Source organism: Parambassis ranga, chromosome 22, assembly GCF_900634625.1.
Source record: "Parambassis ranga chromosome 22, fParRan2.1, whole genome shotgun sequence".
Lineage (NCBI taxonomy): Eukaryota > Metazoa > Chordata > Actinopteri > Ambassidae > Parambassis > Parambassis ranga.
Genome location: NC_041042.1, coordinates 14129053 through 14190026, shown reverse-complemented (window position 1 = coordinate 14190026; position 60974 = coordinate 14129053). Strand labels below are relative to the sequence as shown.

General features: G+C 41.8%; 3 protein-coding genes, 1 long non-coding RNA gene and 4 gene segments (V, D, J or C); 4 read left to right on the top strand and 4 right to left on the bottom strand.

The window, feature by feature from the left end:
• Positions 1 to 285: 285 nt before the first annotated feature.
• On the top strand, positions 286 to 6817 carry gyg1a (glycogenin 1a). Its single transcript, XM_028395374.1, has 7 exons — positions 286 to 429; positions 2336 to 2471; positions 2549 to 2723; positions 2826 to 2988; positions 3357 to 3483; positions 3983 to 4220; positions 5268 to 6817. Exons 1-7 carry the CDS (start codon positions 288 to 290, stop codon positions 5433 to 5435), a joined length of 1149 nt encoding a protein of 382 aa, XP_028251175.1. The 5' UTR covers positions 286 to 287; the 3' UTR covers positions 5436 to 6817.
• On the bottom strand, positions 6817 to 13008 carry hltf (helicase-like transcription factor). The gene is made up of 25 exons (XM_028395373.1): positions 12899 to 13008; positions 12379 to 12581; positions 12132 to 12298; positions 11878 to 12020; positions 11701 to 11777; positions 11541 to 11612; positions 11115 to 11306; positions 10926 to 11000; positions 10783 to 10840; positions 10637 to 10703; positions 10456 to 10523; positions 10316 to 10363; positions 10062 to 10163; positions 9859 to 9950; positions 9614 to 9757; positions 9400 to 9532; positions 9165 to 9300; positions 8875 to 9054; positions 8685 to 8800; positions 8370 to 8551; positions 8164 to 8286; positions 7934 to 8046; positions 7651 to 7831; positions 7380 to 7460; positions 6817 to 7289 (listed from the first exon to the last, which is right to left on the bottom strand). The coding sequence occupies exons 2-25, from the start codon at positions 12574 to 12576 to the stop codon at positions 7143 to 7145; spliced, it is 2895 nt and encodes a 964-aa protein (XP_028251174.1). The 5' UTR covers positions 12577 to 12581; positions 12899 to 13008; the 3' UTR covers positions 6817 to 7142.
• A 333-nt stretch (positions 13009 to 13341) lies between these two features.
• Positions 13342 to 22354, top strand: LOC114428103 (serine/threonine-protein kinase PAK 2-like). Of its 7 annotated transcripts, none has more exons than XM_028396436.1 (15): positions 13342 to 13595; positions 14320 to 14392; positions 17600 to 17790; positions 17883 to 17989; positions 18429 to 18576; positions 18668 to 18684; positions 18819 to 18923; positions 19006 to 19129; positions 19210 to 19322; positions 19430 to 19542; positions 19629 to 19746; positions 20124 to 20223; positions 20321 to 20517; positions 20972 to 21109; positions 21210 to 22354. In XM_028396436.1, the coding sequence occupies exons 3-15, from the start codon at positions 17616 to 17618 to the stop codon at positions 21294 to 21296; spliced, it is 1542 nt and encodes a 513-aa protein (XP_028252237.1). In that variant the 5' UTR covers positions 13342 to 13595; positions 14320 to 14392; positions 17600 to 17615; the 3' UTR covers positions 21297 to 22354. The 7 variants fall into 7 exon arrangements, with proteins under 7 accessions (XP_028252237.1, XP_028252239.1, XP_028252242.1 ...); XM_028396440.1 differs by lacking the exons at positions 13342 to 13595; positions 14320 to 14392 and adding exons at positions 15187 to 16246; positions 16679 to 16793; XM_028396438.1 differs by lacking the exon at positions 14320 to 14392.
• Positions 22355 to 27022: 4668 nt separating this feature from the next.
• Positions 27023 to 27900, top strand: LOC114428112 (uncharacterized). Its single transcript, XR_003669519.1, has 3 exons — positions 27023 to 27078; positions 27349 to 27552; positions 27650 to 27900. It is a non-coding gene; the product is annotated as an uncharacterized LOC114428112 (long non-coding RNA).
• A 4139-nt stretch (positions 27901 to 32039) lies between these two features.
• On the top strand, positions 32040 to 32616 carry LOC114427814 (immunoglobulin kappa variable 4-1-like). The segment is given in 2 exon segments: positions 32040 to 32197; positions 32291 to 32616. Coding segments are annotated over 2 exon segments (378 nt in total).
• Positions 32617 to 32959: 343 nt separating this feature from the next.
• Positions 32960 to 34422, bottom strand: LOC114427811 (Ig lambda-2 chain C region-like). The segment is given in 3 exon segments: positions 32960 to 33531; positions 34265 to 34369; positions 34413 to 34422. Coding segments are annotated over 3 exon segments (435 nt in total).
• Positions 34423 to 52835: 18413 nt separating this feature from the next.
• LOC114427810 (immunoglobulin lambda constant 3-like) lies at positions 52836 to 54012 on the bottom strand. The segment is given in 3 exon segments: positions 52836 to 53307; positions 53814 to 53892; positions 53989 to 54012. Coding segments are annotated over 3 exon segments (420 nt in total).
• Positions 54013 to 56974: 2962 nt separating this feature from the next.
• The window catches only part of LOC114428111 (Ig lambda-2 chain C region-like), a 10776-nt gene continuing 6776 nt past the window's right edge, over positions 56975 to 60974 (bottom strand). The window contains 2 exon segments of the C gene segment in view: positions 56975 to 57543; positions 58262 to 58296. Coding sequence covers positions 57224 to 57535 — 312 coding nt within the window.

Below are 60974 nucleotides of genomic sequence, written 5' to 3'. Positions count from 1 at the left end.
TGAGGCAGCATTGACTCAATCTGAACTCCAGCTGCTCAGATGATGGCTTAAAAAAGGGTGTCCCCCTTCTAAATCTTTTTAATTCAAAAGAATGACAAACAAAAACCTCAGACCTCTTTTAAATAAAAATCTATAACTATAGTGACTGTAGATCAGCAATGATGTCAACCCAGAATATTTAAACACTTACTTCACAATGTGTGTGCAAATTAGCTTTCATTTTAATTTTTTATCATAACATCTGACTGACGCTTACGCAGGGGGGCGTGTCAGCTGTCAGTGGTCACATGACCCGGAAAATGTGGGGCTTAATTCCTGTGCTGGACTGCTCCCAGCTGCTGCGCCTCTGCCCTTCGCAGTGCAAACCTTTCGTCTGCCCCATCACGACCCCCGACCCTCAGGTGGACTCTGCACATCGCACCATGTCGGGTAAGACACGCCGTTGCTTCGCCGCTTCTTACAGACTCCACACTTGACACCGGAACCCCGGCCGCTCCGGACCGGACCAGACCGGGGATGGCTGAAATATCGCGAAATTATTAAACGCTGCAGAAAACACACCTGCTGCAGCATTAGCTGCTCTTTTTTATGCTAACACGTTTGGTAGGATTAGTTTCGATGGTTTGTGCAGTCACTGCTTCGGTGATGATGTTTGATTTAGAGCTGCTGCAGCGGTTTGGACCAAAGTGAAGCTGGCGGCGGTTAAAAGCAGCACTTCCGGTCACATATTTCAAAGTCAAACCAGTGTAAATAAAACAAGACTAACAATTGTCATAAATTAAATAGCTGTTAATGGCTTTTTTCATCACATTTTGAATATTTTCGTATTGGTTTTAGTGCAGTCTGTACTAAAGTATGTGGCTGTAGCTATGCTGTTAAATAATTGACACATTTTGCCCTTAACATAAAATAGCATCAATAGTATATCAACAAATAATTATTTAAATTACTAAATGATCTGCTGAGTATTATATTGATTTATAAATGGACCAATTGAGCTTTAAAATGTCAGAAAATAGCTTTAAATTATGTGTTTATTGTCAATATATTGTTCTCACAGCCACTTTTCTTTGTCCAGCTCTTAATACTGAAGCTGGATGAGGTTCGATGTTACTAATGTAAAGTTTAAGTAGAAGTGTAGATTGTGACACAGACACACCAACAGGAAATGACTCACCTTGTTGCTAGTTAGTTTACTTAGCTTAGCACACAGACTGTAAACTACTTGCTGAAAGTTAACGTGGCTCCTTTATAAAGGAAGTTCTGACACAAAACTGGAACAAAGTAATCACCTATTTTTACAGGTTTCTAAACTTTTTTCTACTTAATGGTTGCTTTTATTTTTTAAAAAAGACAATCTTAACTTCCTGGGTTAATATGTGCTTTTTGATTACCTTGACACTATTGTTTTTCAGTGTGGACGTGCGCCAGAGTGTGTTTCTTTCCATTACTATAAAAGGCTTGTGGTGTTTGACCTTTTATAGAGTTTCGCTGTTGATGTGTTTAGGTGGTTGACAGCAGAGCCACCAGCATGTCATCAGCTTACAATGACATATTAAAAACAGTGCTTTTATGCATTGTAAACTGGTCTATCAAAGTATGTCATTCATGAGTGTGTCCCTTCAAAGAGGTCACAAGGCTTCACGCAGACGCAGATAACTCTGTGGGAATGTAGCACATGCTTCCTGTACAGCCTCATAGGCGGGACAGACTCGACTCCTACGCTCAGACCTTTTGATAGTCGATTTATAGTTCCTTGAATCAGACCTTAGCAACCATACAACACAAGCACGGATCAAGTTTCTCCCAAAGAACCCCTCTGACAACTCGTGCATTCAGCTTGATGAACGTCGTTTGCTGGCTCCAGGCCCACTTTCTCTCCAGCAGCAGCACAGCACACCCCCACTGCTGTTGGTGTATGCAAAGGGGAGTCATCAGACATTGAACCTTGCACAACAGGCCTACAGAGACATACTGTGGCTGATGGGAGCATACAGGTTTGACTCTTGTGCGTAATAGAGTGTGGATTTGTTTATCTTAAACAATTCCATGATCAATAGGTCAGCTGTATAAGCTGCATAAGTGTAAGACATAAAGGAACCGAGCTGCAGTCCGAATGGTCAGGAGGAGGAGAGAGAGCGAGCCTGCAGGGCCCTTTTAAGCCTCCTCAGCCCTGCCAGCTCAAGTGTACACACAAAACCGAAAACCAGCAGCACCACAACAACTCCTCCAAAGGCCAATAGATATGTAGGGTGAAAATAATAATAATATAATGCCAGTATGTAGCACCATTATGTGCTCTTTGTTTGGCTAAACATTGTGTTTCTCTGAGCAGACCAAGCTTTTGTGACGTTGGCCACAAACGACAACTATGCAAAGGGAGCGATGGTCCTCGGCCAGTCGTTACGCAACCACAACACAACCAGGAAGCTGGTGGCACTTGTCGGACCCCACGTTTCAGAACCATGCAGGTAACGGCCCTTTCAAAAGATAAATATGTATGTATGCATCACAGAAACTGACATAAGCGATGCTGTCTGTATTGCAGAGATGCATTAAGCTCCATTTTCGATGAGGTGTGTGTGGTGGACGTGATGGAATCGGGCGATACGGCTCATCTGGCCCTGATGAAGCGTCCGGACCTGGGGGTGACGTTCACTAAACTGCACTGCTGGGCACTCACACAGTACAGCAAGTGTGTGTTCATGGACGCAGACACAATGGTGAGACCCAAACCTGCTAATCAAGCAAAATCAGGCAGTTCTCACTTCTCTGCTGATTTAAAAACACTTTTAAGGACGTTAAGAGCTGCTGTTTGTATTCAGGTGTTGTCCAATATAGATGAGCTATTTGAGAGGGAGGAGCTATCTGCAGCACCAGATCCTGGTTGGCCAGACTGTTTCAACTCTGGGGTGTTTGTCTTTAGACCGTCCAATGAAACGCATGAGAAGCTGCTCACATTCTGTGCTGAAAACGGCAGCTTTGATGGTCAGTATATACATATTTTTTATCCCTTTCTTTCCATTGTCCTCAGAAAAGAGAAGTAATTGGAGATGTAAAAGTGAAGTAGCATGAGGCAATAACACCTTGCCCTTTGGCTGCTGTTGTCAAACATTGTCACTTACCATATGCAGCATCCTCTTAAGGCGATGTCAACACTTCAGCTTCTATTTTTACATGAGGGAAAGGGCAGTCTGTGAGAATGTACAGAATGTGTCTTTGGTCTTGACCAATCACGTGAACTTTAGTGAGAGAAGAGGGGTCAGATGAGTTCCTGAAATCACCATCCTGTATGTGCATATGTGCGTTTAACCACCCTCTCATTTTGCTTTGTCTTTCCATACGTCTGTCTATAGGTGGAGATCAGGGGGTTCTGAACAGCTTCTTTAACACCTGGGCGACAGCAGATATTTCCAAACACCTCCCTTTCATTTACAATCTCAGCAGTATTGCCATCTACTCCTATCTGCCAGCATTTAAACAGTCAGTACACACATTATATACAGCTGTGATTATGTGGACATTCATTGACATGATGCGTTTCTGAGCACCTTCCCAAAATCTTAACCATCGCAACTAAGTGCCTGACCCTTATCTAAACCAAATACTTACCTTTACCCTACAATACTGACCAATACTGGTCCTCACTCCAATGATTTAACACTGTTTCCCATAAAGACAGTGGTACTGGACGCTTATATTGACCTTATCTTAAACTATAGTTTGACTAATTTATGTCACCATACCCTGAGTAATACAAGTATACACTTGTTTCTTTGGGTCACATTTTTGCTCTTGTTGATCTTTTATGGTGAAACCAACATATGGATTGGCCAAGGTCAGTTCAAAGGTTGTGTATTTTGTCTGTGGGACGGTGTTGAATTATAAGACACTGCTGGAGTAAGCAGAACACACACTCCTCTACACTGTTTTTTACCTAAATCTGCACTTAAACAGAATTTCGCATACATGTGTGTTACAGGTACGGCCACGAGGCAAAGGTGGTTCACTTCTTGGGCAAGGTAAAGCCGTGGAACTACACTTATGACGCTCAGAGAGGGGAGGTCAGAGGTCACACTCTGTCGCCAGGCCAAAACCAGCTGCACCCCAATTACTTGCTCATGTGGTGGCAGCTGTATGGCAAATCTGTGCTGCCCTTACTGCAGAAATCCTACGGAGACACTCCCTTCAACAGCGGCCTCATAGAGGCGAGCAACGAGGTATGTTGTGGTTTGGTTCAGGACATGTCTGTGAATGTGTGAGCCTGCTGAATAATTCCTCAGTTGCTGGATAAACCCTTATTTTTCCTGATATATAATTACCCAAGTGCCACAAAGTAAGGCTGTCAATTTAAACTCTACATTAAAAAAATGCTGGCTGGTTCTAGTTGCACAGCAGCAAACAAAAAAGTGAATTGGTTCCACATTCCTCTACACAAATCTGTTGCCAAATCCTGCTTCTTGCTGCTGGGTTTTGGCAGTTTTTTTTCTCAGCAGTGTCATCACTTGATGAATACCTTACTGTCATCAGTGACCCATGCAGTTGAATAGCAGGAAGTTGCCATGCTGTCTGTTGTAAGCACTGTAGTGAAACATACACAAAAAAAGGATGGCTGCCAAAACCTGCAGCTTTGCCCAATAGCCCAAAGCTGTGCTATATTGTGTCACATTGACAAGTTTATGCAGGCAGGCTGGAGGACGTAGTGGATTTTCCACTGAGCCTGGCAGCAGTGTGAATGCAAAAGTACCTTGCACTCAGATGTGGTCTTTGTCTCCAAACTGTAAATTACAGGATAAAACCCACAGAAAATGTTTGGTTTAGTTAAATGAAGGATGTTCGTAGGCTCTAGTGACATCTTGTGGTGGGATTGCAGACTGCATTTAAGTGTTCGCCACCTCATTATAAAGACGAGAAAGGCCCTCTAGAGCCAGTGTTTCTTTTGTAGATAAAAATATGTGAATTCCTGCAGGTCTTAGTGTTTAATAGTAGTGTTCTAATATTCTAGTTCACTTCACCAGCCTCCTCATTGCATCACCTGAGAAACACACTTAGCCATTATCTGCTAACATTGTTACAAAATTTCTTGTTTGTACTTTATGATGAAATCCCTGCCCGGACTGAAAAAATCGAAGGGAAGAAAAAAAAAAAAGGGCAACTCCAGCAGTGGGATAGTCGAGCATGACTGGGTTCGGAAACCTGTCCTTATAAAGCATCGCCCTAGTTTCATTTTATGATTCATTCATTCTCTCTCTCTCTCTGTCACGCAGGATAAGCTTCATGAGTACTTAAGTGAGCAGCCTGCACCCTCTTCTCCACCCGCCCAGAAGTTTTCGTCACAGGAGAGGAAGCAGCGCTGGGAAGCGGGCCAGATCGACTACATGGGCGACGACTCCTTTGCCAACATTGAACGAAAACTTGACTCCTTCCTAAAGTAGCTAGCATGAGGGAAGGGGTGGAGTGTGAAGGACCGGTTGAAACTCTGTAGGTGGGTGTGTGGGGGGATAAACAACCATCACTCAGTCAAACACAGGGGCTTGATGAGCAGGTGACTGGATGAAGGCATCTGTGTAGCATTTACTTTTGACTAAATTTCCATGCACTCCACCACTCGTTTTTCCCCTTAAAGGAAAAGTTTGACATTTTACAGACACTTTTTTACTAAGAGTTGTCAGAAACTAAGCAACAGGTAGCTCACTTAGCTTAGCACAAAGCACTGTAGGAAGATACATGGTTAACTTATGTTACCGCTGATTTGTTTAAACCTGATTTGTTTAAATGTCAGTTGTTTTACAGGCTGTTACAACTTCATCCGAATATCTGCTTGTTGACTGCTCCAAGCCAAGAAATAGTCCGATATATAAACACATGGGCATGAATTTGTGCTAAGCTAGGTCAGCCAGCCGCCTTAACAAGAAAGTGAACAGAGGTCTAGCTACATCTCAAAATGTTTAAGTGTTCTTTTGCACATGATGCAAATGGGCTTACTGTCCCAAGTCTTCCTCACATGTGGAAAATCTCAGCAACAGATGCATGAAATGCATTTAAGCAGTTGTTGCTGGATTTCTACCACAACTGTCCGATCCCACCTGCAATAAGTCTTTTTCTGTCCAATCCACTTATCAGCAGATGCAGTAACTGGCTCTCTTCCCTTGTGCAGCCCACACTGTCCTTTTCAGCCAGTTATGACAATCCCGCTTTAATATTGACAGTGTTCACCTCATTGGAGTGCACAGATGAGCATCCCTGTCTGTGCTTCTGACACTCACCAGCTCTCTGTGACTTTAGCTTTGTAACGTCTGGTATTGTATTAGGGCCAGTCGGCCTGTTGTATTGTATTTGCATGGCACAGAGTTTAAACGTGGGTCGGTAATGAAATGCGTCCGTCCATGACCTGAAGCAATGTCTGACAAGTCCAATTTTGTATGTCTTTGTGTGGGATTAAACACTAGCGTGTCCTTCCAGGCATCTGTCATCTTGTCCTGCATGTACTGTACGTCCCTGCCAGACCCACAATAGCGTGTTTGTGCCATGGCTCTCATCACTTCCTTTCTGTAGTGGAACCAGCTGCCTTATTGCTTTTTACTGTTTACAAAACCTCACTCTACTGTAACTGCTGCTAGTATCACAAAGTTTTGAGTCTCCTCCTTTCTCTAGTTCACTCCAGCTGTTTGCCCTCCTAACCTACAGCTCCTAGTGATATGCTCGATTTGCTGCACTCTTAGAGTTTGAGTGTGGAAATGGATGTTAATTAAGGCATTCTGTTTCCCAGCTGTTAACCGTGCATCCCTCTTAAAGTGCTAATAAACATTTAGCCACTTTTTCTGTCATGTGTTTTAATTTTATTCTGTACTAGTGGAAAAATAAGGCTGCAACGGTATTTTTTATGATGAACAAGCTTCAAATTTTCAGAAGCACTTGTTTAAATACAGCAGCTACAAATACGTTATGTGGTCGCTATTTCAGTAATCCAGTAAACTGTATCACAAATCAAAACTTCCTGGTATGTCCTGCAAAAATGAACAGCTGTAAAAACATTAAAATGTGCAAAACGTATACAGAGATGAGCTCACCACAGAAAAAAAGGAACGGTGAAATGGTTACAGTTTAAATGCAACTCAAAGTCTGAATCCACTGTCAGCCACTTAGAGCTCCATCAGAGCTCGGATGTCGTCAATGCGAGAGGTTTTCCTGTCCTGTGCGTTTTTGCTGTCGAATGCCTTCTCCAGCAGGTCCTGCTTTTTCTTCTGGATCTTCACCATGTTCTCCTCCACAGAGTTATTCACAATGAACTACAGAAACAAAAACAAACTTAATTACTATAGTAACAACTGATTATTAAGATGCAGTAGAAACGCATTGTTTACTGCCAGATGTCTGACCTTGGTGACCACAACATTTTTTTTCTGGCCCAAACGATGGCAGCGGTCAATGCACTGTTCTTCAGTAGCTGGATTCCATGCCTGAAACACACACACACAATAACACAGTTTATTTCAACTGAAAATACAGAAGAAAAATGTATTATTCTTTAGTTAGACATCTGCAGTGTTTAGCCATGGATGTATTAATGAGTAGAAATCATTCTTCGATTTAGCTTAGAGGTTATAGATTAGCCATGTTACACAGTTATGTTATTCAGGAGTCACTTACTGGGTCCATGAGGAAAACACGAGAAGCTGCGGTCAAATTAAGCCCCACTCCTCCAGCTTTAAGCGACAAAAGCATGATAGTGGGGCTGTCAGCTGCAGAGCTCTGGAACTCCTGGATGACCTGGGTCCGTTTGCTTTGGTTCATGGTGCCATCCAGGCGCACAAAAGTGAAACCGTGCTCTCTGGTACAAACAGAGTAAACCAAATTAACAAAAAAAAAGAGAGAAAGAAACCAAACTTCCTGTAATAATCCCGGTGATTTGTTGTGAGTATGTGTGGGTTACCTGAGTGGTGTCTCCAGGATGCTGAGGAACCGTGTGAACTGAGACACAATCAAACTTTTGATGCTGTTATCTTCATCTCGCAGCCTGAGCAGGTTTCCCATCAGTGCCTTCACCTGTAGAGACGCAAACAGACTTTTAGTTTTGGAAAAACACAGATAAAGACTTTCAATCAAAAGAGGACTAAAGTGTTTTTAAGGCAGCAGACTGTCTCTCCAAATTGTGGCCTGAACCTTTGAGCTTGTCCTCCATCTTTCAGAGTTTGTAGAATCGTCATCCTCCACTTCCTCCTGTGGAAACTCCACCAGTTCACTCGTCTTGATCTCGCTTCGACAGAGAGGACACCGTGCTGATGTCTACACAGAAAGAGCAGAAAAAACATGATTAGCAGCCAAGTTGTTAAACTGTCAAACACATCCTTGGGCACCATGTGCTGTACCTCCTGAGTACTGATGACTTGGGCGATGCAGGGCCGGCAGTAAACGTGGGCACAGTGTGTAATGACAGGATGACGGACCGAGTCCAGACACACAGCACACTCCTCATCAGAGCCGCTGGCCAACACGGTGCGCAGCTTTTCTATAAGGTGCTCTCGGAGCTCTGCTGGTGTCGCTGTAGCTCCTAAAGCCAGAGGGAAGATGTGGAGAGAGAAAGAAATATTTAGTCAAATGTGACCATATACGATTCAATACATAATCCTGTCTAATTTTAAACTTAAAAATGATCAAATACATTAATAAATGGCAGGTTTTACCTAAATCTGAGGATGTCTTTCCCAGCAGATCAGGGTGGCAGCAGTGCTGTCGGAGCCTCATCAGGATTGCGAGCACATGAGCATAATTTCTCAAGACCGTCCCCTCAGATACATATCTATAAAAAAACATACAATTATACAAAACAGTATCAACCATGTGTCAAACATGCTTTCACATCTCAACACATACCTGCCAATGGTGTTTCTTCCCTCATTGCGTGCCAGCTCATACTCCTCCCTCTCCTGCTGGCTGAGCTCAACCTTCTCCACATATACTGTCTTCTTAGGCAGTGACACCAGGCTGCGTCCATTCACCTGGCTGCTCTTAGTCCGCCGGAGGGTGATACACTTTACCAGTGTCTGAAGGTTTCTGGTTAGGTAAATAAAATAATAATGTAACCCAGGTTACAAAATAGATCCCCCTCTGGAGTCTTGTGTCTGTGCATGCTCTGTTGCAAGTTGTGGGTTCTGAGCACTTACTGCAGGCCTTTCCTGTCTCCTTGTATGACAGGTCTCTGGATCACTCTGTTCCACCACTCTCTCACGTCAAAGGGCTTCAAACGCAGGAAGGCCAGCAGCATCCACATGTCCTTCACACTGTTCTGGAGAGGAGTACCTAACAGGATAGGGGCACAAAGTGCAAGATATATATTGTACTGTGCAGCTCATGTCCCAAAGTAGTGAATGAAGTAGTGAATCTTAATGGTTGTTGTACCTGAAAGGATCCAACGTCTCTGAGCTTTCAGGTCAAGCACAGCCTTACTCATCTGTGCGTTTGGGTTTCTTATGATGTGACCTTCGTCCAGAACAACCCTCAGCCAGTTGATCTCATGTAGGGGACTTTTATTCTGTAAGGAAAAATAATGTACCCATAATATTAGTTACTAAACAACCAGCCAGTACAGCGCACGTGAGCCACCTGTACTCACCCCAAATTCGGCAGAGAGGACATTGTACGTAGTGATCACCACATCCTGAGAGGACAGAAATTTCTTGTTCCTGTTGCGCTCTGAACCGTAATACAGATACACCTTAAGCTTCACGTTAGCATGCACATGCTGCTCAAACTGGTCCTGGACAGATACAGTGAGAAGACAGGAGAAGAAAACATGACACATAATGATTTCCAGACTAAATTTAGTTAAAAAAAAAACATGTGGTTTTATGCTCCTACCAGCCAGTTACTGAGTACAGAGAGGGGGCAGAGGATAAGAGTCGATCTAGCTGACAAATCCTCTGTGTTTTTAGTGACAGAGGATCCCACACCTAGACATAGAAGGTGCATGAACATCTTTAAACATTTCTTTCTCTCAATGAAAACAAATAAAAAACATGAAACAGTAGACATCAAGTAAAATACAGACTGTTAAAACTCACTCTGTGTGAGGCTGGTCGTCTTCTTCTTCTTTGAGCTTGTAGTTGATGTGGCGGCATTCAGAACTGCAGCAAAGTCAAAATCCTCAAACAATACTGGGGCCTCTGCACAGATAGGGAAGGGGTATGGGACCCAAATAACAACATCTGCCAAATTGCATCAAAAAACCTTTACACTGTGTTTCCAAGATGGCTGCCAAGTGGCAAAACTTGCCTGTAAGAAATTGCAACATGCATACAGTGTACTGGACTTGTACCTTTACTGGGCTTCCGCTTGATGGGTTTTCTCTTTCCTTTGCTTGTACCTGCAAAGTGGAGAAGTCAGATAAAATCCAAGCAAGAGAACATAATACACTTAAACTGACATTAAGATAGAAGGTAATATGTTAATACTTACTTTCCTCTGGCTCATCTGGTATCACAACAACTTCTGGTTTATCTACACAGATCACTTCCTCCTGGGGGCTGTTGCACACATTCAGTTTATGTTCATGTTCGCATGAAGGAATTAAGTCTGTGTTGTAACACCGCTAACTAAATAATCTGAGCATGCAAAATCTAATTATAAACACACTTACAGGTCAGAGGAAAGAGAACTGCCTGCTGTATCACTCACTTCCGCTTCATCACACGCACTTCTGCTTACTTAAACATACACACCATAACACCTCGTGTTAATATATTTATGTTTTCATGTATGAGCAAATAGAAGTTAAATTATTACCTGCTAATTTAGAGGCCCTCTGTTTTGCTTTACCTTTGGTGGGGGAAATCTTTACCTCCTGCACACATAAACAAAAATCTTGTAGTGGCTGAACAAAAGTCACTGATATTGCATATTGATTAAACACGAGACACAATACTTACACATTTCTCCACAGGTAGAGGCTTTCCTTGGTGAAAGTTGGTTAAGATCAGAGCGATTGTTGTCAGAGTTTTACCCTGGAAAATTAAATCAGGAGTTGATACGCGTAGACAGATCGGTTCTTTATTGATCCCCGAGGAGAAATTCAGGAATGCAATGTGATGTCCATAAGCACATCTGTCAACACTCACCAGTCCCATATCATCTGCTAGTATTCCTCCACGAACCCTCTCTGGTATTTGTTTGGCAGAGAAACATGTGAGGGTGTTGTAGTACAGCTCGCCTCTCTTCTCCCAGAACGGCGGCAGAGCAGATTGGTTTTCTCGGGCACACATCCAGGACAGCGCCTGTTTCTGGTGAAGCAGGAGGGGAGTCCCCACAGACTGCAAAGAGAGGCAGCAGAGGGTGCTCACTTTAAAGCTGCATATGGATGTTGATTTAGATTAATACATAGGTCTTGTAGGGATGCGTCAAATCAAAGGACCACAAGGGGGTGCCAAAGTTCATTGTGATTAAGACATGTAGCTCATGCATTTATGTGGTCAATAAAGAGTAAGCAAAAATATTGGAAGATTTAACAATCATATAAAATAATACACAACAGATCTAACATATACCTCAGCTGCTTCTTTCTCCCCATCTTTACTTTCCATCAGCCCCTCAAACAAGTTATCAAATGCATTCTTTACCTGAAAAAAAGAAAATGTATATTGTATCAAAATAATGCCTTAAATGTTATGCGACAGAATTATTCATCTCTGAACATAATTAAATGACCTCCTCTGCTGTAAGTTGAGTAGTCAAGCCTCTTTTAGATGAATATGCACCCTCACTATACGATTTCTGGGATGCACCTGAAATCAACGAGAAATAAAATGTATCCAATTCATTGTGAGTCGAAGCTGAAACTTTTAATGAAACAAGAGAGACTGCACAGACTGTTTGCAGGTGTACCTTCTGATCTGCTTCCATCTGTGTTCAGTTTAAATCCCCAACGGGCCAAATATTCAATTACAGTGTTTTTGTTCTCTTCATTGCCCCAGAAGGACAACATTACTGGCATACAGAACTTGTTGTTCTTCCCTGAAGGCACCACCCTAACAAGCAATGAGACAAAAAAAACAGTTTATGCATGAACACAGCACAGGTTTGCTCTGTATGGACTTGTCAACAACCTTTTTATTTCAGGCACAATGTGGACAACTCACCCCTCTAATTTAGCCAAGTTGTTGTCCATGACATAAGCCATTGCAGCTGCCAGTTCCTTCTTGATGTGTCCGACCTGGTTGCCGTAAACATTGCAAACCATCACTGCATTACGGTCATATGGATTCTGGGGCTCACGCACTAGTCCGACCATCTCCCCACTGTTCACCTGTACAGGGAGTATGTTTATTTTAAGGTTTCTCTCAGTCGCTTATGAGGTATCTATGCATTAGATCGATTGATCCTCACCACTCCTGTGTAATATCTGAGGCCAACCACAGTACCCTTCAGCTGCCCAAACAGCACACTGCCATCAGCGTCTGGCTCCTCAGATCTTGCAGCTCTGATGGCCTGAGCGAGAGTCTCTGCACTGGTCTCATGACGGTCTGTGAAGAGGTCCACCTCACTGTGCCTGCCCCAGCTAAACCTCCACCTGTTAGAAAACATGACGTCTGGAGACCACAAACAAATAAAACACATCAAAATATGATTTGATACGCAGTTAGGTGGAATTAGAGCTGCACATAACTGTGACAACAGTGAAACTTTCTCACTTCCTGTAAATGCAAACTGTGAAAAGCAGACTGCAACTTAACTGACTGCAAACGCCCCTTAGTTACTTTAAAACCAAAAACCACACTTGAATTTAGCTACAATAGCTTGTCTGTGTTACAGTTTTGTTTGCTAGCCATCTTGTGAAGTAGCGAGTCCATGTAAATAAATACAGTTACAATCACAGTGTGTTGTGTATGTGCAATATCTTCCATACTGCCTGGTATGTAAGTAGCCAAGTTTTCGCAGACGACCGTTGATTTTTAACGTCCCTGCTCTGGTCCCTATGGTCCCTGGCTCTACACAAGTGCGCTGCTAATGCTTGAGTTTAGAGAACTTCCGGTAATAACTTTCAAAATATAATAATTACTGGATCCTAAATCTACCTACCGGCAATACGGATGTTACAAAACTGTAAGGAACCTGTCTGGGCAGAGAAAACCTTATTGCTGTATTTTTGTTTGTTTTTTTGTTAGTAAAAATTAATAAATAAGAAAGAATAGTTAGCATGTATTAGAGCGATGGAGTACGTTATATGTTTATTTTGAAAAAATCAAAAACGTCTTGTTTCCGGTGTTGTTACGCTGCGCACTCAGTCAGACGGCGCTACGGAAGCCGTGAGGTTATGGTCCCCGGCCTGTTTCTGCGCGGTTCCGCTTCCTCTCCGTCAGAAGTCCCTCCCCGGGCCGAGTTAAGAACCAGGCTGAGGCCACTCGGGGAAGAGACTCGGGCGTAAAGAGTGTGTGTGTATAAGTGTGTGTGTGTGTGTGACTTTTGTCAGCCGCAGGGACATTTGTTAAATCTCAGCGTTATATCTGGGCTTTAAAGGGACAAAAACTAAAGCAGAGACTGGGCGGAATTTTCGGGAGTTTGGCCGGAGTGCGGTTGGGTTTTTTTGCGGTTGAGAGTAACCGGTGAGTTATTTTGTTCATTCAACAGACAACCTTGCATCACACAAGTTACTTTTTAAAGCTATAACTTTACCTTTCTGAGGTATAGGAAGTGTCGAGGAGCATGTTTCCACTATTGTGGATCATTCCTCTGGATGAGATGATAATGTAAAGTAGCTGCAGTGTTTTTAACCATAAAGGCACACTTGTATTTTAGTGACAGCAGCAGCAGCAACAACAACAACAACAACAACAACAACAACAACAACAACAACAACAACAACAACAACAACAACAACAACAGGTTTATAAACGTTTGACCAGCAGCTGATAGGCAAAAATTGATGGCGCCAATTCAAGTAACAGTTCAAGGTGTATATGTTTTATGTTTTTAACTTTGGGTTTGAAAATGATTACTTCAGAAATAAAGGTAATGATGTTATAATAATGTAATGAAATCAGCATACAAAGGTTATTACTATACTATGATGGCACACAGGTCATGTCCCTGGTATTCCCAGGGTTTTATGAGCAGAGGAGGAATTTACCGTGTAAATTGTATAGAGATGGAAAGTTCAGGAACAAATACAGTAGATTTTGTTTCCTTTTATTTCCTGATGAAGTTGATCAGTGCTAATTGTCTAGTGATGATAAGTAATATGTTTTGTTTTCAAACATTTCTAAGCACGTGCAGGTTTCCAGGTTTCAAATATGGAAATTCATCCTTGTCTGTGATTTCTCCATCCAGGCTGTAAATCCTGTCCTGCAGTCATTTTTGTACTACACCAGAGAACTAACACGCATCGGCTGTGAGATCTAAGGTTTGTTTTGTACCTGATCCAAAGCCTGCACGGAGCCTGGTGCTTCAGGTTGCCAGGTTGAGGATTTTGATCCGTGTTGACACAGGGGTGAGGCAGCTGTTTGAATAACAGGATAAGGTGTTCATGTGTGTGGGTGTGCAGCTGGGCAGTGTGTTTATGCTTCCTTCACTGCCAGACCTATAATCACTGAAGGGGCTGCAGAAGGTTGAGAGCTCAGACAATGCGCTGTGTGTTCATCTGTGTGTGTGTTGCATGTAGTACATAAATGGGTGCTTTCTAATCTGGCTGTATGATTCTGAATGAAAAGGGGTGGGTAGAATGTATGTGTGCGTGTGTCGGCTTCATCACTCCTTCCAGGAAGTCCTCCTCAGAATTTCCTTTTTTAGAAGCTGAACACAAAAGGCTTGTTGTCCACTTCCTGTAAACAGCCCCGACCGCTTTCTGGTTGGCCGGCGCGGTACTGTGAACCGACTGGGGCTTGGGGAGATCCAGGATGAGGAAGTGGGCTTCCCTTGACGGTGGCCAACCAACCACAGGGAATAGAAAGTGCTCTAATGCAGCGAGCGAGAAGGAGAATGAGGAATAGAAATCAAAATGCAGAGGGATGTGACAGAATTGTGAAATAGGTTGCTGAGAATAATGAACAGATGGGGCAGACAGTAAGACCTTGCTCTTTATAAAAGCACATTTTGAGGGGAAAACTGGAACATTAAGAAGCTCCAATCCAAGGAATTTTAGTACCAGGTGGTTTTCATTCTGATAATATGTTAGTCAGTATATTAACATGTACAAAAAGTTCAGACGGAGAAGTTAGTGGCTAACTTGCTCTGTGTATCTATCATTACTGGAATGTGGTGTATGGGTTTTATAATAAAAACAGCTGTCTAGAGTGGCTGATGAGAAAGTTAGTTGTAAAAACGCCAATAAGGAAGGGTAAGATATTAAAATGCAGATTAAAAGCTGGGGTTGTGATGTTCTGTTTGGGTTGAGCTTCAGATTTATTTGTTTATTTTGATTTCTGTTGCATAGTTAATTTAAAGAACTACCTACCTGTTTCTACGAAGTTTTGCTGAACTTTATTTTGGCAGGAAACTGACTGAGAATCTTTTGAGCCCTGCAAAATTCTGCTTTTTCTACTTTCATTTTTGGTCACTTTTTCTTGGCTTGTCAGCAGCGGCTGTCTGTAACTACATATTTACTGTAGCGACACCAGAGAGATATCGATCCATCTGAGTGCATTATACAGTCAGGTTAACTGTTCTTTGAGAGGATTAATGAAGGATAGATTATACCAGCGGCCTGCAGCCTGCAGAGCTGCTCTGTGCTCCTGCCTGCTTCACTACAAAGTTTGTACCTCAAAGCTACATAAAAGAAGTGCTTACAATGTAGTCCTTGCTGACGCAAGTGAGGGCAGGGAATGTATGTGTGTGTGAGATGAGCAGGAGAGCACACCCAATCCTTTGCTGCAGCCCTGCAGCTATGGAATTTCTACAGAGAGACAACTTGTCTCAGCCTGGCCAGCCAGCACCCAACATTCAGTATAACACACACACACACACACACACACACACACACACTTTGAAAATGCACATTAAGGCTGGACGGGGTCTAATTTTATCCTGCTGGGGCAAGAATACACTTGTCCCATCCAAGAATGCTTAGGAATGAGACAGCTTGCTAGGACCTGCCCTGAGAGAAGTGAAAAGAGAGACAGAGGGGTTAGGAAATAGTGTGAGTGAAGAAGTAGCTAAATGAGCAATCGAGGAAGAGGAGCACACACTCACTCGCTTGGAATACAACATTTGTTAAATCGTTTACCTGGTCTTCTGTAAGACACAGAAGAGACACAAACAGGTGAGTACTTAAAGTGCAGGAATTGTAAAGACTTTTGGGGGCTTAAGTGTCTCTTGATTCATTGACTCATTGGTTTGTGTTGTGTGTTCCTTTCTAATGATGTGATGCTACATGCTGAGTGTAGGCAGTCTAAAAGGCCTGTGATTTAGTGTAGTGGCACAGAAAAGGAGCTTTCGGCCAAGTTTGGGTCAAATTAGTGCTGTTGAGTTCTGTTACTGAGAACCAGTGCACAGCGTCTTCAATAACCACAGGCCTGATGTTGTTATAAAGTTTCTGAATCGAATGTAATGACAGCAGGATTATATATGTTGATCAGTCTGCTTTGCAGAGCGTTTCCCAGGGGAGGGTTGTAAAGGTGTAGAGTTGAGGTCATACCTACCTAAACCACAAATGTCACCCAGGTTTAACACAAGCTGTGTCATCTGTGTTCAGACGCAGGAAGTGAGGAAACCTTTGTTTGCTTCCTGTTTCCTGTCTGTGATGTCACCAAGAATGCAGACTGCAGCTCGGAGCTGATCGAACTGCTTGCACTGCAAGAGTGGAAGAGGTGCTTTTAAGGCTGATGGTTTTTGTGTGCGCGCGTGTCTGTTTGGTGTGTGCAAGCGTCTACAATCTCAGTTTTCACCATATTAGGCTAATGGCTGAAGGAGTGTCTACCAATCTTAGGAACAGTGTCAGTGTCAGTTGAGACAAAACTAAAAGTCGCTCTACAGACAATTGTCTTAAATACTTAAATTAATCCAGCGATTTTCAGTGGGGCCCCATCCAGAGGGCCCGAAAGCCAAGTTTAATTTCTTGTTTGAGTTTCTCAGATGTTTACTATTTGTGTGAAATTTGCAATTTGGAACCATTCTAAAGCACCTTCAATTGGTCCTTGAGTAAATTGTTACTCTGCAGACTACATCGTGTTTCTTCTTCTCATCTCCACTCCCCTTTACTCCATTTGTCTTACCACTCTGAGTAACCCGCTCATTCGCTGACACTCTGCTCGCTTTCCTTCCTCATTCATTTGTAACTGTAAGCGAGACTCAACACGTCACTTTGCCCATTCAGCGTTGCTTCCTGTTCTCTCTTTTCTCCCTTCGCTCCAGCCCTCAGTGCTGCTTCTGTGCATGACTGCGCCATGGATGGATTACTCAGGTCAATGTGAGTTTTTCTTAGCTTGTTGTTCGGTAAACCCTTTCTCCTTTAGGTCCGCGCTAAACTTTGCTTTTTCCATAGCATTTTGTGATTTCTTGCAACACTTTGATGAGCATTGTGAAACACGAGAAAACAGGAAGAAGTGTATCCGTGATTTGGCGTGCAGTAGACTTTATTGGCTGTCTGCTGAATTTGGTCATCTTGATTCTGCAGGTGATCGTGTGTGTAGATGTGTGACAGCGGAGTGTGTGAGGACAAGCCCCCCGCCCCCCCTGTCAGGATGAGCAGCCAAGGAGGAGCAAAGGACCCACAGTCGACCAATCACAGCTCTCGGCCGCTGCCGTCTGTACCAGAGGAGAGGAAGTCCAGAAACAAGATCATCTCCATGTTTGCCTATGAGAAAGGTGAGAGATGTGGTCAGTGCTAATATGACTGGACACAAACACAATACAAGCATCAAATGAATCACACATTTTTTTCTGACCTTTGCCTGCAGGAGGCAGGAAGAAGGACCGGGACAAGGACAGGCCTGAGATCTCTTCGCCATCAGACTTTGAACACACCATCCATGTGGGTTTTGATGCTGTAACTGGAGAATTCACGGTAAGCAATGCTAATTTAAGTGCAGTGTGATTCATTAGGGTATGTTGCATCAGAAAAATGTCCATGTTGGAAAAACTCATACTGTGAGTTAAAGCTCTGTCTGTGCACCATGAGCACATTTCAGGCCAGTAAGGCCAGCGTGAGTGATAAGCCTGCAATTTATCTGGAGATCTTGCAGTTATGTGTAAACATGAGCTTGACAGAGAGGTTGATCTGATGATTCCACCGTGAAGAAACAGGGAAAGTCCCTGGAATTTCCTGTTGTGTAAGATTTCTGGGTTTAGGCATGCAATATTCTCTTCCATTCTGTATGTATGGTACAATTAAATCTTCTTAAGACAAATGGAAAACATATGAAATGTCTGTTTTATTCCTCCCTTTGATTAAAGCATAAAACCCATTCTAAATGAACATCTTTATGTTCTTTTCTTTTGTTTAGGGCATGCCAGAGCAGTGGGCCCGTCTCCTACAGACCTCCAACATCAGTAAATCAGAACAGAAACAGAATCCTCAGGCTGTCCTTGACATTCTCAAGTTCTACGACTCCACCAGTGGAAAACAGAAATACCTCAGTTTTTCTGCCTCGGGTCAGTTTTCTTTTTTTCAGCTGTCTGGTTTTGTAAGTGTTCTGACACAGTCTTCTAGGCTTACACTCTTATTTTGTTGATTTTTCTTCAGACAAAGACTCACAATCGGTGAGTAGTTGCATTCATTACTTTCCTATACTGTATATGTATTTCCTCATTTTATATTTGTACCAAGTCTGTGATCATATTCAGATATTTGTGGCTGTCATTTTGTTTCACTTTATTTATGTTCACTGTTGCAGACAGGCAAGCAGGGTACTGTATCATCCCCTACGGGCAAGGACGATGACGAAGACGAGGACACGCCACCGCCTGATGTGGCACCTCGGCCAGAACACACAAAATCGGTGAGTTTTGTTTTTATTGCAAGCAAATGCGACAATAAACAGCTGATTTCATGAGGTATTTCTCTCTCCTGTGTGGTGTCAGGTGCACACAAGGTCAGTGATTGACCCCATTCCAGCTCCAGATGGAGATGCTGCCTCCAGAGCAGCTGACAAACAGAAAAAGAAGGGAGGCAAGATGACGGATGAGGAAATAATGGAGAAGCTAAGTATGTAAAACACAGCAGAAACAAGACATGAACAGTGCTTCATCTGTTTGTTAATTGTTTGTTTTTTTATGATTTCTTAGGAACTATTGTCAGTATTGGAGATCCTAAGAAGAAATATACTCGCTATGAAAAGATTGGCCAGGGGGCATCTGGCACTGTTTATACAGCTATAGATGTAGCCACAGGTCAAGAGGTAAGCAGACGCCATCTTGTTTGTCTCCTACTGTAAACATTTTCACATCAGTTGTTACAATGAGTCTGGCCTGATTAAAGAACTTCCTGTGATTGTGTGTTCTGCAGGTGGCCATCAAACAGATCAACTTACAGAAGCAGCCTAAGAAAGAGCTAATTATCAACGAGATTCTGGTCATGAAGGAGCTGAAGAACCCCAACATTGTTAATTTCCTAGATAGGTAACACATACACACAACACACAGGATCACATGCAGCACACGTACATTGTAGAGCGCCAGGTTGAGGTGACTGTGTGCCATTTTAGTTTCCTTGTAGGAGACGAGCTTTTTGTAGTCATGGAGTACTTGGCCGGTGGCTCGCTAACTGATGTTGTGACGGAGACGTGCATGGACGAGGCTCAGATTGCTGCCGTGTGCAGAGAGGTAGGACTCTTTTTAGTCAAGTGAGCTAATAAAAAATGAGAGAAAGAAAAGAGAAAAGTTTCTGATGCTTCCATGAAAAGGTCTGACAAATAATACTACAGTATCTCTGGAAATCCCCAGATCATTGTCAGAGGTGGTTAATAAAGTACAGAGAAATTTCCACAGATCAAGACAATTGTCCATATTCAAGTAGAGGAAATGTTTGTAGTCATTTGACTTCAGCCACTTCCTTTTGTTATGTTCAATTGGCATCCATACTTGGATATATAAAACATAAATCCATAGCAGATAAAACTACATAGACAAGAAATAATCTCTGTCTATATATTGAAACATCCATCTTATCAATGCTAACCCTGGTTCCTCTCGGTGTCCAGGTCCTTCAGGCTCTGGAGTTTCTTCATGCCAACCAGGTCATCCACAGAGACATCAAGAGTGACAATGTGCTTCTGGGGATGGACGGATCAGTCAAACTTAGTGAGGGGCAGCACACATAAACATGATCACATCCCTATTGACTACAACTAAAAAGACTTTAACCTTGATTGTTTCCCCGTCTCTTTCCCCCTTTCAGCTGACTTTGGCTTCTGCGCTCAGATCACCCCAGAGCAGAGTAAACGCAGCACCATGGTGGGGACTCCATACTGGATGGCTCCAGAGGTGGTGACCAGGAAAGCCTACGGACCCAAAGTGGACATTTGGTCTCTGGGGATTATGGCTATAGAGATGGTGGAAGGAGAGCCTCCGTACCTCAATGAAAACCCTCTCAGGGTGAGTGCATGCTGGGACCTTGGACAAAATTGTGCACCTTTCTTGTTGTATGTGATCACACAATGAGTGGAAGCACTGGCATTCATGTTGGTTTAAACATTCATGTTGCCCTTAAGATGAATATTTTGAATATTTTCTATCTTTCCCTCTAGCACCACCATCAGGTGAAAATTTCAAAATGCACCTAATGAGTTTCCAATTAGCTTAGGCTTTGCGTTAGCATGCAAACAACTTGAGATATAAGATGGCCGACATAGTAAACATTAAACTTTTGTACCACAAATAATTTTCACAGTAACAATGTTAGCGTGTTGCTATTAGCCTTTATCTCAAGTCACAGAGAGCCCCTACTATGTCTTTAGCATGTTCAGACTTTAAAGAAAATGACTTTAAAGATGTAGTGCTTCAAGATAATATCCATATTTCCTAACTCTGCTGTTGCTGTGTTTTGCAGGCATTATATTTAATTGCCACCAATGGGACTCCTGAGCTGCAGAGTCCAGAGAAGCTGTCTCCTGTCTTCAGATCCTTCCTGTCCCGCTGCCTGGAGATGGACGTGGAAAAACGAGGCTCAGGCAGAGAACTGCTGCAGGTACCAGATGCCTACACACTCCTGCTCCCTCAGTAAATGAGGGAAATATGCAAATAACAAATATATGGCTGCACCTTCATCGCTCTCTCTGTGTTTGTAGCATCCATTCCTGAAGCTGGCCAAGCCTCTGTCCAGCCTCACCCCGCTCATCCTGGCAGCCAAGGAGGCAATGAGGAGCAACCGTTAAGACCAGCGCTAGTGACAGCCAAACCTGCCAGCATCTTGATCTAATGATGACAATCAGCAGTCTGCAACTGTTAATGTTGAAAAGGACATCTGATGCTGCTCCACTTGTCACAGTGTTTCTGTACTATATTTATCTTACTTATGTGCCTTTTTCCAAATATTCATAAGCCATAATGTGTCTGTCTTTGTTGCATCCATGGTGTGTGTGTGTGTGTGTGTCGCAGTTCTACTAAAAGGGCAAAATCCTTAAAGGAGTACAGACTAGAAAGAGTTTCAGTGCTGAGTTCTTTGGATATGGAGTATTTTAACATTTTTTTGTATCAGATCAGTGTTTCCTTCATTCTTTTCTGGGATTCTGTTTTCTGACCTTTGCCGCTGGTTTCTATGGTTGTTGTGGACTATGGTTACACATGTGCACTCTGACTGGGTCCAACTTCATTTGAAAGAGACATGAAAAACTACTAAAAGTGTCCTATGCTGTGGCCCAGGACAGGACAGAGGAGTCTTTGTACAGTGGGGAAGCCACACCAGTGTCCTTGTTTGACCCCATTTCTCACTGAAAATCAAACCATTCCAGAGACATTTTTTAGTTTCTGTATGAAATTTTTAATGATTTTGTATTGGTTATAGTGAAAAAATGTCCAGATTTCACGTGTTTCAGGTGCCTCTTGATTTAGTTCATCTCTTTTACAAACCATTTAGCTTACTGTACTAAGAAAAAAAACCCCAAAGTTTCTGTCAGTATTGTGGTTTATCTGTATGTTCTGTTATCAGTCATCAGCTGTGTCTTTTGTAATAAACACTTTGGTGTTGGTGTGAGTGCAACTCAAATACTGTAAGCAAATTGTTTGAATGTGCTAAACTGGAGGAAGACTTTTTCTTTTTTATGTATATTATGTAATGTCCTGTATTTTTAACAGCTCTTGGTTTGTATATTATTTTTTTAGTTTTAACTAACATAGCAGAAGACAATTGAAAGCACATTATGCATGTTTTGCATGTTTTATGTATCAAGGCATTATTATATTTGGACCATAAAATGTATTGATATGCCTGAGACACTCAGATCTCACGTTTGTTTTTTTTTTCCCAACTTGAAAAATGCGATGAGTTTCATTTTTAACTCATTAGCCAGAAAGTCTAATCTCTGTAAACATCTAGAAAAATATTCTATATAAATTCTTTCAACACAACACATTTTCTGTATTCAGTATGTAAGTATGCCAAAAACGACCACATCAGACTTGTATATTTAAACTTCAGAATGTTGAATCACAATGATTCAAACGATTCTCTAATTTTAACAGCAGTGGGCAGTATTTATCTCTAACAGCAGAAACACTCCTAACTCTCACTATGACTCCACATGTGCAGCTGTGTTCACCAGCCCGTGTGTTTTAATTTGAATATCAGTAAACATCAGCCTATTTTAAGGTGCTGGGACTTGTGGAGAGTAACGTGTGATTTTTATTCTTTTTATCACACACACACACACACACATACACAGACATCCATAATGAAGATGTCATTGATTCTCCTGCTCATACTGGCATTCCAGGTTCAGGGTGAGTTACAGCTTTGATTCATAGTTCACAAGTTCCTGATATATTTTGTAAACACATTTTATTTTTTTGCAGGATCAGCAGCTGATCCATCTGTGACACAGTCTCCTTCATCTAAGGCTGTAAGACTGGGCGAGACGGTGTCTCTGAGCTGCACAGCCGGCACAGGAGTCGATAATGATCTCAGTTGGTACCAACACAAATCGGGACAACCTCCTAAACTGCTGTTTTACAAAATAAGCAGCTCTTTATCTGACACTCCAAGTCGCTTCAGCAGCACAGGATCAGAGCCTGAATTCACTCTGACACTCAGTGGAGTTGAGGCTGAGGATGCAGGAGATTATTACTGTCTGGGAGTGTATGAGGGCCCAGTGTTCACACAGTGATACAGAGTCGTACAAAAACCTCAGTCGGATTAGACTTCTGTGTTGCAGGAGACATGCACCACTGCACACTAAAGTGACACACAAGCACAGTTTGGAGAAACTTCCTGATGTTCTTTAAACGAGGCAGTGAAACTAATATTTTATGTGCTCAAGACCTAAGCTTCTCAAATGACATTTCTCCACATTAGTGTAAGGCTTCATTGTACACTGTGCATTGTTGGAATGACAGGAAATAACACAACAGTCATGTGTGACAGATACATTTAATTTAATACTATCAGAAGCACCTAAACACCTTAGTCAAGCTAACCCTTGGTAATACACCAGAAATAAATTATCAGGGAGATAGGACAGTGATGCTTGTAACACTGCAGGTGTGTTTGGCATGTTAACACTTATAAACTATAAAGAGGAAGATTTCCTCTGTTTCATTACAGCAGGTGTGTGTTTGCCTCTTTAAATGTGTTTTGCATGATGTTTCTGCATCACTGCTCCTCAGAGTTTAAGTTCTTCTGTCACAGAGACTCTGAACTGTTTTCATGCCCTCACACTGAAAACTGCATCAGCACCATGTTTCCAATAGCTCTGATTGTCATGTTGGCTTTTCTGAGTCAGGGTGAGAGATTTTGAACTTTTCTCTAACATTGTTAAATCATCACTTCTTCATGTTTGCTGTCATCTCTCTCATTTATGATCATCTAAACTGCTGATTCTCAAAGTTTATGTTACATTTCTGATTTCAGAGTCGTTTGCCAACAATTTTCTGACTCAGACTGATAAATCCAAGTCTGTCAGTGTTGGAGGGACTGTGACCATCAGCGCCACAGGGAGTTCAAATATTGGTGCTGATCTCAGTTGGTACCTTCAGAAACCTGGACAGCCTCCTAAACTTCTTATATATTATGCATCAACTCTCTTCACTGGAATTCCACCTCGGTTCAGAGGCAGTAGATCTGGTTCTTCATACACTTTAACCATCAGTGGAGTTCAGGCTGAAGATGCTGGAGATTATTACTGTCTGGGCTATCATTACGATGGAACGTTCACACAGTGATTTAGAGCTGTACAAAAACTTCCCTCAGTGTGACTGAAGGCTGCAGGTGCAGAGTGTTGGTGGCGAGACTGTGATGAGGAAAACTGGTCCAGTGAACACAACACCAGAGTCACCAAGCAGAAACACAAGGAACATAAATAAAACTGAAATTAATCACTTTGTTATGTGGCTGTTTTTGTGCCACAATTTCTTAATTATTTTCAATGAAAAGTAAAAGAAATCTTTACTATACCTTTGTTTATTATTATTATTCATGCCATTGAATATTGTTTAATATCCCATAAGCAATTTTCTAGACTTTTTCTGATTCACACTGTGTTCAGTGTGCTGAGAGAAAAAATAATGTGTAAATGCTCCTTTATATTTCTAAAATGTTTTCTTCTGTTCCATTAAAATCATAAATAGATGAAATCCAAACAGTGTTCCTCCTGATGTTGTGTCCCTCACTGTGTTCAGTGTGCTGAGAGCAGAGACATCATTTCCATAGAGAGGAGGCTTTGCATGGTCAGCTGATCCTCCAGTGAACTGAGAAGGTTTATAGTCCTGTCAGTTCAACACTGCAGGACTCAGATCTGTCAGTCAACACAGCAGGAAGCACAACCAGCATGACTCTCATCAGCATCCTCATCTGGACTCTGACCTGCTGCTGCTTCACAGGTTCATTCACTCAGAGACATTTTCAAACATGATGTGCTGCCTTTTCTCTCCTTTATTTCTGCTGATAAATGAATGATTTGTTTTTGTCTGCAGGATGCAGCAGTCAGGTGACTGTGAATCAGCCTCAATACAAGACAACTACTCCAGGATCCACTGTCACTATCAGCTGCACAACCAGCCCCGCTGTTTACGTTGATAGTAATGGTCACTACATGTCCTGGTATCAACAGAAATCTGGACAGCCTCCAAAACTCCTGATAAAACTTGCAAGCACACGTGTATCAGGAACACCAGCTCGGTTTAGTGGCAGTGGAAGCAGCTCTGACTTCACTTTGACCATCAGTGGAGTCGAGGCTGGAGATGCTGCAGTTTACTACTGTAAGAGTTTCCATTACATAAACAGTGTTCACATGTTCACACAGTGATTTACAGTCGTACAAAAACCTCCCTCAGTCAGAGACACAGAGCTGTTACAGCAGGAACCGACTGCACCTGCTGAAGAGGAAGAGACTCTGACACAGACCACTGAACACAGAGCTGACACTAAGCTCACCAAGCACTACACACACATTAACTGATAAAGTTTTAATTTTCAAATAAAATCAGTTACATTTCATGAGAAGGGATGTCACCAAAACAAAATGTCAACACTGTGAACCATCATGTTGTGTATCTCTACTATCCAACTATATGTAAAGCTGCAGTCAGTAGCTGGAAATCTTAAGATAATTGTCAAGAATGTCTCAGGAAAGAGGACCCAAATGCAGGATCAGGATTCAGTGATTCACAATAATCCAAAGTTTAATTCAAAAAAGAGGTTTGGTACACAGAAGACAGTCTAACAGGGTGACAATACAAAAAGGGTTAGGCTAGATCAGAATTAGAGTGTAAGCAGTATCCAAAAACTACTTAAAACTATTTTATCTGTGTAGTTATCTGTGTAGTGCAGGATCCTCCTGAGGATCCTCCGGAGGATCCTCAACCTTTGGTAAATGGGACGGTCTAGCCTTCAAAGCACTTCCTGATTGTGGCGTGACGTCATAAATTTTGTCCCCCAAGCCCGGGAAAAACAAATGCGGACAGACGACAGCAGACAGACACAGAGTAAAAAGAGAAAAGTAAGAGAGGAAAGACACGAAAAGGCAGAAAAACGAAAGATGGAAATGGAGATCGAGATTTGGATTTAGTTTTGTGAAATATTTATGTTGTTGGCTGAAGAGGAGAGGCGGCTCCAGCGGCAACTCGTTTATTTCAGGCTGGGAGAGCGCAGTGGGGAGGTAACGTTAACCCGCTGCTGTTATAACCCATACTATTGATAATAATTAATATACCAGTTACTGAACAAACGCCTGCCATATAAACAGTAGCTTGACAAATAGGATTAAATGTAATATGTATTTTATTCATTTGTAAGACTTGAATACTTGAAACTAGTTAAATGTGTAAGAACCGTTAACATTCACTAGAATTGTATCAGCTGTAAATCAGTTGCTGTAGTTTAATCCTCTTGTTCTTACCCTCATGTCTCCATCCAGACAAGACCGATGTACTGGCGCATAAATGTACAGGTCCCTGTTCTACAAACCTTTTTTAACAACCATGACACCACCCAAGACTTCCGGCTGAGAAGGAAGCGTCCCTGGTGGTGCTGCTGGAGCTTCTACACCAGACACGGATGGGTTGCCACAATAGAGACCTTGGTTTTCCTCTTCTGGCTGGCGAGTGGGACATCCTACAGAGTGGTGGCAAGGGTGTTCGGGTTACTGGGGAGGTGGTGGCTGTCCTCCACAAGGTCATCTACCTCCCCAATACCTCAGAAGACCTGGCGGCAGTAACCCAGGAGTTTGCAGGGCTGGCGAGACACAGAGCTTTCCGCAAAGCTGCTGGAGCAATTGATGGCTGCCATGTGAGGATCAAGCCTCCAAGCAGCCCTGATGGTCACTGCTACCGCAATAGGAAACTTTTTCCTCCATTATATTGCAGGCAGTGTGTGACCATCAGGGCCGCTTCATTGACACGTACGTGGGCTGGCCGGGGTCGTGCACGACCCCAGGGTACTCCGGCACAGCCCACTGTAGAGGCGTGGCATCTACCCTCCTCCAGGGCACTTCATCTTGGCAGATGGTGGGTACCCATGTCTCCAGCATCCACTCCCCCTCATCTCTCCTTACAAGCAGCCGGTACAAGGTGTGGCAGCCCAGCGCTTCAACAGCCATCATTCCAGGGCACGCTCCATCATAGAGCGTGCCCTGGAATGATGAAGACGAGGTGGCGAGCCATCTTCCTTCCAAGCGCTGGAGGTGCACCACACCTTTGTGCCTCAGGTATGTCACTACACGAGAGAAATATTGCTTATTGGTGGAATACCATGTAAGTAATTATTCTTTTCTACAGGTCATAACAGCATGTGCCTGCCTGCACAACATCTGCCTGGGTGCTGGTGACATCATGGCCCCAGAGGATGGAGTGCAGGAGGACATGCCGGAGGATGAGGGGGAGAATGGGCTGGAGGCAGCCAGTGGGGCTCCCTGGCGGGATCAGCTGTCTGCTGAGGTGTCTGCCCTGGAGGATGGTATACTTGATGATTACTTTCAGAGGGTAAGTATAGTAATTTTATAGCTATTTCAATTTCAAGCTGTTGTGGAAATAGCTCTGTTACAGTAATTATTACTTGGGTCTTTTTAAACATTTTCAGTAACATGGCAGCCGTCAATTGTGTCAGCCCTGCAAACCCTGATGGACGATGCGGTGGACGGTGGAGACAGCCATCCCCCTCCCCCGAAATGATGTCCCACTCGCAGCCAGAGGACTCCAAGGTCTTATATGTGGCATCCCATCCAGTCCAGCAGCACCACCAGGGACTCCTGCTCAGCCGAAAATGTATATATGTTCCTTGTATATAGTCATGTCTGCTGAGCTTTTGTAAATACTTGTATAGAAGAAATAAATCACTGTTGTCACTGAGAAGTTCTAACGTTTATTTAAATTATAAATAGGTCATCAAACAGATCCAGATCATGTAACATTAGAACATTTTATAAACACAATGGAAATAAATATTTATCAAGTAACAATGTAAATAACAACTTAAACAACATAGAAATTTGACTGTACAACACAAAAACAAATTACCTCCTGTCCACCATCCTCTCCAATAAACTAAAAAGTCTGTCCATCCTCTCTTTGCTCTCTCTTTCTTTCTTTCCTCAGCCTCCCTCCGCAGCCTCATGTCCTGCCTTATTAGATCCAACAACTCATCGTTTTCTCTCCTCCTCTTCCTCCTTGCTCTCCTTTGCACTCCTGGCTGCCTCTCCTCATTATCGTCATCATCATCATCCTCTTCCTCTTCTTGCTGGTCACCCTCTGCAGCACCTGGCCCTGGTGTGTCCTCAGGGATGGAGGCAATTAGGACAGGTGGGAAAATAGAGGGCCTCTGTCCTAATACCTCATCCATGAGGACAAACCAGGGCCAGGTGGCAGCAGTTGGCGTTCCAGCCACTCCGAGCCCTGTCCCTGAATCTTTGCATTCCTAAAGCATAAGAAATCAATCATGTCAGCAGATGCAATTTTCTGCAGTGTTTATTTAAAGTCTAAAGGAGTGCTTGATGGTCTCAAATATAAATATGTTTAAGGTGCTGTTTGGAATGGGATTCAGGTAGTCCTGCAGAAACAATCAATCTGTGTGATTTCCTGATAAAGGCTTGATGCCAAAAGGCATTTGAACTACTTGGGAACAGTTACTCGAAGATTCTTCTAGGTTACATAATAAAGTGTTCATTAATCTGGGTACAATAGTTACCCTATCATTATCCAAACCTGCACATACTTTATATTTCTTTTTCAAGTTGTCCCATTTTTTTTGGCCTGTTGGGGATCCACTGTGCCCTCCAGGCCCATTCTGTGCAGGATTGTTCTATACACAAGAAAAGCATGACAACAGGTAAACACACAAGATCACACTATCACAGATATGTGAAGAGTGGCATCAGGTTTATCACTCAACAGTTACCTCCAGCCGAGGATGGCTGTGTTTTTCGCTCCTGTGAACAGGTGGTCATTTTGACCTCGGAGTTTTATGAACTCCTCCGTCTGCTCATTCATTCATTGTACTTCAATAAATACTTTCTCATTTAAACATCTAGTCTCTCCTGATTGAACTATACTTTATACTATAATACAGTAAACAGTCAAGAAACAACATTCAATCAAAACGTTTAGCTTACAGCGCCTCGTATCAACAGGACGTCATGTTTTTAAATATAAAACTATCATTTTTTTAATGCCGCTATCACTAGCATTTTAAAACTCTCGAACTACTGCTCTTTACTTACATTTAAATGTGAATTCGGCACGCTTGCCGGTGCCGCTCGCTTGGTTCGTCATTGTACTATTGAAAAAAAGTAGGGTCGCATTAGTGGCCTGCTGGAGGTCATGTTACAGGGCTCTGGCAGTGCTCCTCTTGTTCCTCCTTGCACAAAGCAGGAGGTAGAGGTCCTGCTGCTGGGTTGTTGCCCTCCTACGGCCCCTCCACATCTCCTGGTGTACTGACCTGTCTCCTGGTATCTCCTCCATGCTCTGGACGCTGTGCTGACAGACACAGCAAACCTTCTTGCCACAGCTCGCAATGATGTGCCATCCTGGATGAGCTGCACTACCTGAGCAACTTGTGTGGGTTGTAGACAACACCTCATGCTACTTCTAGGGGTGAGAGCACTGACAAATTGCAAAAGTGAGCAAAACATTCAATTCAATTCAATTCAATTCAGTTTTGGTTATATAGCGCATTTTACAATCAGAAGTTGTCTCAAAGCGCTTCACAGGAACCCAGAGCGTGAGACCCAGCGTCTGAACCCCCTTAAGAGCACTGAGGCAAGGAAAACTCCCTTTAAGAGGAAGAAACCTTGAGCAGGTCTGTCATCTCTTAAGGAAGAACCTTCCTGCTGCCAGTCAGCTGGGTAGAGGAGGAGCAGAAGAGGGAGACAGGACAGAGAGGATGAAGGAGAGAGAGAGAGAGAGAGAGGAGCAAACAAGCAGCAAACATGATACAGTACGGAGCAAACATGACAAGCAAGATGAAACAGTGATTATATTATAATGGATATCTATATATATTGTCAGTCCATAAGTAGTAATAGTAATTTAAACAAAGATGTGTAGCAGGGGCTAGTGAAGTCAGTGAGCACAAGAGAGTTCATGGGTTGGACTGCAGGTCAGCATGCAGGTCTTGAGACCTGCAAAGAGAAAGAGAGGCACAAAACTATGGGAAAGACAGCAAACAGTTTATGAGATGATATTACCAGGATGAGCCAGACTAATGAGAGCAGAGGAGAGGTCAGAGGGTGAGAGAGAAACTGCTCAGTGGGTCATGTTTGTGCCCCCCGACAGCGTAGGCCTAGAGCAGCATAGCTGTGCTAAAAGTTGAGATTTTATGAGCCCTATGACACCTGTTATACCTGTGGCTGAGGCGACTGTAACTATACCTACCAGCCTTACACACTATGTTTAAGGCTAACTATATGAAACATCACACAGAAAGGATGAGAACAGAGAAATGGTCTGTGGTCAGCACCTGCAGAACCTCTGCTTTATAGGGCTTGTCTTGATTGCCTCATTTCCACCTGTTGTCTGTTCCATTTGCACAACAGCAGCTGAAACTGATTCACAATCAGTGTTTCCTAACTGGACAGGCTGATTTCAGTGTGACTGACTTGGAGTGACATTGTGTTGTTTTAGTGTTCCCTTTACTTTTTTTGAGCAGTGTACAATCACACTAACATAACCAAGGAACTAAAGATTAAATCATAAAACTAGAACAGAACACTGGATCATGAGGACTGAAAGTATATTCTTAAACAAAAAGGAGAGAACTTGTAGTAATGTTTTCTTCATGTAGTCAGTGCAGTTAATCAGTGGATACTAGAGCAGCTGTCCTGGATGTAGATTCATTACCAGTTTAATCATGATGATGATGAAGTTTAAAGAAACTTTAACGGCCAAATGAGCCTGAATACATGAAGTCTCCTCTCAGATCACCTTTGGTTTCTCTGTTTCATTACAGCAGGTGTGTGTTTGCCTCTTTAAATGTGTTTTGCATGATGTTTCTGCATCACTGCTCCTCAGAGTTTAAGTTCTTCTGTCACAGAGACTCTGAACTGTTTTCATGCCCTCACACTGAGAACTGCATCAGCACCATGTTTCCAATAGCTCTGATTGTCATGTTGGCTTTTCTGAGTCAGGGTGAGAGATTTTGAACTTTTCTATAACATTGTTAAATCATCACTTCTTCATGTTTGCTGTCATCTCTCTCATTTATGATCATCTCAACTGCTCATTCTCAATGTTTATGTTACATTTCTGATTTCAGAGTCGTTTGCCAACAATTTTCTGACTCAGACTGATAAATCCAAGTCTGTCAGTGATGGAGGGACTGTGACCATCAGCGCCACAGGGAGTTCAAATATTGATGCTGCTCTCAGTTGGTACCTTCAGAAACCTGGACAGCCTCCTAAACTTCTTATATATGGTGCATCAACTCTGTTCACTGGAACTCCGTCTCGGTTCAGAGGCAGTAGATCTGGTTCTTCATACACTTTAACCATCAGTGGAGTTCAGGCTGAAGATGCTGGAGATTATTACTGTCTGGGCTATCATTACGATGGAACGTTCACACAGTGATTTAGAGCTGTACAAAAACCTCCCTCAGTGTGACTGAAGGCTGCAGGTGCAGAGTGTTGGTGGAGAGACTGTGATGAGGAAAACTGGTCCAGTGAACACAACACCAGAGTCACCAAGCAGAAACACAATGAACATGAATAAAACTGAAGTGAAACACTTTCTAACTTTTGTTTTAGAAGAAAAGTAAGATTTTTAAAGAAAGGCTGTTGTTGTGCCACAATTTCTTCATTATTCTCCATAAAAATGATTCAACTCAAGTGAAAGAAATCTTTGCTATAACTTTGTGTATCATTATTCACATCATTGAATATTGTTTAATTTCCCATTAGCAATTTTCTAGACTTTTTCTGATCCACGCTGCCTTCAGTGTGCTGAGAGCAGAGAAATCATTTCCATAGAGAGGAGGCTTTGCATGGTCAGCTGATCCTCCAGTGAACTGAGAAGGTTTATAGTCCTGTCAGTTCAACACTGCAGGACTCAGATCTGTCAGTCAACACAGCAGGAAGCACAACCAGCATGACTCTCATCAGCATCCTCATCTGGACTCTGACCTGCTGCTGCTTCGCAGGTTCATTCACTCAGAGACATTTTCAAACATGATGTGCTGCCTTTTCTCTCCTTTATTTCTGCTGATGAATGAATGATTTGTTTTTGTCTGCAGGATGCAGCGGTCAGGTGACTGTGACTCAGCCTCAATACAAGACAACTACTCCAGGATCCACTGTCACTATCAGCTGCACGACCAACCCAGCTGTTCATGTTTACAGTGATGGAGATCACGCTATGTTCTGGTATCAACAGAAATCTGGACAGCCTCCAAAGCTCCTGATAAAATATGCAAGCACACGTGAATCAGGAACACCAGCTCGGTTTAGTGGCAGTGGAAGCAGCTCTGACTTCACTTTGACCATCAGTGGAGTCGAGGCTGGAGATGCTGCAGTTTACTACTGTAAGAGTTACCACAGCGGTCCAGTGTTCACACAGTGATTTACAGTCGTACAAAAACCTCCCTCAGTCAGAGACACTGAGCTGTTACAGCAGGAACCGACTGCAGCTGCTGAAGAGGAAGAGACTCTGACACAGACCACTGAAGACAGAGCTGACACTAACCTCACCAAGCACTACACACACACTGACAAATTCAATATAAGGAAGTCTAACACTATATTAGAACTAGCTCACAATTATTTTCAGAAATAAAAACAAATCTTCATTTTGCTGTTTTAATTTTGATGAAAATTCACATTCAGATCTGGAGGAGTTTCAGTTGTCGTAGAAACCATCATATTTGTGACTGATCTAAATCAGACAAAAAGGACAAAACTCTTCATCATGTTATTTATCTTTGCAAGCTTTATTAAGCATAAACATCATCATGACAGTTATTAAACACACAGACACCCAGCTGCTGAGCTACACATGTTGCTCTCTAAGTTGTTGCTGTCCAACACTTCAGCAGTGCTGTTCTCTGTCACACAAAGCTTCAGTCTCCTCTGCAAACACTCATATTGATCAGAGCAGCAGGTGTGTTCCTCCTGCTCCACCCACACAGACCTCCTGTCCTGGGCTTCGCTCAGCCCCTCTAGCCCTTACACTGGCTCATCTGGATGGTCTTGGTCTGGGTGTTGTCATGATGGAGCACCTTGCAGGAGAACTGGTCTCCATTCAACCAGCGGTCCTTGCTCAGGGTCAGGGTGCTGCTGCTGCTGTAGCGTCCGCTCTTCTCCACCTCTGAGCTGCTCAGGACCCCCTCTTTCTGCTCTGTGCCGCCCACCTCCCAGGTCACCACGGCTCCCTGAGGAGAGTAGTCGGTCAGCATGCAGGCCAGCGTGGCCGACTCCCCAGAGAGCTGCTGAGAGGAGGGAGGAAGCAGAGAGACTGTGGGCCTGACCATGGAACCAGCTGGAGGAGAGAGCAGAGACACACAAGGAGCAGATTAACTTCCACTGTGGGACAGACAGCTGGACATGAGACAGACACACAACAGAGGGTAACAGCACTGTGGACTAGCTGTGTGCATGACACTGTGATCAGACAGAGGAGGAGAGGAATGAGAGGGAATGATGCAGATTAAACAACATGTGAACATTTGTGTGATTTAACCATTTAAAGTCTGAATCTTCCACTGTGTTCTTCATCATGAAATAATAAGACTGACACACAAATATGAAACAAAACTTCAACAACACTAAAGTGACAGGTTTTGATCATTAACAGTAATAAAAACTGGTACAGCAACAACTTCCTTTATGAAGAAAATAACTGTTTTTACAGAGTTAAGGACTTTGTCATCTGTGTGTTTCACTTCCTTTTCACCACATCAAGCTAACGAACTGTGAACACAAACTACTGATGCAGTGGATCTACATTTAACTCACTTATTTCTTATAAACATGAACATCAGATTTAATGAATTATACAAATTCATATTTAACATTAAAAACTATCAATTATATTATTTTACATCATTACATTTATCTACTCTGCTCAAAATAATCAGTCCTATGGACCCACAAATGACATAAATTTGTGCAAATTATAAAATGCTTACATAAAAACATGTTTTATTTCCTCCATAATCAGTATTTTTAACAATATTTCATTATGCAGAAAATAAAAGATTTTTCATACTTACAGTGAATGATGAGTTTGGTTCCTCCACCGAAAGTGTACCACAGTGATACAAACTCATTAAGAGGCTGTACAAAAACCTCCTGCACTGTGAACAAGCTGCTAAATGCTGAAAAGTCACTTTTTTCTCAGTGAAACTTTACAGTCCACACTTTTATTCATAAACAAAACGATTTCAGTGAAGCCAATTTAAATACTATCATAATTTAAGACAATTTTAAAGATTTCACTGTGACTGTTTAGAACTGAGACACAATAATAAGATTCCTTTGAAACAGATTACATTAAATCCACAGTAGGTGTAAAAAATAATGTGTAAATGCTCCTTTATATTTCTAAAATGTTTTCTTCTGTTCCATTAAAATCATAAATAGATGAAATCCAAACAGTGTTCCTCCTGGTGTTGTGTCCCTCACTGTGTTCAGTGTGCTGAGAGCAGAGACATCATTTCCATAGAGAGGAGGCTTTGCATGGTCAGCTGATCCTCCAGTGAACTCAGAAGGTTTATAGTCCTGTCAGTTCAACACTGCAGGACTCAGATCTGTCAGTCAACACAGCAGGAAGCACAACCAGCATGACTCTCATCAGCATCCTCATCTGGACTCTTACCTGCTGCTGCTTCACAGGTTCATTCACTCAGAGACATTTTCAAACATGATGTGCTGCCTTTTCTCTCCTTTATTTCTGCTGATAAATGAATGATTTGTTTTTGTCTGCAGGATGCAGCGGTCAGGTGACTGTGACTCAGCCTCAATACAAGACAACTACTCCAGGATCCACTGTCACTATCAGCTGTAGGACCAGCCAAGCAGTAGCTGGTTGCACTCATGGTCAGTGTATGTTCTGGTATCAACAGAAATCTGAACAGCCTCCAAAGCTCCTGATAAGACATGTGAGCATAAGACACACAGGAACACCAGCTCGGTTTAGTGGCAGTGGAAGCAGCTCTGACTTCACTTTGACCATCAGTGGAGTCGAGACTGGAGATGCTGCAGTTTACTACTGTCAGAGTGTTCATGTCATAAACAGTGCTAACATGTTGACACAGTGATTTACAGTTGTACAAAAACCTCCCTCAGTCAGAGACACAGAGCTGTTACAGCAGGAACCGACTGCAGCTGCTGAAGAGGAAGAGACTCTGACACAGACCACTGAACACAGAGCTGACACTAACCTCACCAAGCACTACACACACATATTAACACTGACAAAGTTTTAATTTTGAAATAAAATCAGTTTAATTTCATGAGAAGGGATGTCACCAAAATTACACCAAAACGAAAAGTCTTCACTGTGAAGTACACACAATCATGTTGTGTTTCTCTACTATCCAACTGCATGTAAAGCTGCCGCCAGCAGCTGGAAATCTTAATATAATTGTCAAGAATGTCTCAGGAGAACGGACCCAAATGCAGGATTAGGATTCAGTGATTGACAATAATCCAAAGTTTAATTCAAAACCGAGGCTTTGTACACAGAAAACAGTCTAACAGGGAGACTGTAGAAAAGGGGTTAGGCTAGATCAGAATCAGAGTGTTAGCAGTATCCAAAATCAGAAAGATAACATCCACATGCGACAGAGTTCAAAAGGTCAAAGCTACAGCGAACAATACAGAAACACTCAGAGTAACACACAAGACGATCTGTCAAAGAGTGAGAGGAGACACAAGCTGTGTTCCAATTCGGAGTGCGCATTTTAAGGCCGCATACGTCACAACGCTGCACGAAGGCTCTCCCAATTCGCCAAAATTCGAAGGGTCCTTCAAATGCGGCCTCCAACTGCTTCCTGCTTTTGCCTGAATTCGGAGGATGCATCGCTACCATCCTTCGTGGCCTTACATATCCCAAGATTCTTTGCGGGCCTATTATTTTCAACAGTAAAATGACGGACCAAGCGGGTGGCAGCGGCAGTAGTGCCAAATTCACATTTAAATGTAAGTAAAGGGCAGTAGTTCGAGGAATTTTTAAAATGCTAGTAGTGATTGCGGCATTAAAAAATGATAGTTTTATATTTAAAAACATGACGTCCTGTTGATACGAGGCGCTGTAAACGTAAACTAAACGTTTTGATTGAATGTTGTTTCTTGACTGTTTACTGTAGTATAGTATAAAGCATAGTTCACTTGAAGAGCAATATTATCGTTATTATATCAAACGGTCATATTGCCTGTTGTCATTTTGTTGTAGGAGGAGCAGAGGGAAACAGATGAAATCTTACAATTGATAATGGAGGACATGAGGTTGGAGAGGGAGAGAGAGAGGGGGAGGGAGAGGAGAGAGAGAGAGGGAGAGAGAGAGAGCAGAGAAAGAATGGACAGACCTCAGCTCATTGGAGAGGATGGTGGACAGCAGTGATTTTTTTTGTTCTGTGTTATTTAAATGGTTACTTATTAAATTGTATATTAAATTATATATTAAATTGTCTTTGTGTGCTTAAACTCTTCTAACCTTGTTAGTCCCCTTGTGCTGCGGGACTGGATGATGCCACGTTGAAGACCTTGGAGTCCTCTGGCTGTGAGTGGGACATCATCTGGGGGTGGGGGGTGCCTGTCTCCTCTGTCCACCACATCGTCCATCAGGGTTTGCAGGGCTGATGATTGGCGGCTGCCATGTTATTAAAGATGTTTTTAAAAAGGGTAAAAATAATAATAATAATTTCCAAAGCAGCTTAAAATATGAATAGCTATAAAATATGTATACTCACCCTCCAAAGGTAATGGTGGTCAGTGCACCTCCTCCAGGACAGACAGCTGATCCTGCCAGGGAGCCCCACTGGCTGCCTCCAATAATTCTCTGGTGTAGTGACACACCTGAGGCACAAAGGTGAGGTGCAGCGCTGATGCTTAATGCCACAACATTAAAGCAGTGAATTAAGTCAGGGGGTTCAGGCAGGGATCTTACACATTTAGCTATTTAATTCAAAGTATTAAAATTACAAACAGAACCCTGTATCAAGTCTTACAATTGAATAAAATATAAATTACATTTAACCCTCATGCGTTGTTCGGGACATTTTTGTCCTCTGAGAGAAATTTTTCTGTTTATTTTGGCCATAACTTTGTCAATATGTGGACAAATTGAATCATTTTTCCTCAATAAGCTTAATTTTACATAAATTTTGTTAATATGATTTTAAAATTTTTCATAGGTCAACGGTACACTGTGGGCAAATTTTACCCCCTAATGTGTTGTTCGGGGACAAAAACGTCCCCTAACTTTAACGGTTTTAAAAATATATTAGATAAATATTTTTTTGAAATTTTTTTGCATAGACCTTTTAATTAACTTCAGTTCTAATCAACAGTAGTGAAAAAATCATTTTCCCCCAGGATTTTAACCCTTTAATCACCAATTTTATAAGGGGTGGTGCTGAAAATTGAAAAAAAAAACACACAAAATGGCTCATTTTTAATAGAAAAGGTGAATGTGGACTGGATTCTTTTTAACCTTTATTATAGTCTTGGTCATGTCAAACATCAGTAAAAAAATTGACTTTATTGCATTATTAGTTTTTGCACAGCACTGGATTTTCTTTTTTTCTCCCATTTTGTCCCATAGACTTACATTATAAACACACTTTTTTTGACTGCACAGCCATGGCACTAAATAATCATGCATTCTTGATTGTTGGTGGTTTACCCTGTTGGTAGGAGGTAACATTTGTGATTTTTACAGTTAACAACTTAATTACCATATTAACCCTTTACCTGCAGGCCTGTGCTCATGTACTGTAGTTTCTGGCTTAAGTATATGGAGTTATAGGGAGTATTTTAGCACATAATTGTGTGTCTACACACTGTGTGTGTATGTTAGAGAGGAAGAGAGCCATTTGCACACTGTCAGGGAAGGAAAGTCAGGAAAATAAAGTTACTAAGTAAGTGAAGTGTACCTAATTCAGACGTACAACGGCAATGCATAAGCATGTAAAATGAAAACATCCAGGAGTTCTGGCGTCTGAAGTTGTGGATGGGTAAAATAGCTGTTTTTTTTTTTTTTTTTAGCTTTCGGAAAACACGTCCTCCAGTAGAGTGACTTTACTTTTAGGTTAGTGTCTCAGTTGAGATCACTGAATTAGTCTAAGTGAGGTCTAAGTGCCCCTTTTCCATGGTGTGTTGCGCTCCACACGACCATACGTACATGTGCATGTTACTAAATAGACACCATAGATAGATAACTTGATAACATAATAAATAATCATTGACTAACCAAATCTAATCTACAGTTTAGTCCCCTACTAAAATTAGTATTAAAAGTAGTTTAGTAAAGTAAAGTAAAGTAAATTTGTTGCAGCCCTAAAAGTAAGTGCCGGGCCCTTTGATGCTGAGAGGTTCAGACTAAACAAAACAAAAACACTAGTGGACTTGCATGCATCCTCCTGGTCATTTAATGGTGACAAGAGCAGCAAGCAGCATGAAGAGAGGATTCACCTGTGCATGAGTGAAGGATTCACTTGTGAACGAATGAAGGATTCGCTTGTGAACAAGTGACGGATCTACTTGTGCAGCCTTCACAGCTTCACAGCCTGGCCCTTCATAGAGCCAGGCTGCACAATCATTTCCAGAGATTGTGCACAAGTGAATCCTCTCTTCATGTTGCTTTCTGCTCTTCTCACCATCAAATGACCACAAGGTCACATGTAAGACCACTTGCCTTTTTGTTTTGTTTAGTCTGCACCTGTAGACATCAAAGGGCCACAAACACTTTCTTTGTTTTTGTTTACTATGAAGACTCTGTGGTTGTGTGTACTCACAGACAACAAGATCAGTGTGCAAATGGCTCTCTTCCTCTCTAACATACACACACAGTGTGTAGACACACAATTATGTGCTAAAATACTCCCTATAACTCCATATACAAGCCAGAAACTACACTACATGAGCACAGGCCTGCAGGTAAAGGGTTAATATGGTAATTAAGTTGTTAACTGTAAAAATCACAAATTTTACCTCCTACCAACAGGGTAAACCACCAACAATCAAGAATGCATGATTATGTAGTGCCATGGCTGTGCAGTCAAAAAAAGTGTGTTTATAATGTAAGTCTATGGGACAAAATGGGAGAAAAAAAGAAAATCCAGTGCTGTGCAAAAACTAATAATGCAATAAAGTCAATTTTTTTTACTGATGTTTGACATGACCAAGACTGTAATAAAGGTTCAAAAGAATCCAGTCCACATTCACCTTTTCTATTAAAAATGAGCCATTTTGTGTGTTTTTTTTTCAATTTTCAGCACCACCCCTTATAAAATTGGTGATTAAAGGGTTAAAATCCTGGGGGAAAATGATTTTTTCACTACTGTTGATTAGAACTGAAGTTAATTAAAAGGTCTATGCAAAAAAATTTCAAAAAAATATTTATCTAATATATTTTTAAAACCGTTAAAGTTAGGGGACGTTTTTGTCCCCGAACAACACATTAGGGAGAAAAAAAGAAAATCCAGTGCTGTGCAAAAACTAATAATGCAATCAAGTCAATTTTTTTACTGATGTTTGACATGACCAAGACTGTAATAAAGGTTCAAAAGAATCCAGTCCACATTCACCTTTTCTATTAAAAATGAGCCATTTTGTGTGTTTTTTTTTCAATCTTCAGCACCACCCCTTATAAAATTGGTGATTAAAGGGTTAAAATCCTGGGGGAAAATGATTTTTTCACTACTGTTGATTAGAACTGAAGTTAATGAAAAGGTCTATGCAAAAAAAATTCAAAAATATATTTATCTAATATATTTTTAAAACCGTTAAAGTTAGGGGACGTTTTTGTCCCCGAACAACACATTAGGGAGAAAAAAAGAAAATCCAGTGCTGTGCAAAAACTAATAATGCAATCAAGTCAATTTTTTTACTGATGTTTGACATGACCAAGACTGTAATAAAGGTTCAAAAGAATCCAGTCCACATTCACCTTTTCTATTAAAAATGAGCCATTTTGTGTTTTTTTTTTTTCAATTTTCAGCACCACCCCTCATAAAATTGGTGATTAAAGGGTTAAAATCCTGGGGGAAAATGATTTTTTCACTACTGTTGATTAGAACTGAAGTTAATTAAAAGGTCTATGCAAAAAAATTTCAAAAAAATATTTATCTAATATATTTTTAAAACCGTTAAAGTTAGGGGATGTTTTTGTCCCCGAACAACACATTAGGGTAGTGTTTGCGAACAATGCATGAGGGTTAATCATATTTGTCAATCTACTGGTTGTATGGCTACCATTTGCTCAGTAACTGGTATATTAATTATGATCAATAATATGGGTTAAACAGCAGCTTACCGTCACCTCCCCACTGCGCTCTCCCTGCCTGAAGAAAATGAGCCATCACCGGATTTGCTGCCTCTGGAGCCGCCTCTCCTCTTCCTCCAACAACAAATAAATATATGAAAAAATCAAAATTTCTAAATCCACACTGTTGTCCCGTCGCTGCTTTTGTTTTTCCCGGGCTTGGGGGCAAAAGCTATGACGTCGCGCCACAATCAGGAAGTGCTTTGAAGGCTAGACCGTCCCCTTTACTAAAGGTTGCGGATCCTCTAGAGGATCCACAGGAGGCTGTGTCCTCCGAAGGATGCAGACCCTGAATTGGAACACAGCTACAGACATCAAATACACAAGGACAGGGAAGGCCATCAGACACAGGAGAAACACATCAGGGTGGGGCACGTGATCAACAAAGAGGGAAAACCACTAGGAGGTAAAACTGACAAGGACACACATGGAGAACGGGACTTTCAAAATAAAACAGGAAGCAAACAAACAAAGCATGGAAATACAATCACACTAACATAACCAAGAAACTAAGGATTAAATCATAAAACTAGAACAGAACACAGGATCATGACAGTAATATGAGGACTGAAAGTATATTCTAAACAAAAAGGAGAGAACTTGTAGTAATGTTTTCTTCATGTAGTCAGTGCAGTTAATCAGTGGATACTAGTGCAGCTGTCCTGGATGTAGATTCATTACCAGTTTAATCATGACGATGATGAAGTTTAAAGAAATTTAACGGCCAAATGAGCCTGAATACATGAAGTCTCCCCTCAGATCACCTCTGGTTTCTCTGTTTCATTACAGCAGGTGTGTGTTTGCCTCTTCAAATGTGTTTTGCATGATGTTTCTGCATCACTGCTCCTCAGAGTTTAAGTTCTTCTGTCGCAGAGACTCTGAACTGTTTTCATGCCCTCACACTGAAAACTGCATCAGCACCATGTTTCCAATAGCTCTGATTGTCATGTTGGTTTTTCTGAGTCAGGGTGAGATATTTTTTTTCTCTAACATTGTTAAATCATCACTTCTTCATGTTTGCTATCATCTAAACTGCTGATTCTCAATGTTTATGTTACATTTCTGATTTCAGAGTTGTTTGCCAACAATTTTCTGACTCAGACTGATAAATTCAAGTCTGTCAGTGTTGGAGGGATTGTGACCATCAGCGCCACAGGGAGTTCAAATATTGGTAGCACTTTAAGTTGGTACCTTCAGAAACCTGGACAGCCTCCCAAACTTCTTATATATTACGCATCAACTCTGTTCACTGGAACTCCGTCTCGGTTCAGTGGCAGTAGATCTGGTTCTTCATACACTTTAACCATCAGTGGAGTTCTGGCTGAAGATGCTGGAGATTATCACTGTCTGGGCTATCATGGTAGTACAGGGTTCACACAGTGATTTAGAGCTGTACAAAAACTTCAATCCGTGTGTCTGAAGGCTGCAGGTGTAGAGTGTTGGTGGGGAGACTGTGATGAGGAAAACTGGTTCAGTGAACACAACACCAGAGTCACCAAGCAGAAACACAATGAACATAAATAAAACTGAAGTGAAACACTTTCTAACTTAGAACACTTTCTAACTTAGTTTTAGAAAGACGAACATTGTTTGAGCAAAGCTGTTGTGCCACAATTTCTCCATTATTTCGAATGAAAATGATTTATCTCAAGTGAAAAAAATATTGTTTAATTTCCCATTAGCAATTTTCTAGACTTTTCCACGCTGTGTGCTAAGAGCAGAGAAATAATTTCCATAGAGAGGAGGCTTTGGATGGTCAGCTGATCCTCCAGTGAACTGAGAAGGTTTATAGTCCTGTCAGTTCAACACTGCAGGGCTCAGATCTGTCAGTCAACACAGCAGGAAGCACAACCAGCATGACTCTCATCAGCATCCTGATCTGGACTCTGACCTGCTGCTGCCTCAATACAAGACAACTACTCCAGGATCCACTGTCACGATCAGCTGCATGACCAGCAGCGCTGTTAATTATAATAGCAATGGACACTACATGTTCTGGTATCAACAGATATCTGGACAGTCTCCAAAGCTCCTGATAAGATTTGCAAGCACACGTGAATCAGGAACACCAGCTCGGTTTAGTGGCAGTGGAAGCAGCTCTGACTTCACTTTGACCATCAGAACTTATGAGGACTGAACATATGTTCTTAATCAAACAGGACAAAACTTGTTCTGAGGTTTTCCTCATGTTTTCTGGGTAGTGAGGGTGAGATGACTCAGGTGTAGGCACAGATTCAGTTAAACAAGGTTGAATTGTAAATTGCAGGGTTTCCGCTGTTAGGGTTAAAATTCCCCTTGTTTCTTTTGATCACCTGCCGAGTTATGAGGAAGGAGCGGATAAATTCTGGTCTCAAGATTACAATTTATTGAACAATGAGGCAGATTCTGAGTCACAGAGCTCTGGGTTGTTGCAACCAGAAGAACAAGAACCTAACAAGAACAACACAAGAACAGGACAACCAACACAACAAACAACCACGCAGCAACAACAACTTGACATGGAATTCACACATTGATATACCACATGGGCGTTCCTGCCTGCCGGCCCACAGGGGCATCTACTGCCCCTGCAGACCCTGGGTCATACAGCGAATAGACTATTAGTGTTTATTCCCTAATAAGGTAAAGCTCCAATTCCTTAAATCTCATAGGTTGTGAGTCCGATCTAGGGATGACCATAACATGGGGCACTCAGGAGAAAAACACATTCCTTTAGAATCTGGCTTTTATCAGGTCAAAGGTGCTGCTGTCCTTAGTCTGAATTTATGACCATCTCGTACCAACCGGAGCTCTCTCCAGAGAGCAGAAAAACAACTGATCTCATCTGCCACAGCCTGAACTGCAGAAAACAAAGTTATATGACACACTATGAAATGACTTCTTGATACATTCAGTATCCTCGAATTACTTTGATTTTCTATAAAACTTCCTAACACATAAACACTTATGAAAATCGCATTATTAAGTGATAAACACATATAAACCTGAATACGTCATGCTAGTGGCACACTTTTTTATATCTGAACACACACTGCATCTTAATACCGTGCAGAATAAATTCTTTCACCCTACACCGCAGATAAAAGTAGTCAAACAAGCAAAGACACAAAAATGAAAGACAACAGCAGAGTCAAAGACAGCAGCAGTTCCAAAATTGAGTGAACACTTAAACAGATGAAGGTCCCAGCAGGGCTAGGATAAAGACAAAATCCAGGAAACAAACACGATTACAAACTAGAGCTCAGTAACTTGAAAACTGCTGGAACACTTAATAATCACACAGAAACACACAGGATGATCTGGCAGGGAGAGAAGAGAAGCACACATGATATACCAGAGGGAGGGAGAGACAACGAGACACAATTCAATTCAATTCAATTCAGTTTTGGTTATATATAGCATTTTACAATTAGAAATTGTCTCAAAGCGCTTCACAGAAACTCAGAGCCTGAACCCCTGTAAGAGCACTGAGGCAAGGAAAAACTCCCTTTAAGAGGAAGAAACCTTGAGCAGAACACGTCTCTTAACGAAGAACCTTCCTGCTGCCAGTCAGCTGGGTAGAGGAGGAGCAGAAGAGGGAGACAGGACAGAGAGGATGAAGGAGAGAGAGAGAGAGAGACAGAGAGAGAGGAACAAACATGCAGCAAACATGATACAGTACAGAAACATGACAAGCAAGATGAAACAGTGATTATATTACAATGGATATCTATATATATTGTCAGTCCATAAGTAGAAATAGTAATTTCATGGTAATTAAAACAAAGATGAGTAGCAAGGGCTAGTGAAGTCAGTGAGCAAAGGAGCGTTCAGGGGCTGGACTGCAGGTCAGAGAGAGAGAGAGAGAGAATGAGGCACAAAACTACGGGAAAGACAGCAAACATTTGATGAGATGATATTACCAGTATGAGCCAGACTAATGAGAGCAGAGGAGAGGTCAGAGGGTGAGAGAGAAACTGCTCAGTGGATCATGTTTGTGCCCCCCGACAGCGTAGGCCTAGAGCAGCATAGCTGTGCTAAAAGTTAAGATTTTCTCAGCCCTATGACACCTGTTATACCTGTGGCTGAGGCGACTGTAACTATACCTACCAGCCTTACACACTATGTTTAAGGCTAACTATATGAAACATCAGGCAGAAAGGACAAGAACAGAGAAATGGTCTGTGGTCAGCACCTGCAGAACCTCTGCTTTATAGGGCTTGTCTTGATAATTGCCTCATTTCCACCTGTTGTCTGTTCCATTTGCACAACAGCAGCAGAAACTGATTTACAATCAGTGTTTCCTAACTGGACAGGCTGATTTCAGTGTGACTGACTTGGAGTGACATTGTGTTGTTTTAGTGTTCCCTTTACTTTTTGAGCAGTGTACAATCACACTAACATAACCAAGAAACTAAAGATTAAATCAGAAAACTAGAACAGATCACAGGATCATGACAGTAATATGAGGACCGAAAGTATATTCTTAAACAAAAAGGAGAGAACTTGTAGTAATGTTTTCTTCATGTAGTCAGTGCAGTTAATCAGTGGATACTAGAGCAGCTGCCCTGGATGTACCAGTGTAGATGTTACCAGTTTAATCATGATGATGATGAAGTTTAAAGAAACTTTAACGGCCAAATGAGCCTGAATACATGAAGTCTCCCCTCAGATCACCTCTGGTTTCTCTGTTTCATTACAGCAGGTGGTGTTTGCCTCTTTAAATGTGTTTTGCATGATGTTTCTGCATCACTGCTCCTCAGAGTTTAAGTTCTTCTGTCACAGAGACTCTGAACTGTTTTCATGCCCTCACACTGAAAACTGCATCAGCACCATGTTTCCAATAGCTCTGATTGTCATGTTGGCTTTTCTGAGTCAGGGTGAGAGATTTTGAACTTTTCTCTAACATTGTTAAATCATCACTTCTTCATGTTTGCTGTCATCTCTCTCATTTATGATCATCTAAACTGCTGATTCTCAAAGTGTATGTTACATTTCTGATTTCAGAGTCGTTTGCCAACAATTTTCTGACTCAGACTGATAAATTCAAGTCTGTCAGTGTTGGAGGGACTGTGACCATCAGCGCCACAGGGAGTTCAAATATTGGTGCTGATCTCAGTTGGTACCTTCAGAAACCTGGACAGCCTCCCAAACTTCTTATATATTATGCATCAAATCTCTACACTGGAACTCCGTCTCGGTTCAGTGGCAGTAGATCTGGTTCTTCATACACTTTAACCATCAGTGGAGTTCAGGCTGAAGATGCTGGAGATTATTACTGTCTGGGCTACCACAATGGTGTCAGAGTGTTCACACAGTGATTTAGAACTGTACAAAAACCTCCCTCAGTGTGACTGAAGGCTGCAGGTGCAGAGTGTTGGTGGAGAGACTGTGATGAGGAAAACTGGTCCAGTGAACACAACACCAGAGTCACCAAGCAGAAACACAATGAACATGAATAAAACTGAAACACACCCTCTGTTTCTTATAATCAATCATTAATGATCTTCATCATGTTTTTACATTTACCAGAACAAGACACTGCAGCACTACTGGATGCTGAACTGTGTTTGCTTTGATTAAGTATGAATGAATAAAACATTTAAAAATAAACATAAATACACAGATTTATGACCAGCTGTAGTTTTATTTAGATGAATGTTTGTGTGTGTTTACAGTAATTGCATGAAGCAGATCATGAACAGACATCAGCCTCTTAAACATAAAGACAGAGTCATCAGTTTGCAGAAATATAAAAAGCATCATTTCCAGACAGGAAGTGTTGCTGAAGCTCTACACTGAGCAGCGGTCCAGGGTTTCAGTGACTGGGCTCTGTCCACTCAGACTGGCCTCACAGCTCACTGAGCTCGCCTGTCTCCACTGCTCTGCAGTCAGGATCAGGGTGCTGCTCCGGCTGTAGTGACCGTCACTCCCCAGGAGCTCTGGACTCTGTGACGCCCCCGAGGACCTGCTGCTGCCCCCCACCTTCCAGCCCAGAGTCCATGTTGAGGGGAAGCCTCCGCTGGCCAGACACACCAGTGTGGCACTGCTCTGTTCCAGCTCCTCTCTGGAGGGGGGGAGGACGGTCAGGGTGGGCCGCTGCACCCCCACTGGACGGGAGAAAGGGGGGAGATGGGACAAAAGAGAACGAGGGCTGATTAAACACTTTGAAAGGTTGATTATTGATGATTATTGATGACACCATCACGTTTCATTATGTGTGAAACTGAATAACTCAGATGATGATTTACACAGTTTAACACTCATGTGAAGACAGTTAACACTTCTCTCTTTCACTTTCTTTAACCTAAACATGAACAAACACTGAACCATGAAAGGTCTGAATTCACTTAAAGACTTATCGTTATTTTTAATCAAATACATGGGGCTTTTTAAATTTAATTAATTATCATTTAATAATTAAACTCTGCTCGCAAACAGATTAAAACATGACAAGAATTTTGCTAATATTGAGGATTTCACTTGAAAAATTACAATTTCATTAATATTTAAAACATATATATTTTAAATAAATCTTAATATTGGAACCAAAAACACACAAATATGTAACATCTTGTATGAGGAAGAGATTTCTGTTACTTACAGTCAACGGTGAGTTTGGTTCCTCCACCGAAAGTCCACCACAGTGATACAAACTCATTAAGAGGCTGTACAAAAACCTCCTGCACTGTGAACAAGCTGCTAAATGCTGAAAAGTCACTTTTTTCTCAGTGAAACTTCACAGTCCACACTTTTATTAATAAACAAAATGATTTCAATGAAGCTAATTGAAATTGTTTCATAATTTAAGACAATTTTAAAGATTTCACTTTGACTGTTTAGAACTGAGACACAATAATAAGATTCCATTTAAACAGATAACATGAAATCCACAGTAGGTGTAAAAAATAATGTGTAAATGCTCCTTTATATTTCTAAAATGTTTTCTTCTGTTCTATTAAAATCATAAATAGATAAAATCCAAACAGTGTTCCTCCTGATGTTGTGTCCCTCACTGTGTTCAGTGTGCTGAGAGCAGAGACATCATTTCCATAGAGAGGAGGCTTTGCATGGTCAGCTGATCCTCCAGTGAACTGAGAAGGGTTATAGTCCTGTCAGTTCAACACTGCAGGACTCAGCTCTGTCAGTCAACACAGCAGGAAGCACAACCAGCATGACTCTCATCAGCATCCTCATCTGGACTCTGACCTGCTGCTGCTTCACAGGTTCATTCACTCAGAGACATTTTCAAACATGATGTGCTGCCTTTTCTCTCCTTTATTTCTGCTGATAAATGAATGATTTGTTTTTGTCTGCAGGATGCAGCGGTCAGGTGACTGTGACTCAGCCTCAATACAAGACAACTACTCCAGGATCCACTGTCACTATCAGCTGTAGGACCAGCCAAGCAGTAGCTGGTTGCACTCATGGTCAGTGTATGTTCTGGTATCAACAGAAATCTGAACAGCCTCCAAAGCTCCTGATAAGACATGTGAGCATAAGACACACAGGAACACCAGCTCGGTTTAGTGGCAGTGGAAGCAGCTCTGACTTCACTTTGACCATCAGTGGAGTCGAGGCTGGAGATGCTGCAGTTTACTATTGTCAGAGTCTTCATAATATAAACAGTGCTTGGGTGTTCACACAGTGATTTACAGTCGTACAAAAACCTCCCTCAGTCAGAGACACTGAGCTGAAGAGTGCTCTGACACAGACCAATGAACACAGAGCTGACACTAAACTCACCAAGCACTACACACACACACACATATTAACACTGATAAATATATTCTTTTTGTTTCAGAGAGTCCAAAAAACACTATATTAGAATCAGCTCACATTTATTTTCAGAAATAAAAACAAATCTTCATTTTGCTGTTTTAATTTTGATGAAAATTCACATTCAGATCTGGAGGAGTTTCAGTTGTTGTAGAAACTAAAAAGGCAAGACAAAACTCTTCATCGTGTTATTTATCTTTGCAAGCTTTATTAAGCACAAACATCATCATGACAGTTATTAAACACACAGACATCCAGCTGCTGAACTACACATGTTGCTCTCTAAGTTGTTGCTGTCCAACACTTCACAGCAGTGCTGTTCTCTGTCACACAAAGCTTCAGTCTCCTCTGCAAACACTCATATTGATCAGAGCGGCAGGTGTGTTCCTCCTGCTCCACCCACACAGACCTCCTGTCCTGGGCTTCGCTCAGCCCCTCTAGCCCTTACACTGGCTCATCTGGATGGTCTTGGTCTGGGCGTTGTCATGATGGAGCACCTTGCAGGAGAACTGGTCTCCATTCAACCAGCGGTCCTTGCTCAGGGTCAGGGTGCTGCTGCTGCTGTAGCGTCCGCTCTTCTCCACCTCTGAGCTGCTCAGGACCCCCTCTTTCTGCTCTGTGCCGCCCACCTCCCAGGTCACCACGGCTCCCTGAGGAGAGTAGTCGGTCAGCATGCAGGCCAGCGTGGCCGACTCCCCAGAGAGCTGCTGAGAGGAGGGAGGAAGCAGAGAGACTGTGGGCCTGACCATGGAACCAGCTGGAGGAGAGAGCAGAGACACACAAGGAGCAGATTAACTTCCACTGTGGGACAGACAGCTGGACACGAGACAGACACACAACAGAGGGGACTAGCTGTGTGCATGACAGTGTGATCAGACAGAGGAGGAGAGAAATGAGAGGGAATGATACAGATTAAACATGTGAACAGCAAAATGATTTCACTGAAGCTAATTTAAATTGTTTCACAATTTAAGACAATTTTAAAGATTTCACTTTGACTGTTTAGAACTGAGACACAATAATAAGATTCCTAAGAAACAGATTACATTAAATCCACAGTAGGTGTAAAAAATAATGTGTAAATGCTCCTTTATATTTGTAAAAGGTTTTTTTCTGTTCCATTAAAATCATAAATAGATGAAATCCAAACAGTGTTCCTCCTGATGTTGTGTCCCTCACTGTGTTCAGTGTGCTGAGAGCAGAGACATCATTTCCATAGAGAGGAGGCTTTGCATGGTCAGCTGATCCTCCAGTGAACTGAGAAGGTTTATAGTCCTGTCAGTTCAACACTGCAGGACTCAGATCTGTCAGTCAACACAGCAGGAAGCACAACCAGCATGACTCTCATCAGCATCCTCATCTGGACTCTGACCTGCTGCTGCTTCACAGGTTCATTCACTCAGAGACATTTTCAAACATGATGTGCTGCCTTTTCTCTCCTTTATTTCTGCTGATAAATGAATGATTTGTTTTTGTCTGCAGGATGCAGCGGTCAGGTGACTGTGACTCAGCCTCAATACAAGACAACTACTCCAGGATCCACTGTCACTATCAGCTGCACAACCAGCCCCGCTGTTTACGTTGATAGTAATGGTCACTACATGTCCTGGTATCAACAGAAATCTGGACAGCCTCCAAAGCTCCTGATAAGACTTGCAAGCACACGTGAATCAGGAACACCAGCTCGGTTTAGTGGCAGTGGAAGCAGCTCTGACTTCACTTTGACCATCAGTGGAGTCGAGGCTGGAGATGCTGCAGTTTACTATTGTCAGAGTCTTCATAATATAAACAGTGCTTGGGTGTTCACACAGTGATTTACAGCCGTACAAAAACCTGCCTCAGTCAGAGACACTGAGCTGTTACAGCAGGAACCGACTGCAGTTGCTGAAGAGGAAGAGACTCTGACACAGACCACTGAACACAGAGCTGACACTAACCTCACCAAGCACTACACACACGATGTCAGATTCAAAGCTTTTATTGTCATATGCACAGTAAGGAAACTGGTTTCCCTGTACAACGAAATTCTTACTTTGCTGCTCACACTGAATGCCATAAAGGTTTAAAAAAGACAAAATAGAATAATTTACAAAAGAGCAAGATAAAGATGCAAATAAGTACACAAAATATATATTATGGAAGTAAATGGAGCTATACATATAAATGTGCATGTGTGCTACATCAGCTGTTGTGCAAATTGAGCAGAGAATGAGTCATTGTGCAAAAACTGTCAGGAGGTAAACAGCATGGTACATGTGCAGTTATTGGATTGGATATTAAGGTGCATAGAGAAATAAATAGATAAACAACATTGCAGTTACTGTTACTGCATGTAAACATGTCAGCATGTAAACAGTCAGTGTGTATGTGCGTGGTACAGACCATTGTTACAGACGCCTGTCAGCTGTTGAAGAGTCTGATGGGGAGGGGAAGAAAGAATTCCTGAGTCTGGTGGTCGTGCACTTCACACTCCTGTACCTCTGGCCTGAGGGGAGGAGCGTGAACAGACCTTGTTAGGGGTGGGTGGGGTCCTTGATGATGGAGGCAGCTCTCCTGTGGACTCTGCACTGGTAGAAGCTCTGAAGAGAGAGTAGAGGAGTACTGGTGATCTTAGACGCAGTCTTCACCACTCTCTGCAGGCGTTTGCGGTCCATGGTGGTAGAGCTGCCGTACCACACGGTGATGCATCTGGTCAGGATGGACTCAATGACACAGCTGTAGAAGCTGCTGAGGATCTTTGGCAACATGCCAAACTTCCTCAGCCTCCTCAGTAAGTACAGCTGAGCTTTCTTCAACAGCTGTGTGAGGTTAAGTGTCCAGGTGAGGTCCTGGCTGATGTGGACCCCCAGATATTTAAAGCTGCTCACCCTCTCCATTTTCAGTCCCCGGATAAACAGTGGCTGATGAGGTCTCCTCTCCTACCTCATGTCCACTATCATCTCCTTAGTCTTGTCTGTGTTGAGGGTGAGGTTGTTGTCCTCACACCATGTCACCAGAGGCCACCTCCCTTCTGTAGGCTGTCTCGTCCCTGCCCGTGATGCAACCTATCCTGGCGGTATTGTCTGCAAACTTCAGGATGATGTTGTCTGTCTGGGAGGCCACGCAGGCATGGGTGAACAGGGTGTAGAGGATGGGACTGAGGACACAGCCAATGTTTGTGATGATACTGGCTAAAGTGCTGTTCCCTATTATGACAGACTGAGGCCTGCCAGTCACATGTTAAAATCCCAATATTGACTGATAAATACAATCATCAATATTCTCTGTACTGCTCACTAAAACCACTTTGGCATTAAAAAACATGTGAATCTATGACCTGCAGCCAGGTTTCTTACATTTGCATGAACATATGAAGCAACCTGTGCAACAAGTAATAAAACATGTATCAAAATATTACATGTCTAAACATTTATGTCAATGTCCTCTTAAGAGCTTTGTATATCTGATTAGACATTCATCTGTTTTACAAACAACAAAACAATCATGAAAAAACATAAAAATCGCTCAGATCCTGTGTCAGCAAAGGGTGACATCATCATCAGAAGAAGACATTTGGACGTTCATGGGGACAAAACCCTCTGGTTTCTCTGTTTCATTACAGCAGGTGTGTGTTTGCCTCTTTAAATGTGTTTTGCATGATGTTTCTGCATCACTGCTCCTCAGAGTTTAAGTTCTTCTGTCACAGAGACTCTGAACTGTTTTCATGCCCTCACACTGAAAACTGCATCAGCACCATGTTTCCAATAGCTCTGATTGTCATGTTGTCTTTTCTGAGTCAGGGTGAGAGATTTTGAACTTTTCTCTAACATTGTTAAATCATCACTTCTTCATGTTTGCTGTCATCTCTCTCATTTATGATCATCTAAACTGCTGATTCACGAAGTTTATGTTACATTTCTGATTTCAGAGTCGTTTGCCAACAATTTTCTGACTCAGACTGATAAATCCAAGTCTGTCAGTGTTGGAGGGACTGTGACCATCAGCGCCACAGGGAGTTCAAATATTGGTGCTGATCTCAGTTGGTACCTTCAGAAACCTGGACAGCCTCCCAAACTTCTTATATATTATGCATCAAATCTCTTCACTGGAACTCCGTCTCGGTTCAGAGGCAGTAGATCTGGTTCTTCATACACTTTAACCATCAGTGGAGTTCAGGCTGAAGATGCTGGAGATTATTACTGTCTGGGCTACCACAATGGTGTCAGAGTGTTCACACAGTGATTTAGAGCTGTACAAAAACCTCCCTCAGTGTGACTGAAGGCTGCAGGTGCAGAGTGTTGGTGGAGAGACTGTGATGAGGAAAACTGGTCCAGTGAACACAACACCAGAGTCACCAAGCAGAAACACAATGAACATAAATAAAACTGAAACACACCCTCTGTTTCTTATAATCAATCATTAATGATCTTCATCATGTTTTTACATTTACCAGAACAAGACACTGCAGCACTACTGGATGCTGAACTGTGTTTGCTTTGAATAAGTATGAATGAATAAAACATTTAAAAATCAACATAAATACACAGATTTATGACCAGCTGTAGTTTTATTTAGATGAATGTTTGTGTGTGTTTACAGTAATTGCATGAAGCAGATCATGAACAGACATCAGCCTCTTAAACATAAAGACAGAGTCATCAGTTTGCAGAAATATAAAAAGCATCATTTCCAGACAGGAAGTGTTGCTGAAGCTCTACACTGAGCAGCGGTCCAGGGTTTCAGTGACGGGGCTCTGTCCACTCAGACTGGCCTCACAGCTCACTGAGCTTGCCTGCCTCCACTGCTCTGCAGTCAGGATCAGGGTGCTGCTCCGGCTGTAGCGGCCGTCACTCCCCAGGACCTCCAGACTCTGTGAGGCTTCCGAGGACCTGCTGCTGTCCCCCACCTTCCAGCCCAGAGTCCATGTTGAGGGGAAGCCTCCGCTGGCCAGACACACCAGTGTGGCACTGCTCTGTTCCAGCTCCTCTCTGGAGGGGGGGAGGACGGTCAGGGTGGGCCGCTGCACCCCCACTGGATGGAAGAAAGGGGGGAGATGGGACAAAAGAGAATGAGAGCTGGTTAAACACTTTGAAAGGTTGATTATTGATGATTATTGATGACACCATCACATGTTTCATCATGTGTGAAACTGAATAACTCAGATGATGATTTTATGATGTTTACACAGTTTTACACTCATGTGAAGACAGTTAACACTTCTCTCTTTCACTTCCTTTAACCTAAACATGAACAAACACTGAACCATGAAAGGTCTGAATTCACTTAAAGAATTATTGTTATTTTTAATCAAATACATGGGGCTTTTTAATTTTCATTAATTATCATTTAATAATTAAACTATGCTCCCAAACAGATTAAAACATGACAAGAATTTTGCTAATATTGAGGATTTGGCTTGAAAAATTACAATTTCATAAATATTTAAAACAAATATATTTTAAATAAATCTTAATATTGGAACCAAAAACACACAAAAATGTAACATGTTGTATGAAGAAGAGATTTCTGTTACTTACAGTCAACGGTGAGTTTGGTTCCTCCACCGAAAGTGTACCACAGTGATACAAACTCATTAAGAGGCTGTACAAAAACCTCCTGCACTGTGAACAAGTTGCTAAATGCTGAAAAGTCACTTTTTTCTCAGTGAAACTTTACAGTCCACACTTTTATTAATAAACAAAACGATTTCACTAAAGCCAATTTAAATTGTTTCATAATTTAAGACAATTTTAAAGATTTCACTGTGACTGTTTAGAACTGAGACACAATAATAAGATTCCTTTTAAACAGATTACATTAAATCCACAGTAGGTGTAAAAAATAATGTGTAAATGCTCCTTTATATTTCTAAAATTTTTTCTTCTGTTCTATTAAAATCATAAATAGATGAAATCCAAACAGTGTTCCTCCTGATGTTGTGTCCCTCACTGTGTTCAGTGTGCTGAGAGCAGAGACATCATTTCCATAGAGAGGAGGCTTTGCATGGTCAGCTGATCCTCCAGTGAACTGAGAAGGTTTATAGTCCTGTCAGTTCAACACTGCAGGACTCAGATCTGTCAGTCAACACAGCAGGAAGCACAACCAGCATGACTCTCATCAGCATCCTCATCTGGACTCTGACCTGCTGCTGCTTCACAGGTTCATTCACTCAGAGACATTTTCAAACATGATGTGCTGCCTTTTCTCTCCTTTATTTCTGCTGATAAATGGATGATTTGTTTTTGTCTGCAGGATGCAGCGGTCAGGTGACTGTGACTCAGCCTCAATACAAGACAACTACTCCAGGATCCACTGTCACTATCAGCTGTAGGACCAGCCGAGCGGTACTTGTTTACACTGATGGAGATCACGCTATGTTCTGGTATCAACAGAAATCTGGACAGCCTCCAAAGCTCCTGATAAGATATGTAAGCACACGTGAATCAGGAACACCAGCTCGGTTTAGTGGCAGTGGAAGCAGCTCTGACTTCACTTTGACCATTAGTGGAGTCGAGGCTGGAGATGCTGCAGTTTACTACTGTAAGAGTCTTCATAAAATAAACAGTGCTTATGTGTTCACACAGTGATTCACAGTCGTACAAAAACCTCCCTCAGTCAGAGACACTGAGCTGTTACAGCAGGAACCGACTGCAGCTGCTGAAGAGGAAGAGACTCTGACACAGACCACTGAACACAGAGCTGACACTAACCTCACCAAGCACCACACACATCAACACTGATAAATACAATTTAAAAAAACACAGTTTTTAGCAGTTCTACATATGTTACATCCTCTGTTGCCAGGTGTGAGGAGTTTACAGCCCACTTCAGGGACAAAATAGATAAAATCAGATCAAACCTGTGTTACCATCATGTCTTGGATTTTAAACTGCCTGAAGCATTGTCTGCTTGTTAGGAAACACTGGGAACTTTTGTCCTGGTTGATGCTGCAAGGCTCAGGGATGTTACCTCACAGTTAAATTCTGCAACTTGCTTTTTAGATCCCATCCCTACTTCCTTTTTTAAAACTGTCTATAGCTCTTGTGAAGACGATTTACTGAACATTGTGAATTGCTCTCTCCAGACAGGTGTCTTCCCCTCATCCCTTAAGACAGCTGTGGTGACCCCTGTTCTGAAGGAGAGTAATCTAGATGCTTCAGTTCTTAACAACTACAGACCAGTATCCAACCTGTCATTTTTAAGTAAGATCTTAGAGAAACTTGTTTTTAATCAATTAAACAACTTTTTAACCTTACACAACATATTTGAGAAATTTCAGTCAGGTTTTAGGACTAATAAAAAGGATCTCAGGGTAAATGCTGACATGAGAAACCTCTCCGTCCTTGTGTTACTTGACCTAAGTGCAGCCTTTGACACAGTAGACCATAAAATTCTTTTGAACAGACTTCATGGTATGGTTGGCCTTACTGGTACTGTTTTTAACTGGTTTAAATCCTATCTCACAGATAGAGATTTTTTTATCACCATAAAGCAATCCTCATCCAAAAGCTATAGACTGACCTCTGGAGTACCCCAAGGCTCAGTTTTAGGCCCCACCCTTTTTAACCTAATCCTCTTCATCAATTGAAAAACCTTGGAGTTATCATCGATGCAGATCTTAGTGTTGAACCTCATATCAAGACTACTTTTTATCATCTTAAAAGCATCTCTCGAGTTAGACCATTCCTCTCTCAAGCCAATGCAGAGACACTGATGCTTTTATTACATCTAGAATAGATTATTGCAATGCTCTTCTTTCTGGTCTCCCAAAAAAGAATCTAAACCGTCTACAGCTACTACAAAATTCGGCTGCACACCTGCTAACTAAGACCAGGAAGAGAGCACACATTACATCAATTTTAAAGTCTCTGCATTGGCTTCCTGTCAGCTTCAAAATTGATTTTAAGATCCTTTTACTAGTTTATAAATCTCTTCATGGTCTTAGCCCATCTTATTTATCTGATTTGCTTTTAACATATGAACCCTCTAGACCCCTCAGGTCCTCTGGCACTGGCCTTTTAACTATTACTTAATTATGATACTGTTAATTATTTAGCTCTAGCCAAGCTATATTCTTATTATTTTATGTGGTTTAAACTAATCAGATTTTATGAAAATTTTTATTTATTTACTTATTTATTTTATGCATAGGTCTGCTAATACTTTTAGCTCATTTTAAGTTGTATTGTTTTATCGTTTGTTAGAGTGTTTAATTTCTTGGATTTCTCTAATGGGTATCTCAATTTCCTCAGTGTCTCCTCACATTGCAAACCTTACAAGTCATGATGGCGTGTCCTTGTTCCGTATCTTATTATCCTTTTATCCTGTTTTTGTATCCTGTTTTTGTTTTGTTCCTTATTTAAGTAGAAGTGTGTATGGGTGTGTGTGTGTGTGCTTGGTATATATTTTGGGTATTTGTGTCTTGGGTCTTATTTTATTTTTGTAAAGCACTTTGTGTTATAGTATACTTTATGAAAGGTGCTATATAAATAAAGTTTGATTTGATTTGATGTGATTTAAAAACACTATATTAGAACCAGCTCACATTTATTTTCAGAAATAAAAACAAATCTTCTTTTTGCTGTTTTAATTTTGATGAAAATTCACATTCAGATCTGGAGGAGTTTCAGTTGTTGTAGAAACCATCATATTTCTGACTGATCTAAATCAGACAAAAAGGACAAAACTCTTCATCATGTTATTTATCTTTGCAAGCTTTATTAAGCACAAACATCATCATGGCAGTTATTAAACACACAGACATCCAGCTGCTGAGCTACACATATTACTCTCTAAGTTGTTGCTGTCCAACACTTCACAGCAGTGCTGTTCTCTGTCACACAAAGCTTCAGTCTCCTCTGCAAACATTCATATTGATCAGAGCAGCAGGTGTGTTCCTCCTGCTCCACCCACACAGACCTCCTGTCCTGGGCTTTGGTCAGCCCCTCTAGCCCTTACACTGGCTCATCTGGATGGTCTTGGTCTGGGTGTTGTCATGATGGAGCACCTTGCAGGAGAACTGGTCTCCATTCAACCAGCGGTCCTTGCTCAGGGTCAGGGTGCTGCTGCTGCTGTAGCGTCCGCTCTTCTCCACCTCTGAGCTGCTCAGGACCCCCTCTTTCTGCTCTGTGCCACCCACCTCCCAGGTCACCACGGCTCCCTGAGGAGAGTAGTCGGTCAGCGTGCAGGCCAGCGTGGCTGACTCCCCAGAGAGCTGCTGGGAGGAGGGAGGAAGCAGAGAGACTGTGGGCCTGACCATGGAACCAGCTGGAGGGGAGAGCAGAGACACACAAGGAGCACATTAACTTCCACTGTGGGACAGACAGCTGGACATGAGACAGACACATAACAGAGGGGAACAGCACTGTGGACTAGCTGTGTGCATGACACTGTGATCAGACAGAGGAGGAGAGGAATGAGAGGGAATGATGCAGATTAAACAACATGTGAACATTTGTGTGATTTAACCATTTAAAGTCTGAATCTTCCACTGTGTTCTTCATCATGAAATAATAAGACTGACACACAAATATGAAACAAAACTTCAACAACACTAAAGTGGCAGGTTTTGATCATTAACAGTAATAAAAACTGGTACAGCAACAACTTCCTTTATGAAGAAAATAACTGTTTTTACAGAGTTAAGGACTTTGTCATCTGTGTGTTTCACTTCCTTTTCACCACATCAAGCTAACGAAATGTGAACACAAACTACTGATGCAGTGGATCTACATTTAACTGACTTATTTCTTATAAACATGAACATCAGATTTGATGAACTGATTCATATTTAACATTATAAAATAGGAAAATTAAAATTTTTTACATCATTATATTTCTCTACTCTGCTCAAAATAATGGTCTTATGGACCCACAAATGATATAAATTTGTGTAAATTATAAAATGTTTATATCTATTTCCTCCATAATCAGTCTTTTTAACAATATTTCATGATACAGAAAATAAAAAAGTTTTCATACTTACAGTGAATGATGAGTTTGGTTCCTCCACCGAAAGTCCTCCACAGTGATACAAACTCATTAAGAGGCTGTACAAAAACCTCCTGCACTGTGAACAAGCTGCTAAATGCTGAAAATGCACCTTTTTCTCAGTGAAACTTTACAGTCCACACTTTTATTAATAAACAAAACGATTTCACTAAAGCCAATTTAAATTGTTTCATAATTTAAGACAATTTTAAAGATTTCACTGTGACTGTGGAGAACTGAGACACAATAATAAGATTCCTTTTAAACAGATTACATTAAATCCACAGTAGGTGTAAAAAATAATGTGTAAATGCTCCTTTATATTTCTAAAATGTTTTCTTCTGTTCTATTAAAATCATAAATAGATGAAATCCAAACAGTGTTCCTCCTGGTGTTGTGTCCCTCATTGTGTTCAGTGTGCTGAGAGCAGAGACATCATTTCCATAGAGAGGAGGCTTTGCATGGTCAGCTGATCCTCCAGAGAACTGAGAAGGTTTATAGTCCTGTCAGTTCAACACTGCAGGACTCAGATCTGTCAGTCAACACAGCAGGAAGCACAACCAGCATGACTCTCATCAGCATCCTCATCTGGACTCTGACCTGCTGCTGCTTGTTCATTCACTCAGAGACATTTTCAAACATGATGTGCTGCCTTTTCTCTCCTTTATTTCTGCTGATAAATGAATGATTTGTTTTGTCTGCAGGATGCAGCAGTCAGGTGACTGTGAATCAGCCTCAATACAAGACAACTACTCCAGGATCCACTGTCACTATCAGCTGTATGACAAACCCAGCTGTTTATGTTTACGATGATGGAGATCACGCTATGTTCTGGTATCAACAGAAATCTGGACAGCCTCCAAAGCTCCTAATAAAATATGCACACACACGTGCATCAGGAACACCAGCTCGGTTTAGTGGCAGTGGAAGCAGCTCTGACTTCACTTTGACCATCAGTGGAGTCGAGGCTGGAGACGCTGCAGTTTACTACTGTAAGAGTTTCCATTATATAAACAATGCTGCTCTGTTCACACAGTGATTTACAGTCGTACAAAAACATCCCTCAGTCAGAGACATTGAGCTGTTACAGCAGGAACCGACAGCAGCTGTTGAAGAGGAAGAGACTCTGACACAGACCACTGAACACAGAGCTGACATTAAGCTCACCAAGCACTACACAAATAACACCAATACAAAATGTCATCACTGTGAACTACACACAATCATGTTGAGTTTCTCTACTATCCAACTATATGTAAAGCTGCAGTCAGCAGCTGGTAATCTTAAGATAATTGTCAGAAATTTTTCAGGACAGAGGACCGAAATGCAGGATCAGGATTCAGTGATTGACAATAATCCAAAGTTTCACTCAAAAAAGAGGTTTGGTACACAGAAGACAGTCTAACAGGGAGACAGTACGAAAGAGGTTAGGCTAGATCAGAATCAGATTGTTAGCAGTATCCAAAATCAGAAAGATAACATCCACATGTGACAGAGTTCAGAAGGTCAAAGCTACAGCAAAACAATCCAGAAACACTCAGAGCAACACACAAGACGATCTGGCAAAGAGTGAGAGGAGACACGCACATCAAATACACCAGGGCAGGGAAGACCATCAGACAGAGGTTCTCTTTTGCTGACAATGAGCAATCAGTTGAGAACCAAGATCGTGGCACCAGGTGCGACAGGTGTAGCTGTAGCTCTCTATGTGCTGCTCGTAAATACTTTTAGCTATACCGACACCGGTCAACTTTTCGATGAACGTAACTTCAATACAAAACAGCCGTCCGTGATTTATCTATTGACACACCACATAAACGAACATTTTGGACTGGGGAATCCTGACTGCAACCTTCATACAACTGCACCTCTCCAGTCGAGGAATGCGCCACAAGACCACACTAAAGCCACCACAAAGCCTCGCGTTCCTTATATCAATGTTCCTTTTGCTATCTGGAGACATCCACAATTGTCCTGGCCCGCTCAACAACCAACCATAGGACAGATCCACCACGTCCATGCACAGCATGAGTACCACCTATAACTTTCAGGTAGGCTCATTATGTAATATGTATTACACAAATGGGCAACAATCTTACCTGAATGATCTTGTATGTCTGACGAGCGCTGTTGTACCGGCGGTGGCTGACACGGACTTGTCTACCTGTGGGGAGCTGCATGCTCAAAAACAATAGCTCAATTATACCCGGAAGAGAAAAGTGCCAACACCAGAAATGGTACACAAACCCAGCTGTTGTCAAAAACAAGAAGTGGAAAATCTTCCAGACCATTCCAAAATAATATGTGACTCCAAAATGAAACCTAGGGGATTATTTGGGGGACACCTTAATATAAGAAGCCTTGTACATAAATCAGACAAAACTCAGCACATTTTAACAGAATCCAATCTTGGTAATATATCTCCCTCCGAACTCCAATATTGATTTTTATGAAAACTTACAAACTATGCTGACAAACAGCAATTTTGACAAGGAAGTAATATTAATGGGGGATATGAATGTAAATTGGGTAAATTGAATGTAAAACTCAGATTGACTTGATATTTAGCAATAGACCGGAAAGAATTACAAAATCTCTAAACATGATCACAGGGATATCTGGACACAAGTACTAAATTGTGGTCCGATAGCCCTGTGATCATTCTAGGGCCAACTTTTTTCTGACCATAATCAGTGAGGCAAGAGGTA

What these genes read in the sequence shown, in the direction of transcription:
- gyg1a (XM_028395374.1), top strand. Translation starts at nt 288, where the DNA reads ATGACCCGGAAAATGTGGGGCTTAATTCCTGTGCTGGACTGCTCCCAG. An exon ending in TGCACATCGCACCATGTCGG is followed by an intron (nt 430 to 2,335) that starts GTAAGACACGCC and finishes TTCTCTGAGCAG; the next exon opens with ACCAAGCTTTTGTGACGTTG. An exon ending in TGAAAACGGCAGCTTTGATG is followed by an intron (nt 2,989 to 3,356) that starts GTCAGTATATAC and finishes GTCTGTCTATAG; the next exon opens with GTGGAGATCAGGGGGTTCTG.
- hltf (XM_028395373.1), bottom strand. Translation starts at nt 12,576, where the DNA reads ATGTTTTCTAACAGGTGGAGGTTTAGCTGGGGCAGGCACAGTGAGGTG. An exon ending in GAGGGCCTCTAAATTAGCAG is followed by an intron (nt 10,704 to 10,782) that starts GTAATAATTTAA and finishes TGTATGTTTAAG; the next exon opens with TAAGCAGAAGTGCGTGTGAT. An exon ending in GGAGACAGGAAAGGCCTGCA is followed by an intron (nt 9,055 to 9,164) that starts GTAAGTGCTCAG and finishes TTACCTAACCAG; the next exon opens with AAACCTTCAGACACTGGTAA.
- LOC114428103 (XM_028396438.1), top strand. Translation starts at nt 17,616, where the DNA reads ATGTGTGACAGCGGAGTGTGTGAGGACAAGCCCCCCGCCCCCCCTGTC. An exon ending in TTGCTGCCGTGTGCAGAGAG is followed by an intron (nt 19,747 to 20,123) that starts GTAGGACTCTTT and finishes CTCGGTGTCCAG; the next exon opens with GTCCTTCAGGCTCTGGAGTT. An exon ending in GGACGGATCAGTCAAACTTA is followed by an intron (nt 20,224 to 20,320) that starts GTGAGGGGCAGC and finishes TCCCCCTTTCAG; the next exon opens with CTGACTTTGGCTTCTGCGCT.